Source organism: Hydractinia symbiolongicarpus, chromosome 11 (assembly GCF_029227915.1).
Source record: "Hydractinia symbiolongicarpus strain clone_291-10 chromosome 11, HSymV2.1, whole genome shotgun sequence".
NCBI lineage: Eukaryota > Metazoa > Cnidaria > Hydrozoa > Anthoathecata > Hydractiniidae > Hydractinia > Hydractinia symbiolongicarpus.
In genome coordinates this window covers 17,368,294-17,440,382 of record NC_079885.1, presented here as the reverse complement: position 1 = coordinate 17,440,382, position 72,089 = coordinate 17,368,294, and the positions used below count along the sequence as shown (strand labels likewise).

General features: G+C 33.6%; 4 protein-coding genes across 4 annotated transcripts in view; 2 read left to right on the top strand and 2 right to left on the bottom strand.

Annotated features, from left to right (window-relative positions):
• LOC130614255 (innexin-5-like) overlaps window positions 1-3,762 on the bottom strand; it is a 7,101-nt gene extending 3,339 nt beyond the window's left edge. Inside the window, exons 1-2 of the mRNA XM_057435673.1 lie at window positions 2,876-3,762; window positions 308-543 (exon numbers count right to left, since the gene is read on the bottom strand). Of these exons, the coding sequence (XP_057291656.1) occupies window positions 308-543; window positions 2,876-3,047 (408 nt within the window). The 5' untranslated portion in view covers window positions 3,048-3,762. The remainder of the gene's footprint in view (window positions 1-307; window positions 544-2,875) is intronic.
• A 10,658-nt stretch (window positions 3,763-14,420) lies between these two features.
• Window positions 14,421-34,409, bottom strand: LOC130614529 (lysophosphatidylcholine acyltransferase 2-like). Its single transcript, XM_057435953.1, has 16 exons — window positions 34,022-34,409; window positions 26,386-26,562; window positions 26,116-26,255; window positions 25,677-25,897; window positions 23,686-23,814; window positions 23,467-23,508; window positions 23,241-23,299; window positions 23,123-23,157; window positions 22,824-22,878; window positions 21,863-21,892; window positions 21,734-21,786; window positions 21,291-21,416; window positions 20,626-20,776; window positions 15,947-16,045; window positions 15,378-15,519; window positions 14,421-14,837 (listed from the first exon to the last, which is right to left on the bottom strand). The coding sequence occupies exons 1-16, from the start codon at window positions 34,037-34,039 to the stop codon at window positions 14,674-14,676; spliced, it is 1,641 nt and encodes a 546-aa protein (XP_057291936.1). The 5' UTR covers window positions 34,040-34,409; the 3' UTR covers window positions 14,421-14,673.
• On the top strand, window positions 16,910-17,959 carry LOC130614530 (uncharacterized). Its single transcript, XM_057435954.1, has one exon. It carries the CDS (start codon window positions 17,319-17,321, stop codon window positions 17,673-17,675), a length of 357 nt encoding a protein of 118 aa, XP_057291937.1. The 5' UTR covers window positions 16,910-17,318; the 3' UTR covers window positions 17,676-17,959.
• A 9-nt stretch (window positions 34,410-34,418) lies between the features above and the next one.
• LOC130614528 (anillin-like) lies at window positions 34,419-70,833 on the top strand. The gene is made up of 19 exons (XM_057435952.1): window positions 34,419-34,628; window positions 36,155-36,271; window positions 39,970-40,188; window positions 51,877-52,062; window positions 55,613-55,846; window positions 57,844-58,767; window positions 63,799-64,020; window positions 65,668-65,806; window positions 65,915-66,031; window positions 66,791-66,847; window positions 67,053-67,179; window positions 67,435-67,483; window positions 67,670-67,717; window positions 68,012-68,056; window positions 68,320-68,451; window positions 68,639-68,725; window positions 68,996-69,103; window positions 69,465-69,637; window positions 69,877-70,833. The coding sequence occupies exons 1-19, from the start codon at window positions 34,434-34,436 to the stop codon at window positions 70,040-70,042; spliced, it is 3,345 nt and encodes a 1,114-aa protein (XP_057291935.1). The 5' UTR covers window positions 34,419-34,433; the 3' UTR covers window positions 70,043-70,833.
• Window positions 70,834-72,089: the final 1,256 nt, after the last annotated feature.

Sequence of the window (72,089 nt, the reverse complement as noted above, 5' to 3'; positions counted from 1 at the left end):
ATGTGTATATCAAATTGTTTAGCTTACATACGGGTTTTATTTAGTCTTAATCTGAAGGCGGATTCAGAATTCCTTGAATAAACTGCCATTTCCAGCCTCTAAATTCTGTAAGCATTCCTCAATTTTTGATCAAAATGAAAAGAGTTAGTGCCAGGGTTATTTTTTAGCCTTAATTAACCTTTCAACTTCAGATATTTTGAGCCCAAACTTACTAAAGACTTCCTAAATTTTTCACGCTGATCCCGGGGTTCATAAAAATGTTTCCATAAAAAAACGTGTTAAGAAAAAGCGAAAACTACAAACGTACTTGTAAATAAAAGGTCTTTTTCATGGCAACACATTTTCTGTTTGATAACATTTTATATTTATCTTCTTCTTCAATAGAACAGAAATATCTGTTTCCATACAGCCCATCATCGCTCATCCTTTTTGGCAAGCCATAGTAAGCCACCATTTCTTGTTTGTCTTGCAACTCTTTGAATACATATACACCCTGTATCCAACATGCAGACGAAACAAATTTTTCATCGATTTTGTGCGAATCTAAAAAAATGAAGCAACGTTACAGTACAGGAGGTCTCAAAGGATTATACTTATTTATAAGGAACAAAAATCTTCTTGATCGAAATTGATATTATTATTATTAATCATATTTATACAGGTTTAACAGCTTCAGTTTGATATAAATATATCTATACTGGAATCAATGCGTGACCTGTTTGATATGTATGCACCTGGTGCATCATTTTAGGCTTGATCAGCTGGTTTGCCTATGGGGTCATAAGGAATAAATTACAAAACTAGGTACCCCAAAATGGACCCCATATTCACCCATCAAAAAAAGATAGAGAATTTGAGACAGCAAGACCCTAAATATTCCCAAATTGGCTCACAAACTTACTCATAGAGAACAAAATTAGAATTTTGCACGGCAGTTCTATAACCTTTGACGAGTCAAGCCACACAAAAACTTTCTTTAAAAGTCGGTGCTCACCCATGATCAGATCTTTAGTCCTAATCTCTGAAGCTCTGTGAGTCAGAGGATCCCCCATTAGAAACATGGCTAAAATTTGTCACACGCATAGATATAGCTGTTGTGGATTAGAATACGCAAAAACTTACCTAAATAATAACCGATGCTTTTCCCTAGTCAGCTATCATTTTTGATCCTGATCTCTGAAGCGCTATAGTGGCTCGCTAAAGCTTAGCCAGGAAAACATTGCATTAAACCTTACAATTTTACTATGTAGAATCATAATAAAGTCAGTTGCAACTTTCGTTAAAAAAAACCTTGAAAAAGACATTAATCGATTTCAGCAGGATTCATGTGGATGTTTTTGTTTTATAAACACATATTTAATATTAGTTATGATTACAAATTCTGTAATGTTTTAAATAAATTTGTTTGCAAAAAGTCTTTAAAAATTCGATTACTATCATGAAAAGTCTGGATTTGGAACCATTTTTTGTGTGATATAATGGCTTCATTGATGGTGAGGTTTTTTCGTTTTATATAATCTTTGTTGGTGTTATCTCATATAAATTTGGAATCGTGAAAATTTGGAAATTTAAATTTGGAATCGTGAAAATTTGGAAATTTAAAACTGGAATCGCAAATTTTTGTGAAGTGACCCACTTCAGAGCTTCAGAGATCAGGACAAAAGGGGGCAGCTGACCATGGGTGAGCCCCAACTTTTAAAGTTGTGTGGCTTGACTCTTCAAAGGTTATAGAACTGCCGTGCAAAATCCTAATTTTGTTCTTTATGAGTAAGTTTGTGAGCCGATTTTGGGACACTTGAGGCCTAGCTGACTTTTAGCAAATTTCACTAAGCTCCCTCCTTTATTGGTTGCTATTTTGTTTTATCTCAAATTTTCTATCTTGTTCTCTATGGGTGAATATGAGGGCTATTTTTGGGGTACCTAGTTTGGTCATTTATTTCTTATAGCCCGGGACAGAGCAGGTGAACAAGCTTTAAATGATGCAGGTACATACATATCAAACAGGTCAATTACATTTTGTTCCTTATGGGCAAGTGTGATCCGTTGAGAGCTTCTTTACTATTACAACAATACATAACTACTAAAAGCATTTGAGCTTGTAGAATTGAAAATTGAAGATTTAAAAAAGTTCATTCTTTATTCACGGAAGCCCATTCTAAAGGTCGTTAGAAAGTAACATCTCGATTACATGGATTTGCGAGGATTCAAAATATATCATTTTTCAAAATCAGGCGTTATTTATGAATATAAGTATGAAGGCTGCAGCTCGCTAAATTTTCTCCACGGTAATATTTTTCGGCATAAGGGAATGCCGAAAAATATTAACGTGGAGAAAATTTAGCGAGTTTTAACTTTGGGTAAACGAGACAAACGGCTAAATGCGAATTCTATTAATTACTTTGATGAGCGTGTGCCTTAATTGCATATAATGATTCTATACCTAGCTATAAACGCTTTAATGTAATTAACTTTTCGTAAGCATTATACTCCTCGTTACAATTAAATGAAACATGAAATCCTACAATCAAGGTATATCACCACTTATTGTTGTTCTTCGAATGAATTATGCATCAATACTGCCTCGTTTACATAATTTCTACCTTTAACAGAAAAAAGCTTTGTTAAAACTACAATCATTCAGAATTAGCTAACACATTTTTGTTGTAGCAAGGAGCAACATACGTCGAAAATGTCCTTGGAGAAATGACTCTTAGTTGCAAAGCATATACCATTAAAAAAATTGGTTTATTCTTCTTTAAAAGATGCTCTGTCCTCACTTTAAACAAATGATATTTTTCCTGTCCGCGTAAAACTTTCGTGAAAACAGAGCCAAGCCTTGTGGATTTTCCGATCTGAAAATAGTAATGATACATACCTGGCACAATACAATTTATGGAGTCTGAGTACCAGCTAATCCCCATGATAATAGAACACACAAGAAGCAGCTTGACCATAAATATCCTGTTGTACTGGTCTGTGTGGCTATCAAATCTTGATTTGATGTTGATTTTTAACATCTTCGTCAAGTCCGTAGCTACATTCACCATTTTGTTCGTTTCTGCAGTCTTAATCAATTTCAATTTTTCTGCTTGTATAAGATCATACCCATAAGCAATGACTTAGGATGTTGGGTTATTTGGTTAGATCCGAAATCTCAAAGTTTAATTATCTTGTCGACGACAACATGGAAAATTTTTGGAACTTTCCGGCCCTTCACGTTAGTATACAATGTGGAAATCGCAGAAACCGCGACTAGCGCATTTGTAACGCTCCTTACCTACCCTTCACATAAGTAGAACTTTTATAGCCTTTCGACTGCGGAGCATTTGTCAGGCGATGCCGTTCTAGCATTTCGATAAATGGCCAAAAAAACAACCATTTCCCCAAAAATTAAACACACGATTGTAGATATTTACTGAAATATGTGCAGCTTGAGATCTGACCAAAATCTTTAGTTGCTTATAAAATAAACAAATTTTTCGTCAACTTCGGGTGATAAACGATCTATAAAGAACCTACCTCAGCATTATTCTTAGAACACGCTTTCTTATAAGAATAATTTTTTAAAATCCTCAGCCTTGTCCCCAGGTATATGTTCGTTCTTGAACAGCGCGCACACATCACCCGCACATTCCCCATATCGATACATCCCGCGCCTCCTATCCTCTGTTCATCGCGTGTATCCTGGGTATCGATGGATACCTATTTACAACGCTGATACAATGCTATTCTTAGTCATCCTCCGCACATCCCCCGCATACCTCCCTACATCAACGCATCCCCGTGCCCTCCGTGAGGTACATGTTATGGATACCATAACATGTACCTCACCTATGGATACCATAACATGTTCCTTTTGATAACGATGTGCGCGTGATGTACACATCACGCGCACATCGTTATCAAAAAATAAATTCAGTAATTAAGTCGCAAGATGAATAATCTATTTAGATTCATTACGCGGCATTGCTAAATGTTGTGGGCTAAGCGATTATTACAGGCTACACAACGCCGATCTTGTCGCTTTTTTAGATTAGACCACAGAGACCACAAGGATCAGCAGGTACAGGAAAGAATCCTGTCAAGCTTGTGACAATATTCTGCATACCTGAAACCATGAATGTATTTCAGAAGCAGGAGATAGTGAAAAGTCGGAAGGTTGTAAAAAGCAAGTCAAAGGCGCTTATAGAAGCTTTAAGAGCAAAGTCATGTTTTATAGGGACAGAATCATGTCCCTACACAACAGAGCAGGCAGCGCCTTGGGGACACCCAACCTTCATGATGAAGTTAAAGAAGAAAACTATGTTGAAAGTATCTAAAGTCCATACGAGACTAGAGGAAGATGTTGACCTCACACCTTAAGAACATAAGCATGCGCTGCGCAAGACCTTCGGATGCTTTCGAGTCCCTGGCATTGAAAAAACTGACGTTAACGTGTGTATTGCAATGGTGAGACCCAACGTCATGATACTGATCGAAGAACAAGTAAAGGACATGGAATCTGCCAAGGTACAGGTGTCTATATGGCTGATGTAGAAGAAGAAGATAGTGGCCGTTGAGCCTGACGCAGTAGACCTGAAGGAGAGAAAATCTAACCTACATTTTTCAGGCCAGCAATGTAGATGATGTGCTGGATGTCATGTTCGCGCAGATCAAGAAGTATGTAGAGCATCCGGCCGTACCACAGAGCGGGTTTACCACAGAACATCGACTTCCGTAGGCTAAGGCTTACAAGAGAATCTTCGAACATAGAGGTGGCTGCCTGGAGAAAGCTATCATTAATTAAGAGTGTTTCAGGTGGAGCGTTAATGCAGCACTTCATCATAAAGAGATCGGCGCTCATCCTGGATGCATATCTAAACTACGCAGGTTTGAAGATCGGTATAACTGGGGACGGCTAAAGTTCCTCCTGACCATCAGCAAGATCTCTAGCTGCGAGAAGGACAACTCAGACATTGTGGTGAACATTCTATTCATAACGAAAAGGAGCATTACTGAAAAAAACGTCGACACGCTGCGACGACGCACAGCACATGCATAAAAAGTCTCTCAAGGCTGCTGGGCAGTGCGACATCCAAGAAAACACAATGCGATGTATGTTTGTCTCAAATCTATGCACGCTTTCAATGCAATTCAATGACCCTGCAAAGAATCTCTATATCCGAGACCACTCTCCCTACACAGGTCTCTACCAAGACGCGGCGTACAACGAATGCAATCTTAAATATAATATCCCTAAGCACATCTCAATCACTTTATTAGTATTTAAGAAGATAGAGCTGAGGCTCATTGATAGTTGTACATTTATCCCATCGAATTTAGGCAAGCTATCAAATAACCTTAGCGGTACAGGTGTTAGTGTAATAAAGCGTTAGAGCTGCAAAATGGAGCGTATGAAATTTGAGGAGATATCAAGCGACTACATCGCTGGCTTTAGGTACAGGAATTGTAAGTTGGTGAGCACCAAGTAGCTGGAAAAAGAGGAACTAAAGTCGAACCTACCATACATGGCATAGTTTTTTAATAAAAATGATCTTTAGAATGATGCTTCAAAGGCGAGTGTACCCCTATGAATACATTGATTGTTAGAAGCGCTTCGATGAGACCGAGAGAGGCGTTCTACAGCAATATCAACTTGTCCGAAATCTGCGATAATGATTATGGGTACGCGCAGCAGATCTGGAATCGCAATTCAAGGCCCAAAAAGAATCGAACACCTTCACTTCAACGTTACAAAGCAACTTGATCTGATGTATATGCCACATTACAAAGTATATGGAAACATGTACAAAGATATCTTGATGGAAATTAATGTTGCGTCAAGCCATAAAGCTGCGAGACCTTTAAGAAGGAAAAAGCTGCAGATGTTGCGAAAATGATTAAGGATATCTACAAAGCGGGACCTCTACGTTACCACAAGACTTTCCAATGACATAACGGAGTCGAGTTCAAGTCAGATGTGACAAAGCTGCTAGAAGGTAAAGGCGTAGAGATACGGCGGGCTACGACGAAATGTCATCATACTTTCACTGCCTTTGTAGAGTCGTTTAACGATGTCCTTGAGGAAAGACTCTTTAAGCCACACGATGCACAAGAGGAGGCTAGTAGAAAATGGGTAAAATACCTGTGCTCTACAGTGAAGATTCTCAAAAAACCAGGACAGCCATGACTGGCATGACGCCTTCGAAAGCAATCAAGTTCGAGGAGGTACCCCTTGCTAAGAGTACCCGGAGGAGAAGCCCCCACGAGAAGATTGTCTTTCCCTCTACCTGCCTAAAGTAGGAGACTATGGGGATCAGAAAAGACGTGCAACAGATGCCTTTTGGAGCAAGAAAACGCATAGACTGTATCATATTATAACAGAGCCCAACAACCGCGTGCTCTACTACCTCTAAAGTGGTCCCAAGCGTAGTTTCGTTTCGGAGAACTAATGCAGATTCCTAAAGGCGTAGAGATACCTCCGGATTATGTAAAAGAGTGGTAAATTTTCGATATTTTTTGTGGTTCTCAAAGAGCCATCTTCACTAGGTAGTGTAAAATGATTGTTGTAAAAGTTGTCCGTGCCCTAAACATCTTCCATTTGGATCATCACATTCTTGTTCCTCTTACGATCATATCAGGATACCTCTCCCTTAGTGTGTTGAGGCTCGTTATGAGTTTTTTGTACTGGCATCGAATCACTGGCAGCTTTTCCTCATCCACTTCGCATAAGACAGTGTCTATGAGGATTCGATGTGAACCATGTCATTGTTGCAGGTGCTAATCTCTTGGTGCAGATTTACACACTGCGTTCTTTTTTTTTAGAAAGCCTCAATCTTCGGCTCTGTTCGGGTGCCATGCTACCGGGAGTAGTTCACTATTGACTCGATATTTCTGTGCCTTCCGTTTGCGATAGAGATCAGCTTGAAAGAAACTAGTCTGGAACCTACTCAAGGAAATAAGGACCCAACAACCTTGTTGCACATGTCTTCAAGTTATCTGGGACATAGTCAAACACATTAGGGATTCTTGGGTTTTAAAATATTCTGGTACGCACCATAGCGCTACAGCCTTTTTTGCACATGTATTGAGTTTTGAACTTATCTGGAATATACATATTTTATGCCTATAATAAACCCCTTCACAAGCATCAACTTTTTGAGTACAGACTTTAAACTCTCTACTCAATTTATGCATGGCTAAGATTACCCTCAAAACAGCTTTTTAATAGCGATGTGCGCTTGATGTACATAGGTATCCATCGATACTCATGATACAGTCGATACCCAGGATATGATCAATGAACAGAGGGTATGGAGCGGGAGATGTGTTGATGTGGGGAGGTGTGCAGGGGATGGGGGGGATGACTCAAAAAAGTATCGAAGCAGCGTTGTTAATAGTGGTGTACACATGATGCAGACAGTGTCCCTTGATATCCAGGATAGATATAATGAACAGAGGGTACGAGGTGGAGAATGTTTCGATGCGAAGATGTGTGGGGGTAGGGGTTTCGAAGAAGCGTTGTTAATAGTGATGTGCACGCAATGTACACAGGTATCCATCGATACGTAGGATACACACGATGAACAATATATAAATTATTGAAGCTAAAAATAGCATAAAATAAGAAAAATAAGACAATGGGAGGCTGAGATTTTATTGATTTATTCTTCTTTCTAAAAAAACAAACACAACAAATTTTTTTTATGGGCTGAAGTCTTGCAGAACCGATCGTTTTTCAAAACTTCTACTTAGATTTTGGGTTGCAAATATTCGTAATGTACTACAAAATAAAAGAAAAAACTGCTAAAAATAAAGAACAAAGTAAAGAACAAAACAAGAACGTTTCCGGCTGAAATGTAAATAAAATATAAACACCTCAAGCTGAAACCAAATTTCTTATTTGTCATACAAAAGGTGTGTATCATGCCACTGTAAACATCAACAAAAATATTCCACACAAAAAAGCTTCAACCAACTTCATAAAACTTCATAGAAAAAAACTTGCAAATATGACTGTTGTTGTCAAATTAATACTAATCTTTTCTCTGATTATTAATGTAAAAAAAATAGCTTCCAATTTCTTTTGTTCTTTTGAATTAATTTATCCCTTTTAATGTGAAATTAAATGTTGTTAGAAGTTCTCGTAAATCATCGTCTTGTGGTGTTTGAAAATTAATCAACTTGTAACGGGGGAGTGCAGTCACGTGAGAAGCGTGATCTAAAAAACCGAACAAAATGGCATAGTTTGAGACAGTTTTGCTTTATTCTGGCAAGATTTCAGCTTATTTAAAAAATACACCGGACAGCTTATTAACCAATCAGAAGCGTTTTTATTTCGGAATGCGTCAGGTTTAATGATTGTCTAATCGCCCTCCATCTTGGAGAATTCTATGAAATATATTTGAATTAGCCGGTTAATAGTACCTAATGCAATAACATCTTATGTTGTGAAATATTTTCTCTCAACTTTAAGTAACACTTCAGAGCTTTGCTTTGACTTTTGTGTCGCCATAGCAACTAAAGTTTGAAACAGCCAAATGAAACTGACACCACGACATTATTTTTACTAAATCCACTTTACTACGAACAAGACTGTCTGTCGTTTTACTCTTGTTCTCGACATAGTCATTCAAGAACAACCTCGTGCCCAATAATAGTATTCGCGGGAAGATATTTTCGCGAGTCGAAAATACAATCTCTCTAAAGCGGACATGGTGTAGAGCGGACACCTCTATATAACTGACACTATTCCTTGGAACAGACTGATTTCAGGTCAAACTCTCACTAGAAAATCTAAGACGGACAGTTATAAGGCGGACACTTTATACTTTTTTTCGCACCAAATAACCTTTTTTCCCTAAAAAAGCTCTGTGTAAAGCGGACACATGAAAAAAAAACATTTGTTAAATTTCTATTTTCATCTTTATTTCGCACATTTTTTAACTTTTTTGTAATAAACGCCTTTATCGATACCAACAAACTGGTATAGAAAAGTGGAGGATCTTCAAATATCAAAAAGAGATTTCTTCGAGTAGATTATAAAACACAATGTATTTGTTAGTTGATATTTGTTTTTGTTTGTACAACAGTATAGCGTATGAATAATACAAGTTCACATTCATCAAACTATATGTCTCATAAAAGGAATAAAACGAAGGAAAACGTATATAAACAAAAAGCCATGTTTCAAATTTTGCTCTGAAAGTAATTTTTGGATACAATCTCTATAAAGCGGACACCTCTATAAGACGGACACTTTTTTTTGCACCAATGGTGTCCGCTTTAGAGAGGTTCGCGATGAATTTTTTGTAACATTTAAGGTTTTACGGGTGTTAATTTTCACTAATTGCAAAAAAATATTACCTATATATCAAATATTTTAAGGAATATATTCTCTTAAACTTTTACACAAGTACACATAAACCTTGGTTACAATTTTGGAGTCAGAGTTCCCATTTTCTTCTTTTTAATAATTTTAATAATTTCTTTTTCACTCGGTGATAAAAGCTCACAAATTTTAGGGATTTCCTGTTTTTTTTTGCAGGCAAAAATTATTTCGTATGTTTCTCAGTTACATAATTTCGCGTGAAAAGCGTGAAAGAAAATTCTTGTGAAAATTGCTAACATTAAAAAAATTAACGTGTGACCTAAAAATATCACTTGCAATACACCTTTCCCGAGACTTATTCTTTTGATGTGCCGCAACTTTTTGTTGAGTTTTATGAAAAACGGACAACAGATTTGAATTCCTTATCAAAAATGTCATAAACAAAGAAAATTTCGAAACAATGCAGCAAGTAAACAACCTGCTATTCTAATTTAAAGTATTGTGGCATGTCCAACCTCTTTTTGAAAACGAGGCGAGAAATGGTGACTTGAGCATTAAGAAGACTTTAACTGTGATGTATATCTCCTCAAAATAGCACTTTCTGTTGGCGTATCAAGTTAAACTTTTACACATAAATTAAACAAACTATGCTGAATTCAAATATGGTATTCATATTTTACGAGTTTAAAAAAGGTATGACTCATGGTCTCGGGAAAGCTGTATTGCGGACGAAATATATCGTAACACCCTTAAAAATATTAATATTTTGTCAAATATTTTATTCCAATGTTGGGTTCATTCTAAAGATCTCTAAATTTTCTTCAACATTGCCAAGTGCCCAATCTTTCATCTGTTATTTTTGCAGCTGATGTAAAATTATTATTCTATAATATTTAGAAGTGCTGTAGTTTTACTATATGTAACATAAACCGCAAAATGTCTAGAAATCCATTAAGGGTTGTATTCATTCTGAAATTTTACAGTGTATACAGTAGCTACAGGTAGCTTTTTACAAAAAATCAAGTAAACCAAGCTCACAAACTTCCGCCACAAAAACACCATCTTCGATCGAAAACGTCACGCATACATTACTTTTCTCTGTTGTACCAGTGCCTTGTACGCGTTTTATCCTCATATAAAAAAACGCTACATGCCCTGGGATCGAGGTTGATCCTAGCCTCATTGTTCTTATAAAAAAGTGTGTAAAGGTTTTAAAAGAAGCGAAGTGATGTTGTTCGCGCTAACATGTCACTCACAGCTCCTACTCTAGAAAGGACACAGCCTTAGTATTACCCCGTCTTACTAATATTATCCCGCAAAATTAAACACTTACATAAACACAATGTAAAAGAACAGCATCAAGATTTTATTCATATCAAATATTCAATAAAATAAACTTTTGTCCGGTAAAAAAGTAGTGACCTTACGAAACAAGGACGGACTATGTACAACAGGGAAAATATTATTTTTTAAACGCGTATGTGCAGATCAGTGTAAACGTTGTCGTTCTTCCATGGACTCGAAAATAAACAATTCTGAGGTTGTGAACAGAACGTCAAAATGTCACAGGAAATGTTACTGATAAAAGTACGCAAAAAAGCGAATACAAGTTTTTTTTTGTTAAATTTTGTGTATTTCAAAGGCTTTGTGTTTCTTCATCAGTTTCACTTTGACAGTGCCATACTTGTTTTGGTTTTATTTCACGTTGTCGCCTTCGTTTAAATTTTGCCGCGTTTATCATATGATAGGCTTGGCGACAGGACAATTCTACCCAGGATTATTTTCTCCCAGATAATTGTCACCCGCTAATCCCACTCTGGATATTTTCCTTGTCATTCGCAGATCAGCCAGTTTGAATGTTTTAGCATATTTTGCAAAAGATAAACTTCTTAAAAGAAACGAAAGAACGCTTTTTCCAAGAACGAACAGTGACGATTTAAAATATCTATATTGTTATAATGATAAACAATGTTATCATTAAAAACTGAATTTAGTAAAAAGTAAGGTTTTCAAATCACAAGGTTTAATGGGTTCGTTGTTAAAGAATGAGATGGCAAGTTGACATTTGGGTAAAAAGTGAAAACAACTTAAGAACATGTTAAGTAGAGTTACGACGTTTACTCGTAAAACCCATCTATATTATAATTAACAATAATACACCTTTCCCGAATTAGTTTTCTTTAATGCATCGCAGCAATTTCTTAACTTTTTTAAACAAAATAAATGTGATTTTGGAAATCCTCACCTAAAACTTAATAGATGTGACATCTTTAGAATCATAAAGCAAACAACGAACTTGTTACAACAGGTCTTTTAATTTTGTACTTATTGATCTTTGCTTGAAAACAAGGCTTAATAGTTAAAATAAAAAATTAAGTTAAAATTAAGTAAAAAATAATTTTGACCGTAACATTAATACCACCCCAAAATGGCATTTTCACATGTCGGATAAAATTAAAAATTGATACACACCAATTCAATGATGAATATGATCTTAAAGTCAATATATCAACTTCAGCGTCAACTCCTTTGAAAAATTGCTCATCGGCTAAAAACGCACACATTCTTATTAAATCTAGGGACTGAACGTGGTAATTATTCAGGGGAATTGGTCCTAGGTGGGATTTATTTAGGGGACAATTATCCAGGGAGGGGGGTGGAGTTATCCTAGGTAGCAGTATATTTTTTTCGTGAGAGTGGGTTAATTACTCAGGAGGGATTAACGGGGGCAATTATGTGGGGGTAAATTATCCAGGGGCGAATTGTCCTAAAACCGACAGCCTTTTAATTGAAAGTTCTTGACAACATCGTTGCAGATAGTCCCTGTTCTTATTTCTTAAAGGTAAAACAACAAGAAGAAGAGCGGAGATGCCCTCTGTTGAGAAAAACTAAAACAAAAGAACAACTTTTTTTTAAAAACTGGGTTGTCTGTTTAAATAAATCTTGAGGTTGGGAATACTCAGCTGACAAACCTGGATGACACACCCATCAAGAAATAATAAATCATATTTGACACTAATCTTGCCGTTCTATCCTCTTCAATTTCTGGATTAAACTCGCTTAAATCAAGAAGTCGAGTCTTCGAATGCCGACCTGCTTTGAGGCATATGTTTAAAGCCTCCTGTGCTGTAAGACCAATCACAGGTGGACAGCTAACACCAGGACAATCTGCACCTTGAATTGAATCGATGTCGAAAGAAACAAACGTGTCTTTTTCGCCAAACCAATTTAAAACATCTTGGAACTCTTTCATTGCAGTACTTTCCCGCAGCTGTGACAACCATATTAATTTTCCATCATGCCGTGTCACAAAATCTGCATGGTCAGCAGAGCATTGATTTCCCTGCACAGCAAATTCACAAAATTTGCCGGACCCCTTGAAAACGTTATCCTCCAATAATTGTCGGAATGGACTACCAGAATGCGCCTGGTCGCCGTCTAGTAAAGGACGCACGTCTAAATGAGCGTCAATGTTTACGACGCCAATATCACCGGACTTTTTTGAATTCATTAGTCCTTTAGCATTGCAATAACTTTGATCATTCCCTCCACCAACGATAACACATATATATCCTTGCTCACACAAAGACTGCACAGTACTGGATAGCGTTTGATGGTTTTTCTCTAAATTTTCACTGACAGTAAGATCGCCTTGATCAACCAATTGAATATTACGTAAATCCACATTGAATTCCGGGTTAATAAGTGGACCAAGTTTCGGTAGCCTTTTACGCAATGCTTCTGGTCCGTGTTTTGCACCAACTCTACCACCATTTCGCGCCACTCCAATGTCACAGGGATATCCAAGTATAGCAACCTTAAACTTCTTTACCACACCACTTTCAGATAATTTCAAAAGATCGCCAAGTCTTGGATCACCTGCTTTACTCATCTGAAGATAAACAAATAAAATAACAATAACCAAATGGTTACTTCCCACTTTTTTATGAAAAAAAAAAAAAATTTTCACTCAAAAATGAAATGGAACCATGGAAATGACAATCTTGATTTGATATTCCCCGTTCTGATCCAAACTGACAGTTGTTTTCTGGTCTTGTGGATAGAAACGGGGAACATTATAAAAACAAAAGAATAGTTTGCAGATAACAAATCAGGTTATGTTTTGTTTGTTCCGTTCCGTCACAATTTCCGTTATTTCGACATTTACAACGACGATTGAAAAAGACACGTAAAAACAAGGTTGCAAAATAAAGAGAATTTTCATTTGATTTTCAAGGGCGACATGTGCTATTTTGATCAGATTGACATGCGAGATGAAAAGTTACGAGAAGAGAATAAGCAACATCACGCATATTCATATTTGAAAACATCTTCACCACCAATTACTCAATCAATCGTTTTTACTTTTACAATCGCAAATATTTTTTATGTGCCAATGTAAAATATATAATATAATATAATATATAATTTTATATATAGATAAGAATAAGTTATTAAAACCATCAAAATAATGCATTTCTATACGTACAAAGTTCGTGCTAGACAACAACAAAGTTTTTTCTGAGAAGAGGCAATTAATAAAATAATCTATTAATAATAATAACAGCAAATTAATTTTTACAATGTAGGCGAGACTTTCTGCGTCTTGCGACTATTCCCTATCAGAAGGTAAAGCTATCTATTAAATGACACTTTCAATTAAAGAAATGATTCAAAAACGAATTTTGCGTGGCACCTACTCTTCTTTATTAAACTGTGCCTTCGATGATAACGAAAGCTATTCTTATTGGCTTATGTTTACGTTTTAATTGCATACAAGTATTTGTAAATACATTGACTAAAATGCCTGTAATTATGACCAGCGAAGGCCACGAAATATTTATACCTTAATGCTTCTACTAAACGCTCTCTCAATGAATGCCCTCCCTCGCAATTTGTAAACATTTCCTTTTTTAAACCCTCCTTTTAATAAACGCTTCTGCTGAACAGGATATTAAAAAAAATTTAATTAAAACATTTTTCAGTAAAGAATTAGCTCCAATTTACGGCAAGATTACCACTGCAACTTGAGGATTTGTGACATAACTTTAGCATAAACTGTACTAACAATGGTGAGCCAGGTATAATGGATAATAAGGAATCGAAGGAATACAGTAAATTGTAAATTCTTATCATAAACATTTTGTGATAAACAAAATGATAAAAAAAAACAGACCAAAATACTACACTAATAAAACTCCGACAAATTTATACGTCACAAACACGACACAATCACGACAAATTTATACTAACAAACACGACACAATCACGAGTAAATCGATCGGCACTAGCTAAATATACAGAAAAAAGACATAAAAATATATAGTATTAGCTACATAAGGTCACAATACTTAGTGTGATAATTACATAGAAACACCTGGTTCAGCATATTGAAAGTCAGTAACGGAGCCAGATCGTAGATGAGTCGGAGAGAAGGTCATAGACGAAGATCTTGATTGAAGATTTCTGAAGTGAATAAACAGCAACGCGTATTCTGGCTTTTGTAAACAGAAATTACGGAAGTTATCTGAAATAAAAGAATTTCTAAAAAGTCGCGATAAACGAACTTCTATAAAAAGTGGAATTCTTCCACAATTTTTCTTTCCAATTATTGTTAGGCTACATACATTATTGCGCTATTCTTAGAAATTTTAAGAAGCCATCAAATTTTAGATTTTTAATGAAAAAACCTCATTTTTTACAACAGATAATAGTTATCTTACAACAGATAATATTTATCTTACAACAGATAGCGTATTTGCTAGCCTTTGTAACATGTTTCTTTTTCAAATTCTATCCTTCACAGATTAAACACATTCCTCTAATGAATGCTTTTCTAATCAAATTTCCCAAAAAACACGCAAAGAAATACGCTTATTTTAATTGACTATTCTTGAAATGACCGTCGATGACAGCTGTAGCTGTCGAAACGCAGCCTAGAACAATTCATGACATGTTCATGATATGATAATATCTACATTATTCAATGACTGAACAGATAAGTGGTAATATTTTAAAAGAGAAGTACTCCTCGACAGTATAAAACTGCTGAACACTTCATAAATACCTATGGTAACTTTTCCACTGTCCTCAGAGTCGAGCTCTTCGTACATCCTTCTGATGTATACTTCGTGTAAGTCCATAACAGTTGTTAAAAGTTCAGAAAAACTTTCAAATGTAATATAATCATTGCAACTTGAGTCAAATAACTAAAAGTAAATAATGAAAAATAATAGTTACTACTCTTCCACAATACTCACGAAACTTTTAAAGAGTTCGCAGACGACCACGAAAGGAATCTTGAACACGGCCTAGTAGCATGTTACCAACGCACAAATCATCGCTGTTTCAACTTCATCAAAGTTTCGCGTTACGTGAAGCCAGCTAGAATGACTTTATCAGTTTATTCTTTTCACGCAGTTGTTATTGCGAGCGTATTCCATTTTTTGACACCATACAAAGCGCAATTTCAAAATTATAACAGAAAATAAATCTTCTTGACTTTCGTGAGGCCAAATTTCCCGAGTACATATTTTCACGGATTTAACACTTACTCTTAAAATTTTCACCTTTGAATACAGGGGAAAGCTTAATGGGACGCAGGACGCGATATAGAGAATATTTAACACGAATTACATTGAAAGCCATTGAGATATTACTATCTGTGTTAAATGGAGTTGATATCAAGAAACAGCCAAGCAAATATTCTCGAAAAGTTATTGAACTGTCTTTATCCTAAAATAAAGAAAATTAAAAAAAATAAATGAGTTAAATATAATCAAGGAGGTTTAAAAGAGAGGAGATGCATCTTAGTAGTTTCTATTGAAAACATCCAATGCCGATGCAGGTTGCTTTTTTTTAAATCTCGCGCGTAATTTATGAAAGTAACCGTTGATCATTGTTATTTCTGCATAAATTATAAATTACTTTTATAGCGGTAAACTGTTTTTTTGTAATTTGATCGTTTAAAATCGGTTTTTAAACATTTCTGGTGATATATGCATAAAATAAGTAAAAGCAGTCGAACATGAGGGTTATTTTTGGGAAATTATGGTTAATTAAAAATAACAAAAGAAAATAGAAACGCAAAGAAATAAAAGTAAATCAGCACCCAACGAAAAACGCAAATTAAAAGTAGTAAAAAATGATCAATATTTTCTTTTGTTCTATGAAAAAAAGAATAGTCACCGAACACCGATTTTATATCGAAAATTTAATAATTTTGAAGAAAAAAATATATACCAATATGCAACCCCTTCTGCAGCAATATTGTTAAACAGTTTCAATCGCTGTATTAGGAGGGAACATACAGAAATATCTACAAGATATAAAATTATATCATATCTATACAATTTACACAATACAAGCGCCAAATACCAGCTGAATCGTTTTGCAAGTAGAGAAAAAAAACTTTACCAGCATTAATTCTTATAGTTCAACAGAACCATGTGTTTTATTTATGCTTGGGTGGTTAAAACGCTTGTCTCACACTCGGCATACAAAAATACAACAAAAGCGGCGCAAACAGAAGAAAGTTGAATAGAATTTAAATGGACGTTGCTTAGGTATCTCCTTCTCTTTTTAAACCTCCTTAATATAACAGACATCGATCTTGCGTTTTAAAAGTATCATCAACAGTGTTTGTGTGTTTCCTACGATTTCCCACGAGGCTTAACATCTATGGTGGCCCATCGTTGCCATAAGGAAATTTTTTCATTTTTTAAAAAATATTTCAATTCAGTTTTAAAGTTAAAATAATTGAAATTAAAAACGAAATAAAACATAAATCAAACATAAAGTATAACTGAAAAAAAAAATACAACTGAAACAATACTCACATTAGAACGCAAAAGAAATTTTAATTTAAAAAAGTCTGTGACCCATACTTGCCATTCGGTTACCGGACAATTCTCCCACAAAATATAAACACAAACAAACATGGCGTCCAGGCGAATTCGTAACGACGCGTGGAAAGATGATGAATCTTTAAAAAGTGCGCTATGTTTACATGTCGGGCAAAATCTTACCAAAAGAAATTTTGGATTTTATGGGAAAGAACTTTCCACAATACGCTTGGAGTGCAAGAAGTCTTGACAGACGTTTGAGATATTTTAGCGTATATTATATTGACAAAACAGTAACAGTGATACAGGTTCAAGATGCTGTGCAACTAGTATTGAATGGACCTAGTGAGCTTTTGGGTTATAGAACCATGCACCAAAAATTAAGACAAACACACGATCTCCGTGTACCTAGAGCAATGTATGAAGCGGACCCCGCAGCTATGGAAAATCGTTGGCCATGTACCAAAAAGAAAAAGGAAAAGGGAAACTTCGTATCAGGCCTAATTGGGTTTATTCTTTAGACGGCCACGACAAACACATGGGCTATCAGAACAGTACGTATCCAATAGCAGTATATGGGTCGATCGACACATGCAGCCGTAAAATCATGTGGCTCAAAGTGTGGAGCAGTAACAGTAACCCTAAGCTGGTAGCCAGATTTAGAACACTTCTTCGAAACAAATGTAATTGCAAAGTTTATCAGAGTAGATAAAGGTTCTGAAACTGGACATATGGCTGCAATGCATGCATTCCTAAATCAAAACGATATGGAATATCCTACGTCATGTATGGTCCGTCGACATCAAATCAGGTATAATTTATATATATATATATCAATTTTTTTCTTTGGGCATGATTTTTATGAGGAAATTTCCAGACTAATATGTGCAATGATGTGTTTTGTAACAAGTATATATATAGATTTGATTCATTTTAATTTAATTACTTTCAGATTGAGAGATGGTGGAAGGAACTACACGAGCGCTTAGAAAAACACTTCAAGGTTCGGCTTTGTTGGTTGAAAGATCATGGTTACTACGAATCCAAGAACCAATTGCACAGTTATATAAAAGAATTTTGCTATTCCAGGGAAGTTGTCTATATTTCGTGCATTTTTTTAAAGAAAATGATCTTTATTCAGGGATATTCTTGCATATGTCATGATTCCCCTATTTTAAAAGGAAGCAGACACTTTCGTGAGGATTTGGAATAGCCATAGGATCCATGCGCAAGAGAATACCTTATTGCCGGATGGTATACCAAATCATATTCATGCTTTTCCTGGAAAATACAGGTTAAATGAATGTGGTATGTAGTATACTGACATCAATAAGCTAGCTTATTGGAAAATTTTAACTCATACACAGTAACAGAACATGAACTTATATACTTATATAACTTAACTTGTAAAAGATGTCCCACAGTCATATATATATATAAATCAACATTGATTTTGCAAAGTTACAAATATACATACAAACAGAACATGAGGGGGATTTTCAATATGTTTTTTTTTCATCATAGGTAAAATAGTGTCAACTTCAGAAATCTTTGAGGCAGCCAAACCATCGGATATCTTTACAGAAGATGTTGACTTCGTTTCCCTTAGGGTAAAAGAGAAATGTGATAAACTGGTGTTGCAATACACTGGAGAAGCGTCTGATTTCACTGAAATATTCCCTTTTTTGCAAAACAAATATAATAACTAAAGTTTATATGTTAGTGAACAGAAAATAAATGGAACTTATGATAACTGTTCTAAACAATAAATTTGAACAAATGTAACAAACAGTGGAGATGTTTCTTGAACTACTGAGGATCACTGAGTTCTTTTAGATTCATCATCTTGCACCACTTATTGCATTTATGTTGATCAACAAAGGTGCTAATAGCAGATACTGAGCAGTTCCCAACACAAAAGTAAACATTTTCATCTGATGTATCACGCAAATCAACAGTGGAAATTTCTGGATCAAAGAGAGAGTATTCAGATCCCTGTAAATCAAGAACCATCAACTTCTTATTTGAACGGTCATAAGTGTAATGAGTAATGTTTCAGCTTTGGCTTAACACCTCATCAGTTCGATTATGCGCAATATTTCCATCATTGTTTACATATTTAGAGAAATCACCATGTATAAACTTCTCAATAGTAACACATTCACCAGGCTGAATAGTCTATCCAAAATATAACTTCGTGAATGAGAACATTTTCCCATATTCCTTTGGGCATTTCTGTTCAAACTTAAGGGTGAAATTTCGGGTTAATGAATGCATTTGTACCACTTTTCGAGAGTGCTCTTCAATTGAATTAAAAGTTTCATTTAATGATTGGACTATCTCACCCTATTTGTACTTTTTTATAACAAATTTTCCATACATATTTTAAATACCAATGGCATGGAAAACATTTCGAAAAGTTCCTTCGGCAAAAGGATCTTTATCAATGGAAAATATGGCCTCAAAAGGATCTAAACAGCCACGTGTTCGAATCGAAAACTGCTCAACTTTAATGTTGATCATATTTTTTTTTTGGTATTATTAATTTTCCAAAACCAAGTAGACTGTTGACAGGCACAGATGCTGCACATTTATTATTTGAACTCAAACTAGTTGATGGTGGTAAGGCACTAGTGACAGACGACGGTCGGGTTGAGTTCAAAGAAGAGGGACGTGTTGACATCATGTTCCTACATGTTCGTTTCCGTGATGGGGCAGGTGCATGACTATCACCTTCATTAATCTTTTTCAATGATGCTCGTCCTGAAGATTCAACAAATCTTACATGTAACAGATTAAAGTTCTTGATTTGCGATAACTCTGTGTAGGAAGGCCCCCGTTCACCAGCCAAAATATCACATTCCATGCCTGTAACATCAAAGTGCTCTACACATGCTCTCTTAATATTAGCTAAGCTCATCTCATCATCATTAAATTTAACCATAGTCGGCTATATTTTTGGTATTTACCTTCCACATTCGGTGACAAGCGCTGAACTGTCAGATATTCCAAGCTTGTTGAGCATTTGTCAAGTTTTTTTCCCAGTATTTTTTCCTTAATTTGTCCCAAAAACTTTTGGAAATTGTTTGTTTCTTGCTGTTGTGCGCCATTTCTGTTTTTTTTTGTGGCAATAAATACACGGTAACCGAATTGCAATGGCAACAGTGGGCCACGGCGATTCGTTTCAGTTTTGTTTTTAATCACATCAATATTATTTTGGGTTCCATAATGTATCTTATTTCAGTTCTATTTTCCAAATAAAACTGATATTAAACATAAAAGAAAAGAAAAGAAATAGAATAACAAAAAAAAAATCCTTATGGCAACGATGGGCCACCATAAACATTCCTGACCTTCCATGACAAATTTACTTTCTTTAAATATAAAAAAATAAAAATCTGAAAATCAGTCTGAAATAAAAATCAGTCTGATATAAAAGTCTGAAATCAGAAAAAAATGCATAATACTTACTATATCGTATATTCTAAAAATTGTTTTAATTTCTTCAGTTGGTGGCAAATTTAAATAGTCACAAAATTCTTCTAAACTTATAACACCGTCGCAATTTTGATCAATTTTCGCGAATTTTCTGAAATATTCTATCATGCAATCACAATTCATCCTAAAATTACGACACACGATATTTTCATTCGAAGCACTTTTTTCTCGATAACACAAATAAACTGTATCCTACACGCTTTTTTAATAAGAATATAGCAAAATGACCTCAAGAGTATCATCTTCAGGCATATTGAGGGTAATTACATGCTTTCCGGCTGTAGCCAAGTTAAGAATATTTTTAAGAATATTTGAGGCTGAGATTTGTCAAAAAGTTAAGAATACTGAGGCTGAAACGAAAAAACACTATTTTTATAAAAAAAACCGTGTAGTTGATAAAACGAGACAACTTAAGATGATTTGTTTCACAAAAGGTTTTCTTAAAGAATATCAGTGCTTCACTTGTTGCTTAAAGTTCTTAGACTTTCTATAAACACACTAAGTAGGAACCATTATTTGTTGAAAATTCTAGAAAGTTATCCTTGAAACGTTTTCTTTATTTTAATACATTGAACTTTTCCTAAAAGAATTTACAGAGAATTCGTCGAGATTTTGTTAAACTAAAAAATGCAACCTACCCGATCATAGGACTTAATTTATAATATTCAACCAACCCAGCTTGCATTGGCAGGCCCAACTTTTTCGCCTCCGTCATCAGTCGACAATCTTCGTATGAATGATCGGTAACAGGTACTCCACCAACACTGAACATGCACAAAAATACCTCCTTTTTATTTCCATTTAATGACAAGCTTGTGAAAACTATCTATTAAATATATGCCGAAATTACACTGGGGAGCCACTATTTTCTCTACTACAAATGACTGGGGGTGGGGTCTAAAGCATAACATATGCATAGTTATTCGTAGTTATTATGTTTAGTCATTCTACCTCTTGTTCCTAAAAACGTATACGCCTCATTGACCCCTAAGGCGTTCTGGCTGACTCAGCCTGCTTCTCACGAGCTTTCTTGTATATGACAGTATAATTTTTTCTATCGCATGCTAAACAATCCACTTACCTTGCCATGTAAGCACGAACGTTTCTTGCATACAAGAACGCATCTTCTTTTTCCTAAGTATTACCAAAATATAACAAGTTACATTAATTTTTTATTGAATAAAGGAAGATGAATAAGATTGCTACAAACCTCTTTAGATGGTTTGTACACTGGAAGAATCTAAACAAACATGTAAGAAAATAAATAGGTTTTAGTTTTCCGCAGAATTTTGTTATTCAAGGTGCATCTTTTGTGAGAAGGTTCAAAGTTCCCTTTTTTAAGGATTTATTGTCAACATTTCCAACGCAAAAAAGGTGGAAATAATGGAATGGAAGCGAAAAAATATTGGGTGATCTACTTTGTGCAAGAAAAACAAATCGATAGATTTTTCGAACGTTTTTCATTTTCGGACAAATGTGAGTCAGTAAGTTTAACTATAAAATACTCGCTGTCTGCATGTCTGTCTTTAAGCCAATTTGAAAAGCGGAGGGTTTTCGTTTAAAAGCGTCAATGTAATTGCACCTAATCATTATAGCCAAAACCCCCGTTTAAGGAAATTGCGTTACTTTGTGTAAACAGGCGACAAATATGCACGAAATAACGATGCGAGAAATATGTACAACAGGCGATTCACGATGGAGCTTGCAACAGGCTAACGGCGAGTTGTCAGAATTTTATTGCGTTTGCTTTTTGTAATGTCCGAACTTTTTAATTATCTTAAAAATCCAAAATTTACTTAATGATGTGTGTTTTAGTCCTTATTTTTAAATTAAATAAATAAATAGATAAATTTAAATAAATAATAATTTAAGAAACAAGGGATTTAATAAAGCCTTGGTAGCAATTGAGCGAGAGTTTGAAGCAGAAGGCACCAGATGTGCCTTCTGCTTCAAACAGTTTAAGACTAGACATGTTTTTTATTAGATATTTTATTATTTTTGTCGCCAATCTCTGAAATTATGTCCGCAAATTAATGTTTGAAAAATTCTTATCAACCATTTTCGCAGTTAATAGATCAGATAAACGAGTTACAAACATTAAACTCCCTGGCATAAATCATACCATCAAATGGACGACACAACAAAATGCACAGAGAAATATTATTCTTTACCTCAATCTCCATATTATTTTTGATTCGAGACATCATTATACACAGAAGGGGAAGCCTATAAAGTTATTTGATAGGATTGATAACGATAGAGATGTATAAGAAACAAAAAACAAAAAAATAAATATACCTAATTTAGACTTTTTTTTCTGCATAGAGTACGCCCTTTGGCAAAATTTTCTTAAATGCAAAAGCCTTGGGCTCATGGATAAAGCCTACAGCAGTGACACACGTGGAAATCTTTTAACCTATTGTGTTAGCAAAGTCACCAGTGGACACAAGATGGTATACGAAGTACTTACACACCGAGTCCAATCCAGCTCCATGTCGCATAATCCTATCGTTTATAAAATATATTAAAATATATAAATACTGATAAAATAAAAATAATCACCGCAAAAAGAAAAAATGTTCACTTACTAATTTATCTTTAAACTTTACAAGAAGAGGTTGGACAGGAACACCAGGGTAAAATGCTCCTACAAAATATATTTATTTCAAATTAGTTTGATCTACCAAACATAAACAACATTATATAGACGGAAGTATCAAACTTTAATTCAAAGGACAATTATCGCTAAGCACTACAATATTGCATTATTATAACATTAAAACTGTTTGGAACAGTTTGTAAGGATATATTTACCTGGCTTGAATGTAATAAAGCATTTTCTATTTGTGCACGTTCCTGAAATAATTGCAATAACTTCCCGTTAAATATTTGTCATCCAAATAAATAACAAAATAAAAATGTCTGCTAAACACAATCCGGCAGTGCTATCACCAACATGCACCAGTTATATTTCAATTATTGCGATATCTTGCACTTCAATTCGTGATAAACCGTATGAAATACACGACAAACCTTCTGGAAAGATAATAATAGGAGGCCAATTTCCTTCTTTGGCACGTCGTTTTATCTCTTTCACTACTTTTGTTTTAGAGTCACGATCTGCTCTGCTAACTGCCACTGGCTGAATAATACGCACACAGCCTAATAATCAAGATCATAAATTTAATATTCTAGTTTATGTGTACATATTGATATTATCTTAGCATGCTTATTAAACAAATAAGTGTAGTAGCAGCACGGCTGTGGTAAAAACGAACAAACATTTTAAAGTCAAGGATTCTTCTGAACATTCAGGAAATTTCCCTCTGTAATAATTTTGTACATCTGTATATAAGTTATTCACGTGTTTATAACAAGTGCTCCGTCTTCTGCCATCAAGAAACATCTTTTTTTTGTAGTTTAGCTTCCTTTAATTATTTTAGTGTCACCACACCAGCTCCCTAAAATTTTCTTTTAGAAATTAAGAAAGCATTAGAAAATAACTGTACATCATAAAATTACGTCATTTGCAGAATATCTTTTTAAAAACTTGTAATTATTGCTCTGAGAATATTGTAAAAGTGTTGATAATTAACATGATTAGTTTATTTATATCTTGCGCGTATATTAAAAAATATTTCTATCGCTGATGATGAAACTTTAATAAAATTAACTTAAGCTAACGACACAAGACACCTTTTTCAGGCAACAAACTTAATATGTATTACTATTGCCTTCAACTGTTAACTTTTGTCGCCAGTGTAGCTTTTGTTGACCAAAATCGAATATTTGATTTTGTACTTGTTACTGGTAACAAAAAAATGTTACTGATAACAAAAACCATGTTACTAAAAATTTCTTGTTGTCGCCACTTTCTTTAACAAATCTGAGTCAATATTTTTGTATTCAGCCAATCAAAATGCAGTTAAAGTTATAACGATTTTTTTTCTCGTTGTGATGGAATGTTACCTGTTGCACGATAAATTTATTGGATGATTGTAAAACAATTGAATTTGTTACTATCGCCTGAAAATATTGCCTCGTGTTGACCGATCAGCAACAGGCAAAATGATCACCTTGTAAAAACCAAGATGGCGGAAGGAAGTGAAGTCGTATGAGCACAGAAAGATAATTTTTATTTTATAATTGTTTTCCTTCCCCTACGAGGTCACATTAGTGTCCCATCCGATCTTGTTCTCTTTTTTACAAACTTAAATAGTAACCACTTAGAACTTAATTGTCAAGGCTTGTTTTGTGAATTCTCTGATTATTACATAGAAAAGCTGACAAGTTTGATTTTTTTATTCATAAAAGATATAGTGAGGGCTGCTGTGTCCTTCGTGTGCACATGCGTGTTAAAAGTGATTATTTGATCTGAAGTTGTTCTTTAGGTCAGAAATAAGCAAAAAAATATGGGTGCCAAAAATTTTGGTCCCACGGGACCAAATTAGGTGACGTCATCACTTTCACGGTCAGTAATAAAACAATTTCAAAATTAGATGTTATATTATATATGGTTGGAAGGAGGAGATCAAGGGGTTCAATAAAAATGTAAAAACCATACTGAAAATGTATCGTTCGTTAGATATTAACATTTAAAGTTTGTATAAAATACAGACCGTTAATTTACTGACTGAGCTTAAAAATGACTATAACTTGGTTATTTGTGCTCTTTTTTTGTGCTCAATTTTGGCAAGGAGTTATGTCGCCTTGGTATCTTTCTGTTTATTTGAAATTTAATTTTCAAATCACTGCAGGAGATAAATCACAGACCAATAATTTACAGACCGCGGTGAGAATTCAATGGGTTTTTTGTTTCGGAAATTAGGACGCCAATTTTATTAGGCATTCCGAAAAATAAACTTTATATGCTTAAATTACTAAGCATATAAAGCATAAAAAGGTTTTTAATAAAACATAAACAACACATTTTTCATGTTATAATGGCATGAATTAAAACAAAATATTTTGGTATTTTATCACCCCATGGTTGTCACTGAAACACTATAACTATAAATACATACTCCCAATTAAAAAAGCAGAGAGGTTTTCTATTCTTGAGACAGCAGAAACGAGTCCCAATTTTCTTCCAAATGCTAAGCCATCAATAAATGTGGAGTGTGGGGCACATACAACAACTGGTGCTTCCTCTGGACCAGCTAGTTTGCCTTTAACTGTTATATGATGAAAACCACATGCATAGGCACAACATCTAGCAAAAAACCACATGATTTGTTGACCAAACCTGTTGTAAGATAAATATTTGTTTAAATTAAATCTGTGATGCATTTGAAAGATTTATTAGCTGAATCATTGCTTATCAGTATTTAAAGCCAAGTTTTTCAATGATAAGTATTTTTATAATGTGTTAATTCTTCCTAGACATGTCAGATTTTAATTTCCCCTGACGCTTTTTTAAAATCACACAACCTGGAAAAAGGCACTATTATGTCATGAATATACCTCCGAAATCCAGTCATAGGGACAGGTGGGCTTGACTCTTTAAACCCAATAAGAAATAACTTCGCTATCAATCCACCAAAAATAAATGAAAGAAGAAGTAAAGTCATTCGAATGGGGATTAAAAAGCACAATAGCACCATCTGAAAAAAAGAAAGTTATTGTAATTTATATGCAATCATAAACTACAAGTACAAATGTAGAAACAAAAGAATTTCTCACGAATCCTATTTTCATATTCACAAACTTAATGTAAAATCAATTTATCTATACCTGAACTATATCAAATGTATTCATCTTTAAGTTAGATATAAATGGGTTATAAACTGCAGGTTTTTCAGCAGCTGTGACAAGATCAGGAATAAGGGTTTGAATGTTTTTCTCCAGTTCTTCTAGTGTCATAGTATCCTTGACCTCTGTCTTCGCCATTTTTATAGCATATGATATAATCTAAGAAATTTAAAATACAATTGTATACACATTGATGCTTAAAGATGTGTGTTGTCAGCTAAGCTTTCAAATTTTGTATTTATTTTTTATTATCATTTTATAGGGAAACAAAAATCATTTTTCGTTCTTGTTTGTGCTATAAGTATTAAGAAAAGCGTAAGAAACCAAACACAAGTTACTTGGTTTGTTTTTCTCATTCAAAATTGTTGTACTACTCTCAGCAACTTCAATTCTTTCTTATGAAAACATGGACAGGTGCAATTGCATTTAAGACATGACCCTTTTAGTATGCTTTATTTATAAGCAGAAATAAATTTGCGTAGACAGTTCTTCAAGTTTACAAGTAAATCTTTTAAAAAGGTTGAATGTTTGATCAGAGAAATACACAGACATAAATTTCACAGTATCCTATCCTTGAAAAAGGATAACTTAAATTGTCATTATATATAAATAGTGTGAATAGGAAGTGTTTATTTATTATTATTTTTTTTTTTACCTAATTTTGGTAATTACGATTTTAAGGTCAAAAGGGTACCAGAGTTGCTGCCAGGAAAGCACAGATGAGGATATGCTGTTTGGTAACTTAGCTACTAACATATGTGACACATTTTGACAGAGATGTAAGCAAACGCATAGTGAATAAGCAGGCTTAAGAAAACCAATAAAAAAACATCGTTCATGAATATGTGTACACATAATCCAATCAATATCGAAAAATACATTCTATGCTTCTATTTCAAAAGTTCAAATTATTGCACAGCAATGCGAAGATGTTTTAATTCCGAAGCTCAAGGTGATGTTGTGAAAACAAAACAAAAAGATAGCATAGACATCACCTTCAGAAGACAATAAATTGAAAGATTTTCAGCCAGCTCATACAAATACTTGTCATACTGATGCCACTGATATGGTATCACAAATCAACAAAATATATACAATCAAGTTGCCTTTCGATCTATAATGGCAACGACCATAAGCAAAATTGCTTCTGCTTTGAGAATGAAGATTGGATTTTAAAAAATGTGAAAATTTTGATGTCGTGTTGTTTTCTACAATGGCCACTATGGCTCACTTCTCTTCTTAATAAAAAAAATTCTGTTCTCAATGAAGACTGTGTTGTTCTTAGTAATTAATAATGGTCAAACATTTTGATGTGTATATTATGAAGGACCTTAGATACAACTACATTGTAGTATTCTATAAGATATTTTAAGATAAGAAACCTGCTATCATAGTTAGTAATTATTAAAATAAAATACGTAGTTAGCCAGTACTTCTAGCAAAAAGTGAAAAAAAAATTGCGAATCAGATTTTTTAATTTAGTTGTAAAGAGAAAGTTTCGGGCCACATGTAGTGAGGTGTAAAGCGTCAAAATACAGAGAAAAGTGTTTTTAATATATATATATATATATATATATATATATATATATATATATATATATATATATATATATATATATATATATATATATATATATATATATATATATATATATATATATATATATATATATATATATATATATATATATATATATATATATATATATATATATATATATATATATATATATATATATATATATATATATATATATATATATATATATATATATATATATATATATATATATATATATATAGCCTATATAAGCGTCAAAATACAGAGAAAAGTGTTTTTAAATTATATATATATATATATATATATATATATATATATATATATATATATATATATATATATATATATATATATATATATATAGGTTTTTTGTTAGTTCTCCTTTAAAGCATAGGTTAACTAAGCCCTTACATTTTAGCACTTCAATACTAATAACAAGGGTTTAAAGTCCAACATCCCCATTACGATAAAGAAGTCAAATTAGTATGCTAATTCTGAAACCACAAATGTGTAATTTATAAGCTTTAAATACTGCCAAAAATTACCCTTGTCTCACTTGAAAAAAAGAATAGGGTAAGACACCCCTTTCAATATAGGTCAACTTTGAGCCTAGTTATCGTTATTTTTACAGTTATTAAAAAAATAAGGTAGACTCAATAACTGGAGACATATATCCTGTATATATGCCAGCATCTTCACCACTTTTGATAAACAACTTGAAAATTCATGTTTCCTTAGAATAAACCAGCTACTCATATCATCATATTTAAAGCTTGCTAGTATATAACACCAATAATAAAAAGTGATAATAAAATGAGGAAGTGGGTCTCATTCTTAAATTTCAATAAAATGGAGGGGTCATTATAAAATGATTTTAGGGGTGAAAAATTCGAAAAAGTGCAATTTGGACCCCTCCCCTACAATTAAGCACAAAAGAGTACACATGTAAACCAACTCTAAATAAAGAAATAATAAATAAAAATAATAATAAATAATAATAAATAATAATAATAATAAATAATAATGAAAAGTCTATCTATACCACTGTCTATAATGTATTTTCCTAACACTGTACATTATAATGTCTTGAATGAAAATTTTCAGGGGGTAACACTATTACATTAATAACTTCAAAACTGCTATAAAAACAAATTACTTGTACTTGTCTCATATAACTGTACTTTTGTAAACAATTACCATTGCAAACAAAAACATTCCACTACCTAAACGTTTTTTTTAGAATCACACTAATTTTTAAATACATATTTTACCCCTTGAAATTTAAAAATTTAAAACTTTGAAATCCCTGTATCTCTTGAGTTCCTCATTTTCAAAATATAGTTTTTATATATTGTTCACTTTTATTTGTTATATCTGCTGAAAAAGAAAAAAATCCAAAATTACAACTTTGATATTTTACTGACACCCAGATATGGAAAAAAATGACACCTAGTATTTTTTGTATTTAAATCAACCAAAACCCAGATTCCAATCAAAATTTTGCTTTTAACAAGTCCTTGCACACGAAGAACATAGTGACCCCCACCTAATTCAAAACAAAAGAGCATATTTATAAAAAAAATTATTAATTACCTGCGTGCAACTGCCAAACAGGACTGTTTATCACATTTTTTAATTGTGGTAGAACGATGTGGAAGAGCGTGGGAGTATATGAAAGATTTTACCTGCTAAAAATACTTTCATGCACAAAGAAAAAGTTATGCTGCAAAAGTTATTCCTAAAGTTTTGTTTAGAAAAAAAGATCAAAATAAAATATTTAAAAGGATAATATTTAATTTTGCAAGTTTATTAAACAAAAAACATGCGCATAAATAACTTTTTTTATTGTTTTAGATGGTCTTTAATAGCAGATTGTTGTGTTGACAACGATTGCTTACCTGTTAATAGTGAACACCCGAAAGGTTGTCAATACATTGTATTTATTTTTTTGTTCAAGCTTTGATTTATTTTATTTTGTTATGTCTTGGCATTCCATTTGTTTTTTATTTAATAATTAAAAAGAATATTTATGGTTAACATTATTTTAAACATAACATTTTAAAAAAATAAAAAACAAAACTTAAAAATCATAAAATTAACCCCTGCACACTTTGGCACATGCTCCTTTGTTAAGTGGAACGCAATGGCAGCATGCTTGGTGGACGATCTAATGTAATGGTGGCCTTTTTGAAGTTTTGTAGGTCGTTTTTTAACCTTTTTGTTTTTTGAAAGCTTTGTCAAGGTTTGAATTGAAATGTACAGTCAGTTCACAAAAATTTTAATTCTGTAACGAAGTAAACCACCTTCTAGATGTGGTCTGGGAACACTGTAGATAGATGTGCATATTTTACATGGCAAGCCTCACAAATATCGAGGGGTATACCCTGTCTATTATTTCCAGGAGGGGCCATGGCTTTGGTGGGGAGTCCTGGAGTATTTAATGCTCTCTTTGAGCTACGCAAATTCAATTAGGGTCAGCGCTCTGCCAGACAACTCCGTGTAACATCCAAGGCCCACACAATGCGCCATCTCCCCAATTTCCCTCACATGGCTTGGGTTAACCGGGGGCTATGATAATATTTAATTGCCTATATTGAATCGCCATCAAGGGAAAACGAACCACAGTCTCCCGCACAAAATACGAGATAACCACTAAACTATGGTGCCAATTACCATTATTGATTACTTGTTCATTAATAACTTGTTTTTCACAAGATCTTGTAATTTTTTCGTGACCTTATTAGCATCTTTTGTTTATTATTTTATTAAAATTTACTTTGCCTTAAAAATAATTGAATTTTTTTTTCTTTCTTTACTTTTTCCATCGACATTATTTTTTGTGTTGGTAGCAAGTAAGGGATGTTTAAACTTGTGAACCCTACACACAAGAACTGAGTGTCTGAGCTAGGGACTCTCTCTAGTCTTTATTGCCAGCTCATATCGAAGGTTAAAACATTTGACAATGAGATTTTCCTGTCAAAAAAACACAAAGACCCCTGTGTAAACCCATGTTTATGGATGCATCATTTACAAGAAAGCCATACAATTTGTTGTAAAAATGTCCAACTTCAATTCTGCTAGAAGAGGTTTCTATGACTTCTTTACACCAAACTGCTGTTGTACTCTTGGGAGTTTCAATGCTCATGAAATTAACTTTTGGGCAAACCATCAATATCCAGAAATAAGCCGTATTCATAACTCTTCTTCTATAACTGCTGCATCTGTACTATCTGTGAACAAACTATAATAAATCACTTTGGAAAATCTTTCAACAAACTCCTTCACCCCATTCTTAAATTGTAAGTTTAGGAGGTCTTATAATAGCTAAACGGTCTTTTCTGTTTTACTAAATTGTAGGCCGTGTTGAAACATACCATCAAAACCTCAAAATCAAAAACAGATTGAAAACTATGTTTTTACCCAATTAAAAAAAAATTCCACAAAATATAATTGCTGAATAATTGTTTTCAGCATTTCTATTTAACCGAAGTTGCGATAAAGTTTTTTTTGAAAAGGGTATTATACCTATAGATGAATCCAGTGTGAGGTTGTTTACTTTTCAGCTGTAAGCTCTTTGGCTCTGGCATTTGCGTGGCAGGAAATGCTAGAATTTGGTGAAGGAGGTCTTATCCTGTGGATTTCTTCTTTTGGAAACATTGTTTGAGGTTTTAAACTATTATTGAGTGTAGATCAATGGCTTTTGATTTATTTAATTTCATTAAAGTTCTAACAATGCCTTTGTGTGGCGAAATGGAAATTACCTTGCTTCACTTAGTGCCACCATCATATTCCTACCACTCAGATGTCAGAGCCAAAAGAGCTTACTGTTAAGAATGTAAACAACAAAATTCATCTATTTGGATGTGCGACATTCTGGTTTACCTTTACTAATAAGCGTTCAGCCCAGAGTAACATTCATTTTTGAACTTTCACCTGCAAAAAACGTGTTGTAAACTGTGTTTTATTTCAGCTAAAGTTGTAAGATAGTTATTTTTTATGAAATATATTTAGTGTTGTGTGCGCTTCTCACTCGATTTACAACATATTGTTTGCCCCCAGATGTCATAAGTATATAAGTTAAGTAAAGTGTTTATTTCTCAATAATACCAGATTACACAAAATTATACTAAAGTTGATAGACTAAGACATAAAATAAGGTATTATGAAGGAAACAGTGAGAAATAGCTAAAAGTTAGTATTGAATCAGCATCACCGGAAAAACAAAATGTTAAGGGGGAAGTTAGAATGAGGAGGCACAATGAATTAAACTGACATCAACATAAGGGGTGGAGCAGCACATAAGACAATAGAACAACACATGACAAGACAGAACATCACAAACGGTATACAGACATAAGACAATGCCATTTCTTACCAAACCTAACGAGAAAGTAGCGATTTTGTAATATGATTATTGGGTATTACCTAGAGCACTGTTCAAGAGGAATTTCTATCTACAACATACAAGTTGAAGGATTTCATTCCAGTCTTTTGCCACTTTAGTTCTTATAAATAATGCCAATGATGACATCTGGGAGCAAACAATACACTCACCTAAATTTATTATATGACTTGCAAAGAATAAATGTTTTAGGGCTAAACTATAGAATACCCCCGTAAAGAAATTGAGACTATAAAACTTTGCAACGCAGCAACGCAATAATAAAAAAAATAAACTAACAAATATAGTGGCAGCAACGCAGCTACGCACGCAGCTACGCAAAGCTCACTATTTCTAGATTAACACACAGTTGGTCAGTTAAACTGAAGTAAAATATCAACAAACATACCAAGTTGGTTTGTTACACTAAACATTTCGCAATATAACGACTTCATTTTCATGATTCTATAGTTTAGCCTCATAGTGTATACATTCGTAATGACAAATTTTTCGTTCTTTAAATAGTTTACTTATTCATTTAATATTTTTGGTTATTAAAAAACATTTATATAATGTTATATGTTTTTTTAAACTGGTTTAATTTTAAAAACGAAGCTTTTGCTCAGATCCCTCTGAACTATATCTAAAACCATTTTCAACTATTTTGCGTAGATGAGCATCTAGCTACGTTGCTGTATTGCTGAGTTGCTGCGTAGCTGACAGTTAGGGAAATCCTCTTAATTAAGCTGTACAGCTTAATTTGGATGTCAGCTTAATTAGGATGTATCATACAGCTTAATTAGGTGACATACATCTAAATTAGGAGGTAGAAAACGTTTTTCCCTGATTTCTCGAAAAATGTAAATTTTAGCAGAATCACCGCTGCAGCTCTTTCATCATCAGTTTGACCACTACGTTATAAAAAAAGAATGGTATCTCCAGAACCCCAGGTTTAAAAGATATGGATAAAGAATGCTAGAAGTCGTGAGCCCGGCGTCAAATAACGCGCCGGTCATGTAGTTTCATTTTAACTTGTTCGAATTCATAATGGGAGCAACCCAAGTCTGGTGTAAATTGAAACAACGGTTCATCGTAGCGATAGTCTATTTAAGCTGTACTGCATCCTAGTTAGGATGGACATCACGTGATACAGCCTATTTAAGCGGACATTTTTAAAACTTCAAATTTAGCGGATCTCCGGGGTGCTACAAAAAAACTAATGTATTGGAGATGTTTATATGCACGTAAATATTGGATTTGTTGAGTTAGATAGATGCTAAAATTCAGTTAAATGTGTGTTTTTGACACTCAAAGTTTTGTGCATCTTAATTAAGCTTTAAACCCCCTATTTAGACTGTATGATACATCCTAATTAAGCTGACATCCAAATTAAGCTGTACAGCTTAATTAGGAGGATTTCCCTGACTGGCTGAGCATCTATGTTGTTGTATTGCTGAGTAGTAGATGCGTTGCTGCGTAGCTGAGCATCTACGTTGCTGTATTGCTGAGTAGGTGCGTTGTTGCGTTGCTGAGTTACATAGTTTTAATTTTTTTACGGGGGGCATTCTATAGTTGCTTCTGTTTTAGGAACATTTTTGGCCACAGTTTTGCTCCCGAACATGCAATAATCCTGTTGGTTAAAAACCTAGCCACATACTTTTTTGCCAGAAGAATACCTGTACTAAGCCCTTCATCTGAATGTTTGGAACAGTGTAGGGTTTTTGTTAATCCTTCCACAGGGTGTGTTGAACGCCAGGTAAAACACAGTTACATAATGTGGCCTAACTGGGCGTTTGTTTAGACGCCGGGTCCTTCAGCTAGTACGCTATACACGGACGGAGAACCTTTGCAAACATTTGCTAGTTGTTTCTTTGTTGTAATGTAATTATCAGTTATATAGGTGGTATCGTAGGTGTTATCATAACCAAACACCTATACTTCACTTCACGTCTTGCTTTTACTAGACGGCCTTACTAGACGCACCTAATGCGCCATTATAGGTTTTTCAGTTTGAAAATTGTAAACAAAATAAATAAGTAAATAACGCAGAAGCGCTGTTGTGGCAAAAATCGAACCAATCAAAGCCCAATGCCACAAAACCGCCTGAAAATTCAAAACAACGATCTGATAAACGAAAATTCTAATGCACATTATCGTCAAATAAGTAGCCTCCAGAGACTTAGCATTCCGTGTACACCAAATTACATTAGAGGTATATTTCAATCAAGGAAGAAAATACAAGAAGGATATATTAAAATGAGTAATTTAGACCCATTTACTCAGGTAGGTTTTAACTTTTAACTAGCAGCATTACCTAGCCTGAATCTATCAAAAGTTTATTTCATGTTGTTAACGGTTCTATGCAATAAAAATATACTCTGTAAATATACATTGTTAAAAACACATAGGATCTAGGATTGAAAACTGTAGTTGATGTTTTAGAACCAAACAAGAATTAAATTAAAATTAAAATAGAGAATAGAAGAAGAAAAGGAAAAGATAAAGTAAGAGAAAGAGAGAGTGAAAGAGGAAGGAGAAAGTAGACTCAGCACACTTTATCATAATGATACAAACCAATCATTCATAACATAAGCTAGTCAATGTCAGTTAGATGCGAATGAGGTGTTCTTTAAGGGTTTATCAAGGTATGCGGTGATGTAAATATCTTCTTACCTTGATTTGATAATTTTTTTTACATATTTCAATGAATGTTAATATTTATATAGCTAGTTATTCTGATTATCATTCATAGACCTTTTTTAATGTTTACATTTTTTGCAGTCAGCCCCTTTGGCTTTAACAATTGCGTGGCAGGCAAAAAGATGCAGGTGTTAGGTGAACTGAGGTCCTTTTTAGTCTGTTTCTTTGCGCAAAGGTATCCTTACGACAAAATGTGTTGTTGTTTGAGCATTTCTAATCATGTCTTGATGGTTTGAAAACAAAATAGGCATTGAAGCTTCTTATGGTTGTGTTTGGTTGTCTTGCAGTAGAACAAAATGTGACATTGTTTAAGCTTAATACAATCACTTTTTGAGCTCTGGCATTTTGTGTAGCAATAAAGATGCTAGGATTTGTTTTTTTCTTATGGAAACATCCTTTGAGGTTTTAATCTATTATTGAGTGTAGACTGATGCCTTTTGCCCTAAACAATACCTTTTTGTGATGTAATGGATTGAAATACCTTAGCTTCACGTAGCGCCTCCATCTTTTTCCCTCCTACGCAGATACCAGAGCCGAAAGAGCTTACCACTGAAAATGTAAACTAAGAAATTCATCTATAACTGGTGACAACGAATTTGTATATGGTTTTTATGCAATGCAAATCCAATTAAATTTAATGCTATGATTTGTGTTAACAACAAAAACCAAGATTGTAAAATGGCAGCTCCTGAGATCCCTTCTGTTTTGCTTATTTTACATTTCCACTTAAAAATAAAATGACCAATAGAATAAAACTTGAAAAAATTCTATGCAGAATTTTTGATGAATTATTCGTAAGAGTGATTGTGCTGTGTGTAAAAGATTTGCTGCAGCCAGGTTTTTTTTTAAACTTTTTAGGCATTATCTTTTACACTGTGCTCTATAACATAAAATTTAATTCATACTACTTTGGACACATAAAATTCAAATATTTTTGTTCTATTTTTTATTTCATAAACAAACTTTTGTTTACCTTGCACCTTAAGTAACAGTGGTGTTGTCATGGATGTTGTTATTTTATTATACAATATGTCAGTTTTTTTTTTAAGCTTTTGCCTATGTTTATGTCTCTCCTAGTTCTAGTTAATGTGTTTATTCCTTAACTTTAGAAGCTGTTGGAGCGTACTCAGGCAAGAAAAGAAGCAGCTCAAAATAAAAGACAAGGCTATCTTGTGTCATATTCTCAAAGTCCTTTAAAACCAGTCCGTGCACCACTTGTTGAAAAGGTAAGCCCAAGCAAAATAGGCATACTACCTGTCTATTGACAAAATTTGCTCATACAGTACAGTCCAGATGTAAGCGTACGCGTACGCTCAACTTGCAAAAATAATTGCTTTCATTAAAAAAAACAATAGGATAGCGAGTTCCTTTCAAATTGCGCGAAAATAATTGCTTCGTGTTAAAAACAAAAGCATAGCAAGAAACATTGTTTAAAAAAAATACTCTGCGCGAGAAAAAAATAAACGCGAAGGCCATTGAATTTTTATTTTTTTTAACAACGAAACTAATTATAGTAACGCGATTTTAATCTCGATTTATTTAAAAAACACAAGCTCTTTTAAAATACAACAAATCCAATGATCTAAATATTTAAAAAAAACTAATGCTACTTTTAGTAATATTTCTTTATCGTCGAAACATATTTTTTAACATGCGAAACTTTTAAAAGTTCTTTTTATAAAAAGCAACGTTTAGCAACGCAAACGGAAAAATCCTACGTTCGGGACTTTTCCCTTCGCGATAGGATTTCGAAAACAAATTAAATTTTAATACCGAAGAAAGAAAAAATCTAATCGCCCGTCTTCGTTATTAAACTTTTAAAATGTGATATAACGAAGCTTTTCTATAGCCGTTTTTTGTTTTTAAACTTTTAAAATGCGATCTAAAAAAACATTTCTATCGCCGCTTTTCGTTCTTAAATTTTGAATAGCTGATCTAAAAAAACATTTCTACCGCCGTTTTTTCTTTTTAAACTTTTAAAATGCGATCTAAAAAACATTTCTATCGCCGTTTTTTGTTTTTAAACTTTTAAAATGCGATTTAAAAAAACATTTCTATCGCCGCTTTTCGTTCTTAAATTTTGAAAAGGCGATCTAAAAAACATTTCTATCGCTGTTTTTCGTTTTTAAACTTTTAAAATGCAATCTAAAAAAACATTTCTATCGCCGCTTTTCGTTCTTAAATTTTGAAAAGCTGATCTAAAAAAACATTTCTACCGCCGTTTTTTCTTTTTAAACTTTTAAAATGCGATCTAAAAAACATTTCTATCGCCGTTTTTTGTTTTTAAACTTTTAAAATGCGATTTAAAAAAACATTTCTATCGCCGCTTTTCGTTCTTAAATTTTGAAAAGCTGATCTAAAAAAACATTTCTATCGCCGTTTTTCGTTTTTAAACTTTTAAAATGCAATCTAAAAAAAAAAATTTTATAGCCGCTATTCGTTTTTAAACTTTTAAAATGCGATCTAAAAAAACATTTCTATCGCCGTTTTTCCTTCTTAAACTTATAAAAAACACGATCTAAAATAGCTTTTCTATCAAAATTAAAGTTTCAATATTTGTTAAACTATAATAATTTCTATCGCTTAAAAGCTTTATTTAACCCGCGCAACCAACAATGCCTTCTCGCTAGTTTATTTAGTTTCCACGCAAAACTTTTGTTTAATAAAAATATTAAACAATGACTCTTCGTGTCACATTGATAGAGTTGATAACATTTGCAATTATGCTATTGGGAATAGTTATGTTAACACTATTTAACAATAGTTACGCGCAGTTATAATAAGCTATTTTTTCTTCAATAATCTTTTGTTTATTACGCGCAAGTTAATGACTTACAAGACTCGCAAGATAATTAATAAGAACAAAAGACAAACAACTACCGCCTCCGAGAAAAAGGTGTGAAACTTGAGCGTACGCGTACGCTTACATCTGGACTGTACTGTAATTTGTTTATAAACCAAACTGTCTTGCTGAACTTTTCTTAGATGCTCTTTATGCTTGTTCTTCAAAAGCTGAGGTCTACCAAAAAAACTTTTGTTATACATGATTTTAATAAAAAAAAGTAATGTTGTTAGTAATTTATTATATATTTGAGTTTTCAATCTGCTTAACCTTTTTAAGAACCTCTTTACTGGCATATTTAACTAAAAAAAGGTTACTACAATTGGCAGAAATAGGAATTGATTGAGGTTGAAATCAGGTTAATTGGTTTAAGATGAAACAGAAAACATGCATATATCATCTACCCATATTGTGTTATGTATCACTATTGGACAATTACATAATTGTAAGAGTTTGTAGTAGGAACATGGGTGGCGTCACTCCATGAAGAAGAAATTCATCGCATTGTTTTGCTTATGTATTTAAGATCACTACTCAGCAAAAAATAGTGCCAACGAAAGAGAACGATTGCATTAATGTAGCTGCATATAAGATCATGTACCGAAATTTTACCTTCTATTTATTGCTTAGTTCTTTTTCACATATAGAGTTAAAATTGTTTTATTTCTATTGCTCACAGTACTCCTTATTTCGACGCACTCCTAACACAATCACAATTTCCATGCCTCCTATGCTCTACACAATCCTGGAAAACATTTTTTCTTTTGTTATTTTAATTATTTATATCTTGGCAATTAAATTGAGCACATGGAAAAATTTGTTTCTGGTAATAAAGAAGTGTGACAAGTATAATTTCTAGGTGTTATGGACATGTACAGTACACTTCGAATGTAAGCTTCCATGTACACAGTATGCAACACCTTTTTATGCATTCTTGACCACATTGTCTAAAACAACATTCCATTTTTACTTTTATTGGATATGGTAACCAGTTCAGGGATCTCTACTGGTAAAATTACTACCAACCATTTAGTCAGATAAGACAAACTGTTTAATCAAATTAAATTTGGAATGTTCTGGGCATTGTTAAAGTATCTAGATTTAAGGCATGCCACAAACTTCTAAACACCATTATATTGGGGATACCTTTCACAGACCAGTCTGGTCCAACATCAACATCAGTAATGATATTGTACAGTAGTTTTTGTTTCTTCAAGTTTCCTGGAAGGGTTAAAAGAAGGAAGGAATGTATTGAACCCATGCTCTCTATTACTTGTGATGAATAAAATACATTCAGAGGACCAGAGTTGGGCTAGACAACCTTTGTACTTCCTTGTTCATTTAGTGTTGTATCTGATTTTCCTAGTATATTACACATGTCAGTCTCCATTGAGTATTGTGACATTTTAGCAAATGGTTTCCTACTGGGACAGATTTAATCGGCGAAGTTTTATCCTTGATACTCGCCTGGAACGAGCTTGGAATGACGTTAATAGTAGTCATGGTCATAATAATTTGGAGCCCCTTTAACCGGATAAAAATTTTGCAAGTTACACCTACAACTAATAGGAGGATTTCAGATTTCTAACTTCATTTTATTGTCTACAGACAGCAGTTCAGTGGGTTACTTGCAAAGTTGACCCAGCTGATTTACAGGGCTAGAATATGTCACTGCTATTTCGTTACAGTGGTACACACGCTAAAATCAGATTTTTATGCCGCCAACTGTTGTGTTTCAATGTACAGATCCCACAAGTAGTATAACTTAGGTATAAATTTTGTAAAAATGTGTATAAAATTAAATTTAAAAGATTTGATTTAATTTTAAAACGAAGCATATTTTTTGCTAATCGCTTCTCAGTACATTTACAAATAATAATACAATTGTTTTATCTTTAACTTCTGTGAATGAAAGAAAGTCTGAGTATCTTAGTTTGTTTGGTGTGTGCACACCACACAGGGCCAGCAGCAAACATTGAAAATGGAATGTAGGTTTTGTATGTTAAAATAGTAACGGAGGTTAAAGTTTTTTTATAGAAATTATTTGTGAATAACAATATCTTGTTTTAAAATTCATTTTAGAATGAACACAACTTGTCACCAGAAAAAACAAGAATTAACAAACGTCATTCATCAGAGGGGCTTCACGAAACTAGTTTTGAGAAAAAGCTGAAAACAAACACCAATGATGTAACAAACGATGAAGAGCTGTTTTCTAAGAAACAAAATACGAAAAATGCTTTTGTTATTCCGAGTAATGCTGGAAGAACACCTAAAAAGCTAACCTGTGGCTCCCTTGCTGTGAGTACATTTTAGGCGGTTTAAGTTAATGGAACATTGTTGAAACTTATTTAGTGTCATTTGAAGCACTCCCACTCACTAAGAGAGAAGAACTAACGAGTAAAAATATTTAGGTTAAAAAGTAAAATGATGATACTGTGTTGACAAGAAACAGATTATCAACTCATAGCAGATAATTGTTTTGCCACTGGATTTATGTTGGTTGCCACTGCCAGCAGAAACTTAAACTTGTTAGTTTACCATATAAGATGGTGATGGAAATAACGTTCAGACATCCATTTTCATCTTACCAATCATAGTGTGCATAATAAAATGAGTGGAAGTAATGGGAGGACAAAGTTTCATGTGTCTTTGTATTCTTTAAAATTTTTTTCACATTTTCGTGGGCACCTGTTGTTTGAAAGTAGCAAATATAAAAAAGAAAAGAAAAAATTAATATCATTTAACATTTTTTACTGTTTTAACAGCGTTTATCAATTTAGTCCTGGGCACTAGCTTGTGAAATACATGTCAACACCTTTATATGCTACCTGCCATACTGCTCTATTACCAGAAGCAAATCATTTCAATATGCTATATAAATGTGATTGCAAAGATATAAATAGATGAAAATAACATTCAACACAAGAAAAACTGATCCCCATAGTCGTGTTTTGGAGAGAGAGAGGAAATCGTTATTGAAAAAGAAAAAAAGTATTGGGTTTTTTTAAAAAACTTTGATCAGAATATACTTGTGTTGTTTTAAAGTTATACAGCAAGTTTTTCTCCTCCCACTTAAAATAATGACTCAAAAAAAAAAACTGAAAACAACGAAGGAAGCGACAATGCTTTCTTAGTGAGTATATATGTGAATAAATGGTTTTGTGTGTGATTAACGTAGTAAATCCTTTTTTAAGTAAATGGTTTTGTAATCAATGTGATAAATACTTTTCTGCTATGAAAGTAGCTAGTTTTTGTAAACAGATCTTTATTCTTAATTATGGCATAAAGCTGTACATCTAAACCTAAAAGTTATACTGAACATAATGACAATCTTGCCACTATACATTCTCTCTCAATAAAACAAGAATCATAAAGTATTTTAAACAAAAGAATCTGCAAGAAGCAGGAACACAATGTCATCAAACATTTGGAAGTGTCATTTGGCGTACTGTTGTATTTGTTATAATTAACCAAAACCTAACGGTATTTCAACTGTTCCCTACCGGATAGTATACGAAGCAGGCTTTCAGCTAAAGCAGTGCCTTTTGTAAGGCAGTCAGCAATCTGATCACTTGATTTCGTAAGAATGAGTTCCCGGATTTCTCCTTTTTCGACCATCTCATGAAGTGCACAAATATTAATATACAATCGTTTATCTTCTATGCTGTTGGTTTGTTTGACTGCTTCCACAAGCGATTTATTGTCTGATATACAGATAATTGGTATGTCAACTAAAAAAATCTCTTTAATTAGGGCTCTGATCAACATAGCATGTTCCGCACCTAAAAGAGCCATGTTTTCCGCACCCATGGCGCTTTTAACTACACGTTTTAACTTCAAGTAAGTGGCGCAATTTTGCTTTCACTGTGCAGTAGCAGAACAATTCTACCTTAATTCTACCTTAATTCTACGCCATTAATTAAATTTCCATGTGAGGCATCACTGAAAAGTATGAGCGATGATAATTTAACATCTCCAGTGTTTGAAATAACAATCTTTACTTCAGTTTGCTGCAGATGTTTGAGCTGCTTGTTATAGCTCTACGAGCATCAGCTACTGTTCCATGTTTTATGCGAGTGCTTAAATTACAGGCAACGTAAGCAGCATCAGGTCTAGTTTGTTTTGCTGCCCATTGAATTTGACCAACTAAGGAATTGTAGACGTACTATTGGTCAAATTATCTGGTGGAATGTTGCTAATGTAATTATGCTGATGAAAAATTACTGCACCACACTCTTGTTTAAATTCTAATCCCAAAAAATTAAACGAATTTGAGCTCTTTTTACTAAGTGAGAATGTCTTACGTAAATGTGCAATAACAGTGTCATGAAACAAATCACTTCCAACGAAGAAGCAATCGTCAACATGACAGCAAATTACACCTTTGAGTGAAGTTTCTTTTCTCCAGGAAAATAATGCATTGTCATAAATGCTTCTTGTAGCTCCAACTTTATCGAATTCGTTAGATAATGTCTCATACCAAGCGTGAAGCGATGCACAAGCCATAAACAGGTGTTTTTAGTTTCCGCAACTTGTATGTGTTAGCTTCTGGTGGCGGAAGAAGATGTACAGCTCTATCAATCTTGGCACCTTGAAGAAACGCAGCTTTAATATCAAGACTGTGAATTCTTCATCCATGGGTTGCACCAATACTACACACAAGACGAAAATTCTCCTTGTTTACAGTTGGGAGTCTGTTCATATACCAATCGTGCCCTCAAAACCTCGAGCCACTAAGGGATTGTCTCAAAATGTTTGTATGTTTTTTTCGTATAATTATACGTACGCTACGAAGTACTTCGTTTTGTGAAACGAATGTCATACGAAGTGCTTCGTTTAGAATAAAACTTTTTTAATATATGATACAAACTTTGAACAAAGTAAATTGCTATACGATCTTGAAACGAACTTCAAAAGTACTGGCGTAATTGCGCATAATTTTTTCAATACGAAACAAAAGAATTAAACGATTTTTAAAAGACAAAAAGAAATGATACAAACTTTAAACGAAACCAGAAATAACAAAAAGTAAAATTACGAGGTTGAATTCTTTGAAAAGACTAGTAAAATTGCATATTCACAGGTTCAATCTACGGTGATCTTTTCACTTTATACCATCCCGTTTTCATGATTTTTAAACAATCTACGGCGATCTTTTTGCTTTCTACGATCCCGTTTTCATGATTTTTAAATGATATACGGTGATCATTTCGTTTTCTACGATCCTGGTTTCATGATTTTTAAATGATCTACGGCGATCTTTTTATTTTCTACGATCCTGTTTTCATGATTTTTAAATAAACTACGGAGATGTTTTTGCTTTCTAAGATGCCGTGGAGACGATCCCTAAAGACCTTAGATAATAAATCCAATTAAAATAAACGAAGTTCGTATAACGGAACGAACTTTATAATTGTTGAAAAAATTTCAAAACAAACTCAGTATAAGCAAATTTTTATACGAACTTCTTTCAAGGGGCACTCCATTGAAAAGAAAATATTTGAAAAAAATGTTATTTTAATAAGACAATACATAAATATGTCAGAATAAACCTTTTACAATCGTTAAAAATCTTTATTTATACCTTAATCGGGTCTGTGAACATCTTCAATTTTAAATAAATTTGTAAGGCCGCGTAAGGTCGAGAGGACTAGGGCCGAATAAATAAGCTTACGTCACATCGTGCAGAAAGTCCGTGAGCTCAGCAGCACACCTTCTAAAAGTTTGTCTACTTACTGTTTACATTGTTCGTTGATAAGACGTCTTGTAATAAAGACGAAGATTATAACTTAGAAAACATAGAATCGGATAATTCTCTTCATGAAAAAGACTTTACAAAGCTACAGCCACACAACTTCAAACCTCTTGTGTCTCACAAGGAAGAAATTAATATTGATGCAAAGTGACGAGGTGTCTTTTACTGACTCAAAGTAACGCTCTTAGCATAATATTTTCTTTTTAAAGAAATAAAAAATATATTTAATCGCTTTTTTTAACATTCTTTTCGTCAAGAAACTTTATCATTTACTTCAGTATAAAAAAACTTTTTTACTTTACAAGCCAATTTATTTTTATTTCACAATTCAGCAATATTTTCCCCCCGCACGCACTTTTTTGCGCACAAATGCAAACAAATTTAATGTAACGTTGAAATTTTCGCCGTGATGGAGGACCATTCAAATGCGTGATCGAATGATGTTCAGGTCGTGATAAGTTGGTAAAACGGGGGTATTAATATTGTATAAACAAAAATCATTCTTATGATTATGGTAGGTCATAAATGCGTTGCAGATGCTACTGACTTATAAGTAGTTGTTTTGACAAAGCTGTTTTAGAAACTGCATTATCAGCATTACATGCAGCCTTAAACAGTTACAAAGATTGAAGAAAATGGGTAAATTTACCCCCTGAAAATATTCGGCATGTCTTTCCATCAAAAAAGCTTCTTTTTTGAGAAACAAAGAATAGGAACTTGAGCGCTACGAAAGATACATGCGTAACTAGAAAACTTTTTTGTCTGTTTTTGTATTGGAAATTGGTATAATGTTCTTTTATTTAATATAAAAATGTACAAAAGGTTATTTGGTTGTGTTCTGTGGATATAAGTACAAATAATGAAGTGAGAAACTTTGATTGCGTTCACTAGCTGAAATGGCATTTTTACAAAGTGGCAATATTTTAATATGGAAGTTTCTTTCCTGGAGATCTCTTTTAAAAGAACTATCTGTGAAGTGCGCTAACCAAATATAAAAACTTTGATCGCTTGGTAGATCACCTGCACTACGTGTTTAGCCATTTTTGAGTTCTTTCTTTTTTTTAGCAGACGGGATTCCGTGAAAACTTACTTCTTTACACTTCTCCAATCGATTGGTACATCGAAACGCAGAGCAATTAACCATTTTTTAAAGATTTAAACGTAAATTACATACAAAAAGCAATTTAATGTAAGCTATAGGTCTTAACATGAATGTTCTCTGCGCTCGCTTAAACTTTCTGCACGATGTGATGTCATTATTTATAATCAGGTCCAGTCCTAAATAAAATCGCGCCTGTCTGTTTTTTATGAGAAAAAAATTGAATATGCGAAATTTTAAATAAGAAAAACAAGTAAAGTAAGTTTTTTTTGATTTCTTAAGCTTTTCTGAGTACGTATATAACAAAAAAGAAAAAAGTGATTTTTACTGGAGTTCCCCTTTAAAAATGATACGAACTACATACAAACTTTATTTTAAATGATACAAACTTTATACGAACTTGTAATTTTGATGATACGAAAAAGTTCGTATTAAAAATAAAATGATACGTAAGATTAAATAAATTGATACAAATTTTTTTATACGAATTATACGAACTACGTACAAACATTTTGAGACAGTCCCTAATCATGCTTTAATTTCTGTTTTACCATCATGACTTTTCTCAGTTATCACCCAGCGGGTTGTGATTATGTCTTGCCCTTTGTCTTTAACTTCATCATAAACATTCTAATCACGCCATTTATTTAATTCTTTATGTTGAACTTCACTAACATCACATGACGTTTCTACATTTTATACTGACTCTGTGTTTACCTTTTCCCAATCCAAGATGTTTTCAAACTCAATTGATTTCATTGATTTGGTTTTAACATCTTTGACATTTAACCAATTCTTATATGCTCCACCTCCAGATTTTCCTACTTTACCGGCACAACTAACAAACATAAATTAGCAAGTTTACTAGTATCAGGATCAATGAACTTAACCCTGTCCCTGTCTTATGTCTGTTCATTGCGAGGTGTGTTAGCAACTTCTTGCTCAATGCTTGATTTGTGTGTTGTTTTAACCTGAGCATAGGAAATAGCAGGGATCTCATTTTTATTTATGGTATGATCACTAGGAATTTCATCAAGTACAACTTCTGACGATGTGTTGGTATCAAAATCGTTTACGCTTTCAAGCCACCCATTCGCTACGCTGTTTAAAATCTCATCAACGCTGTTTAAAATCTCATCAACGCAATCTTCTTTTTTGGTTGTAGTTTTCTTCACTTGAGGGTTTTTACTTGTGCTTTCCTGACAACTATGGTGTCCCTTTACTGATTGCAAGTGACAAGGACTTACTCAAACATAGGTTCCTCCATGTTTAACAAGGACCTGTTTTTCATCAATGCCAAGGACTACACCAGGTCATCTCCACTCTTTCTCTCCACATCGCTTATAGTATACCAATTCACCATTTTAAAAATATTTGCTGGTAGATGTCCATGTTTGATGACTGAGTGCTGTTTTTATTCTCCTTGAAGATTCACTTTTTCTATGAATGCTTTGCGAGCAGCATGCAGGGCATTTAGATATTCGCAATTAATTGACTGGGTGCAACTGCTCAAAGAGCAGGAGGCTTGGCTGTAAGTACAGATGGGAGATTTGGATTGCGTCCAAATACAAGCTGATTGGGACTGAATCCACGGTTATTATGCAATGCATTCTTGACACAAGTGGCCAAGGTAAGTGCATTTTCAACAGAACAACTAGTGCTGTCGACAATTTTCAAAATCATATTTTCCGGGATGGCATTATGACGCTCACATACACCATTTGACCATGGAGCTTCTGCTGCTGTTGCATAAACTCTAATTTCAATTTTTTGAACAGTTTCATTGTCAAGCTTTGTTGCAATATAACATAGTTGTGTTTGGTTTTATTATACTATAAATTTGTTTTATTATACATTATGTCATGTGACTGCTTAGTTTACAAGCAATGATAACTTTATATTGATGTAATCTGTGTGGTAAAGTCGTTTTCAATCAATGTTTCTTCTAAGGAAGGGAGTCCTAGCATAGTTCTAGCTTGTAGCATGGGACAGGAATATATTTGTTCTTAGAAAGTAAAGATCACCTTGTGATACCTTGTGTGAAATATACCTTGTGTGAAAGTGGTATTTGCATTGAGTTTTCTTTAATGTTTTAAGTATTCATTACTAGTACTATTCAGGAATTATTTGCCATGTTTCGAATAGTTTTTCTGAATGCAACAGATAGCTCTGGTTTTAGAGGATTTATTAATAGAAATAGTGTTCCTTAAAAGTCTAAAAACAGTATTTGTTTTCGTCGTCTCAGTTGATAGTATAAGAACATATAGAAAATGTCATCAAAGAAAATTTGCCGGTTTAATGAGCAGTGGCTTAAAGATGACAGATTCAAGGCATGGTTACAGAGTGACAAGTCAGTTACATCAGCCAGATGTAAACTATGTGATATAGATTTTAACTTGAGCAACATGGGGATCGGTGCAGTAATTAGCCACAGCACTGGAAAGAAACATTTGCAGAATGTCCAAAATAGCAAAGCTAACTTTTTTAAGCGGATGGAAGCTCCTCAAGTGCATACTTGTCAGCCACCCAAGACTAATGAAACTGAGCCAAGGGAAACAATCGAGTCTTTCATTGTATCAAGCAACGTGCTTTGCTCCGAGATCCTCTGGGCTTTGAACGTTCTCAAGCCCCATTTCTCTCTAAGATCTTGCATGGGTTGAACACACTGTTAAATTAAATTAATGTTCAACAACAGTGATATTGCCAAAGATTTTAAACTTGGTAAAACGAAGTGCACATATCTCATTAACTTTGGCTTAGCTCCTTATTTCAAGCAAGAACTTTTGAACTCGATAAAAGCATCATCTCATTTTGTTGTGTCTTTTGATGAATCTTTAAATCGTGTAGTCCAAGATGACCAAATAGACATTCAAATACGTCTTTGGAACGAATCTGAGAATGTAGTCAGTACAAGGTATCTAGATTCAAGATTTTATAGAACGACCAAACGCAGAAAATCTTGTCACTGAATTGAAGGACTCATTGTTGGAGTTATGCTTTAAAAACATGATTCAGCTATCTATGGATGGTCCCAAGACAAACTGGAAGGTGCTCAAACTTTTAAACGATCAACTACTTGACATAGGGAGCTGTGGTCTTCATGTTATTATTAGTTTATATCTCTGGTTGAAAAGCTTCATCAGGTTGATCATGTGTTGCCTTCTGTGGCAGATTCGGCAAAAGAAAAGCTTGAGAAATTCTTGTCATCGCTCGACACACCTACTAAGGAAGAGTTTGTGCAATTTGATTTCAGCAAATCAAGAGTCAAGATGAATTCCTAAGGCCGTATTTCAAAGATCAAAAAGCGTTATGGGCCATCTGTAAAGTGATCTTCACATTATCACACAGTCAATCTGCTGTTGAACAGGGATTTAGTATCAATAAAGAACTGTTGATTGAGAATCTTCAAGAGAAATCTATTGTTAGCCAAAGAGTTGTATATGACCACCTACAATTATCCAATGTGAATTTGCATGAGTATCAATTGAGTGATGGTCTGTTGAATCTGGAAGACCAAAAAAGAAAAGTCAACGAAGACAAGAAATCAAACAAAAGAAAATCAATAACAGACGAAATCAACAATGTTAAAAACCATAAGAAAAGATTAATCTCATCCATCAATGCACTGAACACGGATATTGAAAAACTCTGCTACAAAGCTGAGGAATCTGAGAACATGGACTTTTTAGTTAAAGCAAATGCTTTTAGAAGGAAGGTCACCGAAAAAAAAAGCTAACATAGCCGAACTAGATAAAACTGTGGAGAAGCTAACTAAGGATCTTCAGAAAGAAAAGTAACGTCAATGCTCACAGACTCTATATAGGATGTTAGTTGATATTTGTTGTTTTTCTAGTCTATTTTTTTCTAAAGTTCTGATTTTGTATGAATATTCTGTATGAATATATATGTTCTTTATATTTTGACACAATTTTGTTGGTTTTCATCATGTAGAAAAAAGTACTTGTACTTTTTTCAGCAAAGTTGTTCTCTAAATAATGAAATTTATGGTTTGTTTGATAATTGATTAATTTAGGGGTTTAATTTTTCTTAACGTTTTTGGTCAGGGAAAAGTCATGGAAAAGTCATGGAATTTCTTTTACCAAATTCTGTGGCCACCCTGATCGAGTTTGGTGTGCCGCAACCCAGTGTTTGAGAATTGCGTAGTGGTCAATTGGCCTTGATCGAGCCTTCATATATCTACTGCATGTGTCACAAGAGTTTGTAACATTGTCAATTTGCTGAAATAATTCTTTATCTTCAAATATTTGCATCTTGGAGAAGAGTTTTTAGTTTGCTGCTGTCTATGGGATGCCCAAACTGCTTGTGAAGCTTTGTAGCTATTTTACATTTTTCCTCAGGTGATTTTACAGTGAGATCGTTGACGGTGAATATAACTCTGGTGGCATTTTCACCCTGAGATGTTTTGTTAACAGCAACTTGTTTATGTGTAAGAGATATACAGTAATGGTCATTTGACGTGTGTTGTAAAAGAATGTCTCTTCCAAACATAGTGACTTTATCATTAACAAAATCAAGTTGGCTATTAGCTGCTTTTGGACTCTGTTTTGATAACAATAACGGTAATTCACAATCGACAACATCAGTAACAATATGGGCTTGCATTCCAGCCATATTAAAAAAGGGATATTAACTTGTTTAACTAAGGGGAAGCTTCCACCTGGCCTAAATTTAAAGGACTTGTTATTCTTACTTTCAGCTAAAGCTGTCCCTTCTGGTAAAGTGTCTATGTAACAGTCAAGCCAATTTTTACCACAAACTGTCGATGATCATCCTGAGTCTAGTAAAGCACAATTCAAAGACTCAGACACAACTTGCTCCATAAAGCATGGTTACACACCCTTTGCAAAAAACTGCACATGTACTTCATTCTGTTCTTTGCTTCCTTTATTCTTATCAGGACAGTCATTCGTGAAATGCATTATAGATTTTCAATGGTGACATTGCAATGAATGTCCATCATGACCATTAGGGCTGTACTGGCTTCTTTTAGCACTGAAATATTTACCACCTCTGCCAAGTCCACGAGTGTTCCAAATGTTAAATTGTTGTCTGTCAAACTTTTGACCATATACTTCTTGCTCAACACCAATGTCATTACTGTCTGTACTATTTTCACTTTTAGCACATTGATTATAAATGGCTTTTATCTGTTTTTTCATAGAGTCATATGTGAGAGAAGGAACCATAGCACGTGTGAGTTCACGTGTAGCTTTCAGTAAATCTTCATTTTTTAGTAGTTGATATGCAAGAACTGCAGTTGGTAACTCAATTTTGAAACTCTAAAGTTTTTGATTTAGCTGTTCAAATTCATTTACATAATCACCAATCGACATTGTCTTGGAACCGTGAAAGGTCTTAAATTTTTCCTAAGCATTGAACATTGCTTGATCTTCAGTAATACCATAAAGTTCTTTTAATTCATTAACAAATTTAATTATTACATCGTCTTCATTTAATTTTCTTTCGTTAAGGCTGAACATGCCTGACGTACTTTTGAATTTAAACTAAAATAAACAACTGGCCTTTTTTCTTCTTTGAAAGGTCTGTAACTACTTTCCATAATTCCAGAGCATATACCCATGCATCAAAATCCACATCTTCAGAAAATTGGGGCATCCATACTTTTGTGCCATCGTGATTGTTGCAGTTGCCATCGTCCTAACTAGCCTCTGCTACCAGAATGTAAACAGATCTTTATTCTTAATTATGGCATAAAGCCGTACATCTAAACCTAAAAGATATAATGAACATAATGACAGTTTTAAATAAACTGTTTAATTTACTTTCAGTATAGTCGATATTTTAAAATGGAAATACAATTGTTTGAACTTAAATTTAATTGAGAATAACTTTATTTTGCAAGTTCAGTTGAAACTATTTAAAAAAAAGTCGTGTATTTTACTTCGTTTTTAATTCTTCTGTTTCTTGTTTCGTATTGACATAATTATGCACAATTACGACAGTACTTTTGAAGTTTGTTTCAAGTTCGTATAGCAATTTTACTTTGTTCAAAGTCTGTATCTTTTTTTTTTTCGTATGATGAAAATACTTCTTACAAGTTTGTATCATGTTTTAAAGTTCTTGTAGCTTTGCTTATATTTTTTAATTTAAATGGAGTATTTCATATGACAAAGAAGTACTTTGTAGCATCCGTATAATAATACGAAAAAACATACAAACATTTTGAGACGATCCCTGACTATTTTTGTGATTACTAAAATTGGCGTCTGAAATTTTTCCCTTGTAACCCTTTACTTATTTAAGTTGTACTAAAACTAAAAATATATACTACTGTAAAATAAATGAAATTTATTTTGCAGTAGTATTTTTTTTAAATAATGAATAATGAACACATCGTGCATTTTAGTTTCGTAGCAACGAATTACCATGAGTAAAGAATCAACTGGAAGTGGCCTAATGACATTCAAACACTGAATTTTTCAGGGTTCAGAGTAACCCTGGAAAACCCGGAAAAAGTACCCGGTTTGAAAAAACTCAGGGAGAAACTGGAAAACTTAAGAAACTTTTTTCTTAGTCAGGGAAAACTCATGGAAGTTTTGTTCTCCTATATAATTGGAATTGCTTGAAGCTAAACAGAGGAAGCTTAAATGAGTTAAATGACCATATGAATTTCTTTTTGTTTGTTACATTTTGTTGTATTCTATTTACAACTCTCTTACTTTCTTACTTTGTAACATATCATTTTGGAAAGTTACTGCATTAAAGAGATGATAGTTCCAGTAAAGTTTAACATTCTTTCTCAGTTCAGACAACTCAGGGAAAAATAGTATCTTTGTGTATAGACTCAGGGAAAAAAGGGTCTTTTTCATGATGTCTCCCAGGGAAAAACATCTACTATATTCATTGAAATTTCAGGGAAAAATATTCTGGTAAGCCACTCTGAACCCTGTTTTTGTTTTCTGTTAAGTCTTTTGTGACAAAAAATGATCTAGTTATTTGTCTGAAATGGTAATTTCCAAGCGTCTGGAAAAATTAAAATGAAAACACTCTTATTTAAGAAATTAGTTCAGACAAAAGTTGCTTATTACTTTTACTGTAAAAAAAAATAATAACTTTGTATCTCTCCCTACCTGTGATGCTTTTGTTCTAGAGTCGTTTGGCTAGCTTGAGAGATGATTACAATGAAAAGGTTCAGCTTGATTTAGAAGAGCAACGAAGACACAATGAAGCTATAACCTGTCAAGAAGAAAGAAAGCAAGAACATTTGCGCATGCAAGAGGAAGAACGTGCAAGAAGAATTCAAGAAAAAATATTTGGTAAAAGTCGTCTGACACAGGTATTCAAGTTTTTTTTAATAAAGAAGAAATCTACGTCCAACCCAACTGAAATACCAATGTAGCGATATAAAAATAAAATTAGTCTATGGTCTGGTGCCTTTTTGTGTGTGATTCTCCATGCACCTACTTTTTCTATTTATTATCTACCTTTGTAATATTATCATTTCTATTTAAGAAAACAAGGAGATGAATCAATTCCTGTAATTTCCCTAGAGGCTTAAAGAAAAGTTGATTATCTGTTTTGCATGATAGCCTCGAAAACATAATGCACAGTGCATTTTATTTCTCTTGAAGGAGAATTATACATTTTTATTGCAAAATATATTTTGAAAACTATATGTTTCCATTGAAATACTGATTTTTTTTAAAAAAAATCAATTTACCCCCGATTTTCTGGCATACGAATTGATAATGGTAGTTGCCATAACATAACATGCTTGCTGTCTTCAAAACTGTGATTTAAACAGAATTTCAAAATCCTGGGTGCGGTGTGATAAATTTGTTGTTGTTCAACTTATCATTCAATAAAGTAGTGAAAATGACACAAGTGTAGGAACACCAATACAAATTTTTGAGTCTGCTTGAATTTATTTCACAAGTATCATTGTCATGTTCTTTTAGCTTATTTTCTCAAGTTTTTTTAACAAATACTCATTTCGTCTAATGGCTCATTCATGTATCATCCTGTCACTGAGGTTTTACTAGAATCACTACTGTATTCCACATCTGAAATTGCAAAGCTGGAACTTGAATCTTCCATATTCATTGCCTTTTTGGTTCTCAGCATTCAATGTAAGCTGATTTGTGAAGGTAAACAACGTCACAAAATTTTAAAGAAAATTCTGTTTTTCTAATAGAACACTTAGTTCTCCTTTAATGCCAATTTGAATCAAAGGCCACAGTTTTCAGTTGTTTTTTATTTTTCAATGGAAGTAGAAACAATTCTTTTAAAAATACTTTAAATATAATCAAAACGTTAAGTGCGTACCATAAACAACGAAAAAATAACATAAATGTAAGCAAACAGTTGAATATTTTTAACGGTAAAAGGGAAACTGATAAATAGCAGAAATGCACTGTTTTGATTATAACATCAACTAACACACTCTGTGTGCCTTCACACAACATAGACCAACTTTCATTGGCCTAACTACCTTCTTCCTGCTATAGTTTTCTTTAAAAAATTCTAATTTTTTCCCTAACTTCCTAAATAAATTTGTCATACAGGTGTGACTGCAACTTGATATAATTTTCAAAGTCTCTCTTTCTTTACTTTTCTACAAAGCCACTTATTAATAAAATCCCTCCTAAAATGCTTATATACTGGCCACCTAAATATACAAACAAACAAGACACAGACTTTAAAAATGACTAACCTCAACACTTCTGCATCACTATTTGTTTCAATCAGTTTCAAAGGCATTTATGCATTCACACATAAACAGCATCTTGTACCAACTGTCTGAGATTTGGTTCCTGCAGAAGGAGTAGAATTATCTCCATCTAGGTTAGAAAATGTTAATTACTGTAATTAACTGTAATTATCAGCTTGTTCCTGATTGGTTATTTTTTATGAATTTCTATCCTCTGCAATTATAAAAATACATGCTCAACATCATTTTACTTTGCCCAATGATGGAAGAAGGATCCCCCCCATCGCCTACTAAACTATCATGTTCAAGAAATGGTAAACTTTCCACAGTAATTTCATCATGCATGCATGCCCTCCACCATCAGACCCGGTCAGGAGACGCGTGCGATTGCATGCGCACACGCCCACACACGCGCCAAAAAATTTACGCGTGCGATTTATCGCTCGCGTAAGACTACTTTATCAAAGATTTTTTAAAGATGTAATGCAACGTGTAGCGAGTACTTTTTGTTGATATCTTTGATCAGCGGCGGCTGGAGTATTTTTAGTTTTATTTTACAGATCAAGCACGTGCATGTGGCACATAAAACTTTCTCATTAGTTGTAAAAAACAGGTGCGTTGTTTGCTACAAATAAATTAACTTTTTCTTTTAATGACGTCAAAGTTTCATTCATATGATCGACAGTACCTGTGAATCGAAACTAAATATTTTGCTGAGCCAATTTCGTCCCCATACTCTTTTATATCTTTTCCGTTCTTTTTAATTTTGTTAGATTACTAATAATATATAAAAAGTTCGAAAAAGACGTTTTTAAGTAGAGAGGTTCGTATAATTTTTAAGTTGATATACCTTCACTTGATAAAATATTATTCATATTTTTTTATCCATGCGATACTTCTTTTTTCTACTTTTGGTTTCGATCGTTAAAAATGTTTCGGCACCAATCAAAAGATTAGATTTTTTATGTTTTAAAAATGTAACACTTCTTTCAATTTTTTATGAAGGTGTTAAAGTTGTTTTAGCTGTCACTTTCAAATTTTTTACTCCAGTAGGAACAGGTGAAACTGTTTAGACCATGTGTTATACATTCACTTTTATTTTATCCTATTTTATTGAATAGAAGAAGGACACGTTTTTTTCGGCAAAAATGAGTTAAAAAAAAAATGTTGGAAATATGGTTGAGATTTCTACATTTTAAAAATCGGGTAAAGAGGACATTATTGGTTATAAAACTAAAGAGGCTGACGGCAAAACTATGGTGAATTTCGTGTGGTGCAATTCATGAATGGCGTTCTTAAGAAGCTTTGTAAAAGCCAACCATTCTGGGGAAGAGCTATTAAGTGTTTGGAAAACAGTGCTAGCCTTAAAACAGAGTTTCCAAACTTGTGCATGTTGGCTGAGTTATTTTTGTGCCTTTCGGCGTCAAACTCTACGGTGGAGAGAGCATTTAGCCTACTCACACTTCTTTTATCCAATAGGAGGTTAAGTATGAGCCACGTCACCATAGAGAATCTTTTGTGCATCAATTTAAATAACAAGATTTGCACAGAAAAAGAAAGAGAGGAGATTACAGAAATGGCTGTAATAAAATATCTCGAAAAGCGTTGCAAAGAGAAATGCATAACATGGGAACCACCACATAAGAAGTCCTGCTCTAGCTTGTTTGACGTAACCACGATTTCGTCGTCAGATAACGAAGACAGCAACAGTGACGATGATTACAGCAGCATTGTTGTATTTTCTGATTCAGAGTAGACCTTGAACATGAACAAAAATATTGTTTTAAATGACTCAAGTTATGTTAGCATTATCCCTCCTTTTAGTCTTCTGGAAATTCCCATTATTTTCCCATCCACCTTGGTAATTATAGTTTGCCATGCCAACTTTTATTACACTGAAATCATAAGTAAACATATTCAATATGGCGGTAAAAAGAACACACATTTTTCGTTATGCAACACAATAAAACAACGAGGAAAGGGACTAACACTAAAATAGGTATTTAAATAGGCATTTAAACAAGGAATAACATATTTTAAACTTTTCGACCACTCACGCAAATTTATTTGCACGAGCTTTTGTGATCGCACGTGGATCGCTCACCCAGACTAATTTATTTGCCTGACTAAAGCTTCCTGTTGTTATTTCATTTTTTTAAATATTTTGTTTTCACAGGCTGTCCAAAATGAAGCAAAATCTCAATCAAGATCTTATCAAGAAGTTACTTCAAGACCTCCTCTGAGAAACACATCTTCGTCCAACAATGAAGAAGAAACTCAACATACAGTGAGGACTAGGTTTTTTGAACAACCTCGAACAACTACAGATGCAGTTACATTAGAGAAGCAAAAACAAATTGAAGAAAGGACAAAAAGAATTATTAAGGATAGAAAAAGTGGTGTAGAAGAGGTATTTCATTATGATTATAGTAGTAACCTAGTTGTCACTAGAAAAAGCCTTAATAGCAGGTTCTAAATGCGGCATTCTCTAAAAACATCAAAGTTATGTAAGGATTTTCATGTCAGAAACGTTCCTTAAATTCTGGGTCTGAGTTAACATTTGCAGTGTAGTTCAAATTTAAAACTGAAGGATATTTAAGGATACAGTAGCTCCCTTCTAAAAAAACTGAACTTTTAATTTATTGCTTTACTAGTATTCTTAAATTTTTAGAAAGACAATTATAAATATTTACTAATCACGTGAAGACAACTTTAGTTGTTTAATTGGAGTGGAGGTAGTTTTCTGTTTTCTTGAGTTGGTATGCAAAATTATAGAGAAAATATAGGCTCAGCACACAGAAATATCAGGCCATCCCTTGAGGTGAGTGCATTCGCACTCGCCCGCCTGTGTCCTGTACCATAATACAGCTTCCAGACGAATGTTCTCGTGATGTAATACCAAAGAAATTACGTGGAATAAAGTTTAAAAATCTTTTTAAAAGGGGAAAGAGAAATCAAAATGTCTAGAAATATATTTAATGCCAAAAACATATAGCAAATCTGCCAACACAACTTTGCACTCGTGGTTGATACGTTTTACAAAATTCATTTCTATACAGCTCAAATAACATATAACATTGTGGTAAACAAAAAATAGTTAAGTGTGAATCACAGATTTTTCGCACACTATAGCACTCGTATTTTTTTTAGCAGGTGCTTTTTGTAGCTCTGGCATAGTTTTTTTCCAGAAATGGCCTGAAATATGTACAATCATAAAAAAAAGTAATAAAAAAATACCTTTACCCTACAGCAAGGACTGCAATGCATTCTTTAATCATTCTGAAGTGATACTTAACTTTTCCCTTAATTTCAATAATTTTGAGTAGTTTGTTTCAAGTTAAAAAAATTTTTATTATTATTTTATGGTTTTTTTCAAAAAAATGTGTTTGATTGTGCTCCTAAAGCAGTAGTTGAGTTGTCTTTGCCAAACAGGGTAAAGTTAGGATCAACTTTTTTTATCTTAACTTTCAAAACATAAAATTCTATAGATATTTTTGTTCTGAGAGTTGTGTTGTAAAGATAGAGGATAGGGAAGTGAACTGTCTAAAAAATGAAAAGCAGCAGTGAAAAATCAGTGTCAATGATCGTCTGATTGTTCGGTTTTTATGTAAACAATCTATTTCAGGGGGTTAAATGGGAGGGGGGCTTATAAAATTATGCAAAAATCTAGTGTGCTAAAAACAACGATTTTAATAAACACAACATATCTTTCTAAAAGTATAATAATAAAAACAAACACTAATCGATAGAAGTATGTTGCTTTGACAGGGAGCAAGATATTCGGAAATATATTGTTCGACAAGTTGAAAAAACAAAAACAAAAAAAACACCCTAACTTTGAATTGGATATTATAACCACGAGTGTTATTAATACCTCAACGTACGATTTAAATACCATTTAATCAATTGTTTATAGTAGTACTTTTTCAGTCCCTATCAACTATATTGAAATTACTAAATAATAACAATAACCCCTCCCGAATAAGCCCCCATGGGGGCTTATTCGGGATTGGGGGCTTATTTGTCAAAATGGGTTTGGGGGAGGGGGCTTATTCGGGAGTGGATGCTTAATCGATCATTTACGGTACTGCATTTCTCAGGGTTACACAACTTTTATCTGCCACTTCAAAGAATTCACATATTAGCAATTTTTATAAGTTTAACTTTTCTTGCAAAGACATTTTGACCTTTAACTGTTCAAAGATATTTTGCTTTGCATGTTCATATAATCCAAATTACACGTCTAGATATGGACTTACTTTTATGGTTAATATAAACCTTATTTTAGTAACACCTGAAGCTCAGGTGAGGAGAGAGCTAATGTTTGCAACTGGCCCTGTCCTATTTAAATCTCTTGTAATGATTTCTTTCCCAATAACTGAAGTTGTGTCTCTATACTTTCTGTAGGCAAAAAGAGATTCGGCCTCTGTCAATGACAAAATGTCTATTTTTGAAAAGAAAATGAAAGAAGAGCGTGAGGCAAGAGAGAAAGAAATTGAAGCAGAGAATCGTCTACGTCAAAAATTTCCTCGAAACCCAGTTGTTCTTGATGTAGCGGTGACTGCCATGTGTGTTGAAAAGGTGGATAAGATTCCTGAAAAGTTGTCACAATCGTTAGAAGAAGAGGATATAGAGATGGACCCAATGATGCAGGACCTAAAATCTCCTTGCCCAGGAAAAGGAGAGACCGGTATGTTAAAGCATGTACGGTCATATTCTAAAAATCATGATGATTTACCGGAGCTATTAAGTAAGGATAAGCACAATGTGGTAACTCACACACCTAAAAAAGAAGAAAGAAAGGCTGCAACCCCTAAGAAAATGAGGAAAAAAGCTGCTACACCTAGAAAGGAAGCAATAAGAAGCGAAACTCCAAAAAAAGAAGAAAGAAGTAAGAACTATACTGGTGATCTAAATTCACCTCAACCTGTAGACTGTACTGAAGACACTGAGTTAACTGAGTCTAAAGCATTTGACATTTCTGAGATTTTAAAGGTTGCAGAAAGGGAGAAGCTGGGCTCCCCAACCAAAACACCTATTCGCAGCTCTACAATGAAAGCCCAATGGGCGACAACGCCAGTAGTTCAACCACTTCTTGATATTGATGTTACGCCTGTTCGAGTTGACGAAGATGAAGATGATGAGCCGTCTCAATTTGCAAAACAAATTCGTAACAGAAAAGAAGACATGAAAGCCATGCACCAATCTAAAGAGAAAGCCATCAAAATAGAGGCGAAAAAGGAAAGACCCCAAAAGCCACCAAGGATATCGCATTTTCAAACAGACTTTCCTCCTACCTATCAGGAGTACATTGCATCTAAGGAAGGCAAGGTAGGTGTAGTGTGCATTATCAAACTTTTTTTATGGCATAGTTTTCCTGCTGGTAAGGCCTTTGACTTGTTTTGAACCCTAAAAAACGACTCAGTAAAAAAGCTATTTGCTGAGAGCTGCTAAGGCAATTTTGATTTGCGTCAGCAATTCTTTGCCATGGTGCGATGCATTGAGCAGATTGATCCTACTCCAAGGATTTCAAATAAATTTCTTAAAGAAGCATTTATTAAGAAATTATGTTTGCTTTTATATAATTGTTAATGTAGGGGATTTCAGCAATTGGTTGGCTTGGATGTTTTTAACAATCCTTCTCGAAATCTATATGGCTGGACTTCCATTTGATACCCGTAAATGCTTCTCACTCATTAATCTTAGTTATGAAATTTACTTCCTTGATTTCTTCAGTACTGGCCTCTTGGAAGTCATGTTTTTATAACAAGAAACCACGGTTGGTTCAAATCAAACTTACAGAAAAACCTGTTTTAAAATTGTTTTCAAAAATCAAACGACATGTACCCAACAGCTCAGGATGATGTGGGTAAATAACAAAACAAAAAAGCCAAAAGTTGTTCCGAGACACATCTTGTTCTAGAACTTCTTGCCTAGTACCAAAACTTGATTAAAAGTTTGATTTTAGTTGTCGCATTAGCCCACCTGAGCAAGCAAATACCCAAGTTTGGTCTTGCCAAGTAAATAGTTTGCAAGCAACTCGAAAGTAACACTAAAGCCTGTAAATGAGAAACTTGAGAAACATGGAACTTTGTGTTTTTTATCAAAAAAGAATCATGTAACTTGGCCCTAATTAAACAGGATGGTAAAACTACTGCGGGTGTTAATAAAGATGAAAGTTAAAAAAAAATGACTCTAAAACAAAGTAGTTTTTTTACTCTTGTTAGGATCTAAGGAATCCTAGTGTACAAGTTTGTTAAAGCTTTCTGCACCCTTCAAAATCTCATTAATTACTATTTTTAAAGACCAAAAAAACCCAAGCCTTTTGTATATAATCGGTTCTTTTTTCATCTACAGGTTAGTTCATTATGCCAAGCAAGGAAATTGAACATGCGTTGCGCTATGAAATGTATTTTTATGAAAAAAAATTAAAAACCACAACTTTTATGTGTCAAATTTCCAGTTAAAAACACATGAATTTCTACGATAAACGAATAAGCTGCACGTTTTAACAAAAACTTGTTTGTTCTGATGCAAAGGAAAACAAAAAAGTTTTCCTGCATAATCTCTCTACATCTTGACTAGCAATAAGAAACTTTACAAACATTACCAAAACTAATAGTAAGTAAAAAAAACCCTTTTACTTGGCGACTTTTTTTTAACTTGGCTAAAAATATTCTTCCTTGCATTGACAATTTAAAACCTTTTTTTTATCGTACGTAAAATAAGCACTTCTACTTGGCATCTTTTTTTCACTTAGCTAAAAATATTCTTCCTTGCATTGACAAATTAAAACCTTTCTTAAATACAACGTCATCTCTCGACTGCACCGGTTACCAATTAAACAATACTTTAGTTAACTAACTTTAAGAAATGGTAGACAATTTTTAATCTAGTGAAATTCGCAATTTTAAACAAGTGGAATCGAGTGTAATAAAAATGTCCTGAACATCACTGTCGTCACCGCAAAGAAAGGGTAAGCCAACATCGTAGCATTCTCAGAGTTGCCACATTTTTCTGCAGGATAGAACGTAACAAATACACTGTATATACTGAATACATTTACTACTTTTTAAATTACTTTATTGAGTAATAATGAGAATAAAATGAAAATCTTATCATGTTTGATAAGAAGGATATATAAAGTAAATTTTCAAGTCTACATTAAAATCTCCTCTCGCTTTAAATGAATTAGTTTTAAGATTGGCATGGTTGTCTTTTCGCAATTTGTCAAGCTAAAATATGATTGCCTCAAAATCGTGCTGCCTCAGCAGAATTTTGTTCTGCATTTTCAGACTAAATTATTGCCTTTCATTTTTTGCATTTCACCATAATAAATATAAAAGACCTGACCCCTCTACTTCAAATCCCCTAGCCCAAACTAACTGGGTTACCCTATATAGTCACTAGGACTACAACTAATCCTTCGAAATTACAGGTTATTCGATGTATAAATTCAGAAATTTGTCAGTGTAACTTAAACTTCAATGTGTTTTAATGGTCACCCTGTGAACATATTTAGGCTGGCATGTAAGAATTGTTCTTTGTTTTTGTCGTTTTTGCTCTGCTAATCTTAGCATAGATCAGTTGCTATAATTGTAGGATAAACATAAAAGTAAACATTCCGCAAAGCATTTATTTACTTTAAATCATAGTTATCAATTCCTTTGACTTATTGTTTTAATTTTTGCTGTTTTGTTTCTAATGTTTACAATTTCTTCTTTGATTATTTGATTTTTGTTTCATTCAAACAAAAAGGCATTTAAATAGAGTATAACACTTTTGGTATAATGAAATCTGTTATGTATTCACTGCTAAACATCGTGTAACTGAAGAGTGTTTTTTAAAATATAGCTTTCTAATTGTGGGAAAGCCTATAGAGTAGCTAAACAGCTTTTAGTATTGATGGAATGTTTTTCTTGTGATAGCTTAAATCTGTTTTTCTCTTCAGCTAACTTGGTTTAACAAATAAATGCATAAAAAGTTATACAATGCTGCTTCATCATTTTTTAGTTTGTATATCCAACTTTGTATTAATTCTTACAAATGCTTTGTGATTTTTCGCAATGCAGATGATCGTTGCTGAAATGAAGAAAAAAAAGATTTTTCGTTCATTGCACGATGTTGCTAGTGCGGTAATATTCTCTTCTTATGTAAGTTCTACTGAGTTTTTTTTAAATATTTTCTTAATAGAAAAGAGTTAAAATCGACCTTTTAAGTTCTCGCGTTCTCTACACAGAGATAATACACACAAAATTCTCCTTGTTCTTAATAAAGCGTTGCCTGCTAACCTTTCGTGTTACATAAAGTTATTGAAATGTAAAGTCTAATCTAGCTTGATATGTGCAATTTGGTTAAACAATATTGCTTAGTTTCTTTTTCTTGTTGAAAATGCTAGAATACTAGAAGTCGTGTTAGGACTAACGATTCACTTAGTGACAAATTTAGTGTACATGTGAGTGTACATCAGGGTTCTGTACTTAGTCCTTTGTTGTTGATCTTAGTCTTAGAATATGTACCGATGGAGTTCAGAGCAGGTTGTCTACGGCAGTTACTGTATGCAGGTCATTTGGTTCTCATAGCAGAGTCAATGGAAGAATTTTTGAAACGTTTGAGAAGTGGAAGAAGGGAATAGAAGAGAAAGGGTTAACAGTGAATGTAACAAAGTCTAAAGTCGTGATTAGTAGGTTGAAGCCAAGTGTGACCTTGTAGTTGGAAAGTAACTCAATTTTTTGTCAGACTTTAAGCATTGGGTACATAAGAAGTGCAGTGGTTTTGGAAGAAGGTTAAGAGTTTGTATGCAAGTGTTGCAAGCGTGAGATTATAGAGAATGAAGTATTTCCAGCTTTAATGATGTACAACTGTGGCTTGTTAGAGATAGTTGAGAACTCCTGTTACTTAGGTGATATGTTGGGTAGTGGAGGGGGTGTTGGAAGAAGTTCAGGGTATATTATGCTTGGAAAAAGTTTAGAGAGTTACTTCCTTTGTTGACTAGCAGAGTCTTGTCAATTGAGGTAAAAGGTAGGTTTTATGAGACCTGTGTAAGAAGTGTTATGTTGTACAGGGGCATTAAGAAAGGAATGATTTCAGACTTAGGTGGATGTGAGACAGAAAGAGTTAGGGTGAGCTAAGAAGCTGGTTAGGTATCCGTAACACTAAAGGTGTTATCCAGGTAAGTAGATTGAGTTGGTTGGGACACTTGGAAAGAATGGAGTAGGATAATTAGTTAAGAAATTGTAGAAACTTGATAGTTCCTAGGACAAAGCCCAGAGGTAGACCGAGAAAGACTTGGCAGAAGATAATAAGTCAGCTTTGATGCAGAGGAATTTGAGTTTAGATCTAACCCAGTCTAGTTTAGATTGGAAAAGGGTTATTAATATACCCCGCCCAACCCACAGACGTTAAGCCGAGAATTATAATGATTCCTGATAAAAGAGATTTTGTTAAATCTGATAGTTTTGCTTCTTTATCTTGTTATCTAAATAATATTGTTTAATTTCAAAAACGAAATCGTAAATTTCTCTTTCTCTTTTCTGTTACAACTGCAATCAAATTATATAAAGCCGCCTTAACGTAAACTTTTCACATTTCCATCACAGCCAGCAAATAATGTTGTGTTAGAATTATTGCTAAATATTGTGACACAATAAATGTAGGCGAATATAGTTAATATTTCTCCTAACAAAAGGGTTCGCAGGATTCTGAAGTAGCAACATTTAAAATTAAGTGCGGTGAGTATTTTGTTAGGGTTTCTTTATTATTATTATTTTTAAAGACCCCTACCCCCTTCCCCTTTCTTCATGACGGTCAAAAGTTTTTAATTATAACGTCACGTGACTCTTGTGAGTGAGGTGGCGGCTTTTTGTCACACACCCTTGGCATTTCACAGTCCCAATAAGCCTGAATAGGGTTTACATAATCTGTTCATTAATCATGTCTGTACATTGTTAAAAGAGCAGTCGTTTACGCTCTTTTTATATTAGTCAAGTTAGTTTCAAAACTTTAACGAGACTAATTTTTGCTTATCCCATTTTTGCGAATCTTGAGGGCTATTTGGTTTCGAGAAAAACTGTCATAAACATATTGTGAAAAAATACATTTTCATGAATATGTAAACCGGTTTACAAATTTTCTTGTTTGTAAAGAACCATGTATTAAATGAATGTGTTAAAAGGTTCTGTAATTTTTGCTAAGAGTAATGTTGTTTTTAATGTTTAACCAACCAATATTTTTGCGCTCATTTCATCGTCTATTTTATCACAGCCAGGTATCATGCAAATTTTTTACCCCAACTGCATCCTAGAAAGGGTTTACGGATCTGAAAAACACAATTCGAGTATTAATAAGTAATTCTTTATTTAGAACATCATCGACGACGATTACATTGTCAATAAACCAGATGTTGCTAAACCAGTCGAAATTACATCACGAAAGAAATTGCGTAGATCTGTAAGCTTCTCCGAAGGACAAAGTCCAGCTACGACAGTTCAATCCGGTTACAATAAACAGCGTAGTTCCAAATATGATGCCTGCTCTTCTTTCGATAAACCAGATATTGTGTATTCCAAGAGGGATCAAATACAGGTAAGAAAATGTGCCTTTTTGTTGCTGACAAGCGTGCGCTATTTTTTGGTAAAAGAAAAAAAGTTTTACACGGGCGCCAAATACCTGCCTGCCTTGTAAATTTTAACTAAGGTCTGAGAGTCTGGGATTTGAGTGTAATTCGATCGGATATCTTATTCATATGATTGCGAACTTAGGTTGTAAATAATTCTCTTAACCTACGTTAGTGTCTTAGATATTTAATATTATTCCCATTTGGGGAGTTCCCATGGTGGTCCCAGGAATATCGATTTCTTGAGCATTGTTCAAAAGTGAAAAATAATAACATATGAACCGTTGAACAAACCAAATCACGTGTAAAGCAATCCAATCGAACCATAATGGTCAGCGTTATAAAGACGTGTTTTTAAAAAAATAATGACATCAGCAAATTTTTATTCCTACCAATCAATTTTATGCCATTCCTTTATTCTTGCCAAGTTTCATCGACTTAGCTTAAGCCATTCAAAAGTTTACTAAAGGATTTTTACGCCTGAATTTTTTACACCCCATATACCTCACAATATTTGGTACCAAAAAATAGGGTTAAGGTCGATTTAAAAATTACGTAAGATGTTTTTTCAGTGCCATTTAATAGGAAAATTGTACATTTTTTAATAAACGCAAATCAAATCAAACTTTTGAAATAATTTGACATGGCGTCAATAACGTCATTGTGTCATTTTACAAAATCTTAAATTTTTATCAATGACAAAAATGTTTTCAACCTTTTATTGCTGTATGATGAGATTGTATATCTACTTTAGCAGTGGGTTTTATGAAGCGATGGAAAAGGATATCCAGGATTCTATTTTCTTCCTTGCGTGTGTTTTATATATTCTTTCGTTGTTCTAGTTTGTTTTTATTATTTTAAACGTGATTGGCTACAACGAAACTTCATAAATAAAGTCTTGTTCCCACAAGAGAAAATCTAAATTTTATGGGAACAGAGAACAATTTTTTCGAATCAACTTTTGTTCCTGAACAAAAAAAAGAATAAGATTAAACAAACAGAAAACTACGTTACTGGACACCTCTCTACCACAACACGAAAGTGCTTCGTCATTCGTTTCATGATTGGAGGTAAAAAAATTCTGTGCTGCACGATAGAGTGTGAGAATTTCGAAGAAGACGAAACTTGTTTTGCTTCTACATGCGCCAGTTTGTAATTTTCTTTTCTGCACTTTCGCAACTTGTGTTTGACAATTGCTTGGTCCAGTGTAACCCGACTGTCACAACGTTATTAATAGTTTCTTTCAGTCTATCATCCTTTTAACAAATATAAAATTTAAGCGATATTATTAATATTATTAAGCGATAAACGTTTAAGTATGTCCCCTCCTCCTTATGCTTTCATTTTTGTCATAGCTGTGTTGTTTACATAGCATGACATTTGACAATACACAATAAAACAATTATAGAAAACAAACAAAAGCAAACTTGAGAATGTTTTGTATTTCCGTTTGTCTGATAATGACGAATTTGTCAACACACTAAAAAAGGCAGAAGATTTAATTGTCGACTAAAGTATAGAATATTTAATAAACTTAAAATAACGTGAAAAAAAAGTTGGGCGTTTCAAATATTGTCGTAAATATGATTTTAAAAAGCTGTACCCGTGTTATACAGAACTTGCTTGAAGAAGCAGCCAACCAACAAAATATCGTATTGCAAACGTCCCAAGCTTTGAATGTTGCTGAAAGTTGTAACGAAGACAAACGCGGGTCACCCGAGGTTATTGAAGGCGAAAGACTTCTATTGCTAGCTAGTAAGTGACTTTTTTTCAAAAAACAAACTTGCATACTATACAAATCAAAAGTGGAATATTTCCTAATAAATATTCTTTTTTCAATACTATCCCTACTTCTTTTTTTAGCTGAGAAGCGAACCGCATGTTTGGAAGAAGTGCGTGTATTAAAAGAAACTGATTCTGTTCAATTTTTAAATGAGTTAGACACCAGCCCACCCTGCAAAGCAACTTTGGCTTTAACAGGTGCGTATTTCTAAAAAAATTTGTCTGAGATATTTTCATGGTTGTTTATGTCGAAAACAAGTGTGTGTCTTAAATAGTTATCATTAAATTATCATTAGGATGGAAAATATCTCAAACGTGATTGCCTTTAGAGGGCAATTCGTATATTAGCAGTGAAAAATAACAAACATTTCATAATGGTGGGAACTGGCAACTTTAATTTTTTTACCAAATACCAAACAAAGTGCTGTGTTTATTTCAACTATTTTTTAAAAGATAAACACATTGAATAGCTTAAATGATGTTAAAAATTCCCTCAAAACATTTTATTGAAGCAAGACTGTTTTGTCACATAACATCTCATCAAACTATAATTTAACCTCCATAATAATAACTAAAATATGCTTTGGTAATTGTCAATTATTAGTTTATACTTTTAAATTATCACAAGAAACAGTAAATTAAAATGATGAACGCTAATTTTTTTCCTCTAAATTTTCGAACAACGCTATTGAATGTTACGCTTGTTTCAACAGTGGTTTCATCAAAAGATTATTTTTCATGCTAATGATAAACTAGTTTCTCACATCCCTCGTTCAATATGCGGTATATTTTTCTCGTTCTTCCACCTTTGCAGATATTTTCCGCAATTGGTGAAGAATTCGAAAATATACGTAGTATAGCACTCCTAACTGTGCGATATTTCGTATTTCTTATCAAGGGCATTAATTTTCTGAAGCAGTGATTTTCAACTTCGAATGCCTCGTCCTTTTTATATAGAAATCAAACTACCCTTACACCATGACTTTGTTACTGCGCTTCGTGGAGGTCGCATGGGTAAGTTAGCTATATGTTTTTAATTCTATGTAGTGCTGTATGGGTGTAGTGTCAGAATAGTTGCGTTCTATAAAATGTCAAAAGAATATTTTTTCGAGGTCATAATTTTGCGGATCAAACCCCATATATGGTTAAATTGTAAGTAATCCGAGCAGTTACATTTGCTGCCATTTCAGCGTTTTCACAAAGAAACATGTTACTTTAGATCTGGGGATTTTTCATTTTGTTATCATTGTTTCGTGCGGGAGTAGAAACGTGTTTTCAACTAAAGTTGTTTCCAGTTATGATGAAATGGAGAGCTACTCATTACTTTTGAATAGCAACTTGTTTATGTAAGTTGGTTGCACAAAGCTGTTTACTTTATTTGGGACAATATTCATACGTTTCACTTTGAGCAAGTTTGTTACTGTTTACAAACCTTTTTATTACTGATGTCGTACGCCTTTAACTACAATCCCCCAGCCCACATTTGTTGCGTTTAATTGACATTTGTCTGTTTTGTAATTTTGCTCACCATGCACAGCCTTCTTTTTTATTTAATATGTTATGATCTGTTTTCCAATTTAAAAAGTGTTATTGTTGTTTAGGAGAAATATTCCACACGACTTCACTTTGTCTGTCAAAGTGTTTGGATTGGTAAGCCTTATATTTTTTACTCGTAAATTGTTCGTATGTCTCCAAAGGTGCGATGAAATATGATAATATGAACAGTTTAGTGTTCAGCGTGATAATGTTCGTTCTTTTTTGCGTTGTCTTGTTGTTATCATTAAGGCAACTCAATTTGTTTTTTTATTTCAGCATTTTTATTTTATTTTTATCTAGCACACAAAGAAAGGAAATGATCCACATTTAAAAGTGAAAAGAACCTATGTGAGTTTCACAGTAATCTATATTATTGAAAAGTTTTTCGTCAGAATACTTTTAACTAAGTTTGTTAATTCAGCTGTTGAATACGCAAACCGATTCACTTCTAACACCTTTTATGCGAGTCCAAAAGAAGGACAAGTTTTTCGTCAAAGCATGACGAAAAACGTAAAGGTGAATCTGGCTAATGCTACATTTGCTAGCTTGACGAGTCATACACTTAATAAAGTGATCTCTTGTATTATTATTATTATTATTATTATTATTATTATTATTATTATTATTATTATTATTATTCAGACGACCGGTCAATCTCCTGGCAACTTAAAGCATTTGTTTTCAAAGGTAACGCAAATTTTCGACATTTTAATCCTGTTCTTGTTGATTTAAAGACTCGCTTCGTTTCGACATAAATCCAAACGAACTTTCTTTATCTCCGCAAAGAAGTTCGTGCATAATTTGTGGAGTAAGGCTAGATTAAATAATAGAATGCTGGCTGAATAGCCGTAGCGGTAGGTATCTGAATTAGTATTCTATTTAGTTATAGAAGAATCTTTGTTTTGTGATTGTCTAACATTTCTAATGTTTTTTAACTATTTTTGCTCCAGAAAAAAGAGGAGGAATACTCGAGCAGTGCATCTCCACAAACAGTATTCCGCACTAGCAGTTTTAAGTTAATTGGAGAGACGAAAATTAACTTAGCGCTTTTGGGAAATGGCAGCAAGCACGTGTTAAATAACGTAAGTGTAAAATCTTCTGACTAACCCATTAAAACAGTGTGTTGTGTAAAACTGGTCACTGGATCCTTAATTCCACATCCTGATGTAGGCGGTGTGAATGAAGTTTTGGCGATTAAAACATACCAATGAGACCAGTATAAAAAATGAATTATATTTTGAGAGAACCATAGTTTTTTCTTGTATTTAGGTTCCAAGCAACTGTCCTATTGAAGGTTTTGTGCAGTTGCGCGTAGGATGTAAGCCGGAGTTTACAGCAACAGCTAGTGGCTTCTTAGTAAGTTTATAAACAATGCCAGTATAAATTGTTAGAAATGTTGGGCCACGGTCAAGCCTCACATTAATGCGTCCATGCAGGTATGTTAATTTCAACGATAAGGAATGCTAGTTTCAAGTGATTACACGAGAGTATTGAGGGAATTGCAACATTTTTAAAGTTCTAGAAAACAGCACTGTGCCCTAGTTATGAATTAATCATTCACTCTTTTTCCTATTTGAAAATCAGTCACCAGTTCATAAACTTTTGCTCCGGGTATCTGTATTTTAGACTGTTCTTGAAGATGTTGGAGGCTACACAGCATGGAATCGACGCTGGTGTAATATGAAAGACAACAAGATATTGTATTGGAGATATCCAGATGATGAGGAAACTAAGGTTAGTGAAGTTTCGTTTTTAGGGGTAGCTACTTCCTAAACCTTATGTCTGCAATTTTGCAAATACCTTAAACGTATTTGAAACTGTACCTAACATTTTAGCACTCTTTGACATTTTTGTAGTTAAAATTATAGAATTTGTAAATTTGTATAGATACCCACTATTGTTCACTTCAACTGGAAAATAATTGTCAAAATTCGAGAACAACTTGAGTCCAGTAAATTGTACGTGGTAATTTTGATAAAATAATCGATGATTGAAAACAATGATGTAATGCGCAATTGTGATTTCTAGGAAAAAGTAATGTTATCGGGACGGTGAGCTGTCAAAATGATAAAAATGATAATCGTATTTTCCTTAGGAACCTCTTGGCTGTATCGACCTCAGGTTTTGCACTGACCAAGTTGTCAAGGTACTGGCACGTGACAAATGCGCTCGACCGCACACATTCGAGTTGAACACAAAGAGAACGACACAAGCTGGTGATGAAGCAAACCTCGTAACGACGGTAGAAGGGAAAGTGACAATAAAAAAGTATGTGCAAAACATGTTATTTCTGCCTTTTTTCCACTGAAACTAAAACACAATCTTATTGGTAAAAAAAAGTCCCCAGTCTTGTCTGACTCTAGGGTTTTGGGGCGAATGAAGGCTGAGGCAAGGAAAAGTCAACTACATAGCAGCATAACCTGTATAGGAAAATTTCGTTTAAATTGATAATCTTTTTGAACGTTTTCTGACTTATTCTATGTTTTTTTGTGTTGTGTCTCTTCTAGACACTGGGTATGTGCTGATAATAAAGATGATCGAGTGACGTGGATGGAAGCAGTAAACAAACAGTTAAGTGATTCCAGGGCATGGCTTTTAAAGAACGCTACTAAGAAGAGCTCCAAACCAACTGACATACTTAGCAGTGACTTAGGCAGAGCTGTTGCTGTGTGAGTTATGTGCATCGACTAGAACGTTATGTAAAAGTATGCTTAACTAAATTGTTAAAGACACGTATCTTTTCGGGTTTTTTTGCCGTGGTTCAAGCAGACAAATCTGGTTTTCGATAAGCGACGCTACACTGCAGTTTGTTAAAAAAATTGTATTTAATTATTTTTTATACCATATTTTAACCTATTTCACCTTTTGGGAGGGAGATGATACTGGTGCTTCTATCGGCTTTATCTCGAAATTTCAAGTTTAAGACAGTTGTTGAGGAATTACTTCTGAGTTGAAAGAAAATTAGTTTCGTGTACTCGCGTATCATTTTCGAGTTTATTTACCTACTTTGAGGTGCGCGTGTGGAACTGGTGGAGATCTCGTGCTTAAAACAGTGTCTTTAAATGCGGTTCTTTTTTCGGTAATCTATTGTGGGTGTAAACCAATTTTACAATTTTCTTGGGACTGTTCATATGGGAAATATTTTTTCAGGAAGTTTTTATGATATTATTTTTCCATGTGATAACTGTCTGTTTATTATTGTATCAAGACCGACGAATTGACATGAATTTATAACGCTTACTTAATTTTTTTAAGTAGTTTGTTAACAAGCCAAGATCTCTACTTGGAATTATCCTGAGACATTTTCTCGGTTCCTGAAGAAATAATTCCCATATGTTAATGCTTTGGGAATGCACTGACATTAATAATTATCACATCTTGACATTACGTGACTTGGATGTGCAGATATTCTAAATTTCTTTACTTTGTGTACATATATTTGCTAAAATAAAGTTTGTTTTATATTTCTGTTTTTTTTTTTCCGTTTCTTGATTTCCAAAAATTTGGCCGTGTTCTTGCATTATTACTACCACCTTTCAAATGTCATGTCTTAAAAAGATTTTTATATCGTCTGCCCTCGTTTTAAAAAATAATTGGTATTTTGTTTTAAATATTCTTGGCCTTGAAAACCCTAAAACGCCCATCTTTTGTTATATGGGGACGGAAGTCGGGAAAATGTAAAGTGGCCGTCAGAAAGAATAGGGAATTCATTTGTTTAGAGACAATTACGATATATATCACAACCAAATCTCGGTACAGATTACGGGAAATAGTAAAGCGCGGTTTATTTATTACGTGGTGTCATTTGTAAAAAGTGAGCCAATGGCACCCAGTTTTCAGATCTATGTATAGGGCACTTTGATCACACTCACATGGGCAAGAAATATACACATAAAATTTAATACTTATACAGAAAGCTACACGTTGAATACATTTGCAGGAAATTATGGGTAATATCAACCTCGTCCCCAGGGCATCTTGTATCTTTTCTGACCCTGGGACGGCGATACGAACATGGCCCTGGAGGAGGCCTCGTCACGTGACCCTCCAATACACAGTATTTCTGTGTGTAGTATTTAATGAGATTTGTCTCAATGTACCAAAGTTTTATATATAACCTTGCAGAGCTAAGCGAGATCGGCGTTTAACGTAAAAGATATGTGCGGCGAGTTAGTTGTTGTTGTTTTAAAATTCAAAGCGTGAACGCAGTTTTTTTACTGTTTTCAAAATGCATAAAGATACACTAACGTTATTCAAGCGATTGCAAATCGCATTGCATCAAGGTGGATTGGAAAATGCTTATTTAAAACCTAAGCAAATTATTTGTTTGCAAAGTCTTTTCCTACATATTGACGTAGTGGCAGTCCTTCCCACTGGCTATTGATAATCAATGATATTTCAGCATCTCCCTTTCTTCCTACCTCAAAAGACGAGTAGAAATATTGTTATTGTGGTTTCTCCCTTGTCTTCGATAATTGAAGATCAAATAAAAATATTGAGAAATCGTATTGTTGTCAATGTCCTTTCAACACATTGTCATAAAGAGGAGGAGGTTGACTTGTTTAATAATGATATTGATAAAAATGAACCAAATTGCTGGGGTGATTCTGTGGATGTGTGGTCTGGAGCTTTGGATATCTTACTAGAAGACTTATTAAGTGAATCTGGCATGTAACATCAAAAAATCATAAAACTACATCATGTATTCAGCTTAAAAAAA

Excerpts from the sequence above, each read along its gene's own strand:
- LOC130614530 (XM_057435954.1), top strand. The coding sequence starts at position 17,319 with ATGTCGGGCAAAATCTTACCAAAAGAAATTTTGGATTTTATGGGAAAG.
- LOC130614529 (XM_057435953.1), bottom strand. Across the intron at positions 23,509-23,685 it reads TATTATTATCTTTCCAGAAG|GAACGTGCACAAATAGAAAA; the intron begins GTTTGTCGTGTA and ends CAATTATTTCAG. Across the intron at positions 23,158-23,240 it reads TAAAGTTTAAAGATAAATTA|GATTATGCGACATGGAGCTG; the intron begins GTAAGTGAACAT and ends TATAAACGATAG.
- LOC130614528 (XM_057435952.1), top strand. The coding sequence starts at position 34,434 with ATGCCACAAAACCGCCTGAAAATTCAAAACAACGATCTGATAAACGAA. Across the intron at positions 67,718-68,011 it reads TAAAAGTGAAAAGAACCTAT|ACGACCGGTCAATCTCCTGG; the intron begins GTGAGTTTCACA and ends ATTATTATTCAG. Across the intron at positions 68,452-68,638 it reads GCAAGCACGTGTTAAATAAC|GTTCCAAGCAACTGTCCTAT; the intron begins GTAAGTGTAAAA and ends TCTTGTATTTAG.